The sequence below is a fragment of the Canis lupus genome, chromosome 22 (assembly GCF_003254725.2).
Source record: "Canis lupus dingo isolate Sandy chromosome 22, ASM325472v2, whole genome shotgun sequence".
NCBI lineage: Eukaryota > Metazoa > Chordata > Mammalia > Carnivora > Canidae > Canis > Canis lupus.
In genome coordinates, this window is record NC_064264.1 from 3,365,136 (window position 1) to 3,437,224 (window position 72,089).

Genomic DNA, 72,089 nt, shown 5'->3' on the forward strand with positions numbered 1-72,089 from the left:
CGCCCCCCGCACAGGTCACTCGCGCCCCCCGCGCCGGGAACCGGGCCCCTGCGCCCCCTCCCGCCCCCCCATGCATGCAGGGAACCCAGGCGCCCGCCCGCCCGCCGCGGGGGAGGAGGGAGGAGGGAGGAGGGAGCGAGGGAGGAGGGAGGAGGGAGGAGGGGGAGGGGAGGGGAGGGGCGGGAGGAGGGAGGGAGGGAGGGGCGGGGCCGGAGCGCGCGGCCCGAGCGTCTGGGCCGCCGGCCGCCGCGCCTACTGCGCCTGCGCACGCCGCGAGGGGACGGGGTCGGGCTCAGCAATGGCGGCCTCCGTGTTCTACAGCCGGCGATTGGCCGCCGCCGCCCTCCGCAGCCGCGGGTCCCGGCCGGCGCTGCGGGCCGCCGCCCAGGTATTGCGGCCCCGCCGGCTCTCGCTTCGAGAGGGTCGGCAGGAGAAAGGGCGAGGTGGGAGACCCGGCTCCTGCGGGCGGGCCCGGCTCGGGGTCATTTCGCAATAGGTGACATTGGGTGACACGGGGGCGCCAGCCGGGCCGACGGGCGGCGTGTCCCGGAGGGCTGCCCGCCCTGACCGCGCGTCTCCGCGCTCGTCCTCTGCCCGGGGGAGTCCCGGCGGCGGCGGCGGCGGCGGCGGCGGCTCCCTGGGCTTCTGGGGGGCGGCGGAGGGGGAGGAGGGAGGGGGGAGAGGAGGGGGAGGGAGAGGGGGAGGGGAGAGGGCGGGGAGGAGCGGGGGGCGCTTCTGCGCGCAGGTGCGGCGGGGAGGAGGGGCGTGCAGGTGCGGGGGGCGGGCGGCGCCTCTGGTGCAGGTGCGGGGAGCTGGGGGCGCCTCTGCGTGCAGGTGCGGGGGGGAGGGGGGAGAGGCAGGCAGGTCGCCCCGCGGCCCTGCTAGGGGCGGGGGGTTGGGGGGGGAGATGCCCTGCAGGGGGACTCGGGTCCCTTGGGAGCGGTCATAGGCGGGAACGCTTGCTGACGGGCCTTCTGGGGGGTCGAGGCCGGGCAAGTTTCCCACCTGCCCCGCCTGGCGGTTTCCTCCTGTGCTTGTGAACAGTGGGGACAAGATGCTGTTGATCATCAGCTTACCCAGCTGGGAGGTCGGACGGCGCTCCTCTGGGTCGCTTCATTTCTGGGTAGAGTGCAGCCCAGCGGTCCCAAGTTCTGGTTGGTTGGTTTGGGTTTTCTTGTTCCGGAGTGTGTGCCGCGCGCAGGTTGTGGGCGTGTGATCCCATCCCTCTTATTGCCCCTGAACCTGAGCTCTTGTCGGGCAGACAGTGACCATGTGGGCCAGCCCCCCCGCTGCTGGACCCCACACCTGCTGAGCTGGGCCAGGTGCTGAGCTAGGCATTTTACTTGTACTTTCTTTCCTTTCTTTTTTAAGATTTTATTTATTTATTCATGAGAGATCCAGAGAGAGAGGCAGAGACACAGGCAGAGGGAGAAGCAGCTCCCTGCGGGACCCATGCAGGACTGGATCCCGGGACCCCGGGGTCACGCCCTAGGCCAGAGGCAGATGCTCGACCCCTGAGGTGCCCCTTACTTGTAGTTTTACTCCCTTACTTGTAGGGAGGCTTTTCAGCTCCGCTTTAAGGGCTGTCAATATTCTCATCGTTGATGGAGAAACTGTGGCTTAGAGAACAAGTAATTGGGGCTCAGCCATAAAGCAGGTGAAGTCAGAGCTAAGGCGTAATTCCAGAAGTGTCTGGCCCCAAAGCCTGTGCACTTCAATCTGCTCTTGTTTTTTTTTTTTTTTTTTTTTTCCAGGAAGCCTTGGCTTGTTTTTTTCAACGTTGTCACCAAGAAACTTGTGAAAGGGCGTGATTGGCTTCCAAGTCGATTTCAGAGTTTTACGTTTTGTTCCGAAATGAACTCCTTAGACATGACAAAGATGAATTGATCTAGATTTTTTTTTTTAAAGCTGTTCATAGTCTAAACCTGGAGGCAGTGAATTACATGAGTAAGCTTCTTAACAGGAGAAGTGATTTTTTTTTTTTTTGGCCTTGAACTTCCTTCTCATGAGTTTTAGAAAATGAAGATTTGATGAACAACTATGTTTTCATCTATCCTTTTGGATATTCTATTAAAAACCTCTTGTCTTTCTGTAGGGAAGTGCCTCATATGTTGTCTTGTAACATCTCTTCTTTCCCACCCACACGTTAAATAATACAGCTTTAGAATTTTGAAGACTAACCCCTTCTGTACCTGAGGACACAGAGGTTCAGGATCCTAGGAAACTTATTCAAGGTCACACATTGAGTTTAGCAAATACTTTTTTTTTTTTTAAGCAAATATTCTTAAACTTTTTTTTTAAAAGATTTTATTTATTCATGATGGAGAAGCAGAGACACAGGCAGAGGGAGAAGCAGGCTCTCTGTGGGAAACCCGATGCAGGACTCGATCCAAGGACCCTGGGGTCACGCATGGCCTGCGCCAAAGGCAGACACTCCACTGCTGAGCCCCCCAGGGATCCCATTCTTAAACATTTTGTTTAATTCTTTGATCACCTTCTAGTTTCTCTGTATCTTTTGTCCAGTATATATCTGGTAACATAGTTCCGATTATGAGCAGATGAACTAATTTAAAATATTTTCTCAGTTGTCGTGAATCAGATCCCCCAGTAACGACCTTTCCCCACATTTTAATAAATATGATTTAAACTAGGTGAATGACTAAATAGGTGGTAGTATAGGGATTTGGCCAGGAATTGGTGGCCTTTTGGCAGGAGGAATATGCTAAGTGATAATGTGGAGAAAGACAAAGACTTAAATGTGGGAATCCTTGTGATTATGCAGGAATATTTATTACCAGCATAATTCAAAAGTCGTATTTCAAGTCATAACTTATAGTGGTACAAGGAAAGGATTATCAATACTTCAGATATTCAAAAACCTCTAAGGGGTATAAAAGTTACCAGCATTACCCTACGAGTACTACTGATTCTTTGTGAGTATAGATATTTGAAAGAAATTGTAAAAATAGAGCTTTGTGTCATTGGTTTACCTTGAGCTATTTTTTGAAAAGTTTGAAACTGGTAGAATGTTCCAGCAACATTTCAGTGAGCACATATATTGTTTTCATCTAAATTTAACATTTTGCCACATTTGCTTTATCTTTAAAAAAAATTACATGTGCATATGTGAATTTTTATATGTATGTATAAAATGATATTTATTTATATTTGCTCAACCATGGCACTTTGTCCCTAGATATTTTAGCACATGGCCTTTTAAACATAAGGATATTCTCCTAATAACCACAATTATATTTAGGAAATTTATAGTTATCCTACTTAGAAATTTAGATTTAGGTTTCCTCAGTTCTTAAGTGTCCTTTACAGATACTAGTTTTTTATTTTTATGGATTTATTGATTTTTTAAAGAGATTTCATTTATTTGAGAGAGAGCATGTGTGCATCAGTGCAGGGAGGTCGAGGGGAGAAGGAAAGGGGAGGTTGACTTGCTGTTGAGCATGGAGCCTGCTGAGGCTCCATGTCATGACCATGAAATCATGACTTGAGCTGTAACCAAGAGTTGGATGCTTAACTGACTGAGCCACCCAGGTGCCCCACTTTTTTTTATTTTCAAACTGGGATCAGGTCTCTAATATTTTTTTCTAGTCTGTCCAGCTAATTAATGGACAGTGCTACCTAATGACTGCAGATGCTCTTACATGTGTTGTAGGTGTTCATTTGCATGCTCATTTATATTAGATGAATTCTGTGATTGTGACCAAATTGGTTTTATTCTTTTAGCATCCCTAGTACAGCGTCTGGTATATATGCATTCAAAAACTGTTTGAATGTAGAACTCTTTTTACCAAGCTGTGCTGGGTACTCCCCTTTTCCTCTTATTTTTATTGTTATTTTAAAGTATAATTTATATAGAGTGTATAACTTGAGTGGGAAGCTAGATTAATTTTTCTGTAGGTATCCAGCTATGTCTTCACCATTTAGATCAAGATATGTAATATTTTCAGCCCTCAAAAGCACCCATGTCCTCTCTCATCAGTACTCCAGCAGAAGGTGACCACTCCTTCTGACACACTCCTGTCACTAATTTTGATTGGTTTTGAACTATATAAAAAAGTACAAGTATGTATTTTTGTGTGTGGTTTCATTTCCTCAAAATTATGTTGAGATTAATTCATTGTTTTGTGAGTGATGGGTATTTAAAAAAAAGTGCTCTGTGTTATCCTAGTATATGAATATGCCATATTTTATTCTGTTGATGGGTGATTAGGTCATTTTCATTTTTTATTTATTTTGAATAAGCTTGCTATGCACATTTTTTTTTAAAGATTTTATTTATTCATGAAAGACACAGAGAGAGAGAGAGAGAGAGAGAGGCAGAGACACAGGCAGAGGGAGAAGCAGCCTCCACGCAGGGAGCCTGATGTGGGACTCGATCCCAGGTCTCCAGGATCATGCCCTGGGCCGAAAGCAGGCGCTAAACCACTGAGCCACCCAGGGATCCCGCTATGCACATTCTTATCATAGGTGCCTTTTGGTAGACTAACCACTCTCTTCTGTTGGGTATATAACCAGAGTGGAATTTCAGAAAGTAGATGTGTGCTGAACGGTTTGGGATGTTGCCAGTTTTTAATATTGAAGTGACACTAAATCAGGGAATTGAGCTACTCTGGTGAAATATTATTCAGGATTTTAGCTTATCAGATGAATCAAATAAGTTGTCACTAGATGTGTTGTTATTAGACTGTGGTTCTCAAACTGTAGGGTACTTAAGAATCAGATGAACTACTTGTTAACGAATGCAGATTTCCTGAGGCCTATTCCAGAGATTCTGATTTTGTAGATGAGAGTGGGGCCCCAGAATCTGCATTTTTAGATACATCCCAGGTAATTTTGATGCAATTGTTTCATGAAATCCCTTCAGGAAATAGACTGTTTAAAAAAAAAAAAAGAAAATAGACTGTTTAATAAAGCAGTAGAAGATAACCCAGAACTATACATTTCTAATCCTCTAAACTATCTATAACATGGACTATCCATAGTTTCCAGTATTTTATATTAAAAAAAAAATAGCCTGTACATACGATCCTTTTAAATTCAGTTCTTACAATATTGTGTGTTTCATATGAACCTAATTTCAGTGTCCTGCATTCTTTGTATAGAGAATAGAAATGTATGGATAATACTTAAAATGTCTAATTTCAGGGCTTTCATAGCACTTAATTTATTCTACATATTGTCATATAAAGTTGATCGGATTGAGGAGTTTGGATGATATTTGCAGGCTGTGAAATCAGTTTCATAGAGGAAGTCAACTGGAAAGTGATATCTGGATCAACAGCTGTGAGGGAACGAAGGAGGAATGAGTAGAAGGAGAAGTAGAACCGTGGTACAGTTGCAGTAGGAACCTTTGCCTTTCCTGTGGGAAATCTGGAACCTTTCCTTCAGAATTATCCTAAATTGGGGTGGTGCTAGGACTTTATATCCTTATCTTAACCACCAGTCATTGGATGCATGCTGACCAGGGAAGATGTGACATTGGACAAGGATGCGCCAACGAGAGGACTCAGCTGAGGGCTGTCAGCAGCCAGCGCTTCCGGCAGTTGGGCTGTGAAAGAGGAATCTGAGTAGCACACCGCAGTGACCACTGCAGATGAGACCACAGTTTTTTTTGAGTCTTGTGTGTATGAAAGAGTAATCACTCAACTACCACATTTGTAGTGCCAAGCGATTTGTTAGGTGCTGGAAGAATGATGGAGAGAAGGAAGTTGGGAAGGATTTTTGGTTTGTTGGAAAGGATGAGGTTGGTTTTAGATCTGCTGAATTTGTCATTGAAATAGAAATGCTCTGTAAGTCATTAGAGATACAGTAGTAAAGCTCAAAACACAAAGACTAGACATTTGATGAGAAAATAGTTAAAACTACAAGAATTACATTTGATATTTGGCTGGAGGTTATCTCAGGTTATCATTTAGGTACTCTGAATATTATACTTTGATGATTTAATGTAATGGTTTTATTATGGTTATGAAGAACCAGGTACTGTATATTAAAAAAGTATTTTGAGAAGTTGTTTTTATTAAGTTCCAAATCACTGTCATAGTAATGTGTCCCTGATTTCTCTAGGTTCTGGGAAGTTCTGGATTTTTTAACAACCATGGACTCCAAATACAGCAGCAGCAACAAAGGAATCTCTCACTACATGAATACATGAGTATGGAATTGTTGCAAGAAGCTGGTGTCTCCATTCCCAAAGGACATGTGGCAAAATCACCAGATGAAGCTTATGCAGTTGCCAAAAAATTAGGTACTAACTTAAGGAAAACTTATGCCATTTGACATGGGCACTCAGTTAAGATGTGAACTTCACTTTTGGTTTATACCAACTTATAGGTTTTAATTTTTTAAAAAATTTATTTACTTAGAAGGTAGAACTTAGTGATTGTTGACATTCTAAAATTATTATGAGATTATTATGAGCTAGTAACTTAAGAACCAGTTATATTGGCTTTAGGAAGCCTTTAAAGTCCTCTTTTTAGTTGGAATATAATTATGGGGAAGGAAGTTCTGTTTAATATTCTGAAGCTTAAAAGACTGATGTCTGTGATGATTCTAAAAGGAATACTGAAGAAAATCCTAGCTGTTTCTGTGGCTGTTAAGAGGTCTAATATTCCTCCCCTCCACTTTTTTTTTTTTGATGGGAAAATTATGGAACCAAGGTGGGGGTGGGGAAGAAGCTAGACTGTAAGCTCCATGAGAGCAGGGTTTCTTTGTCTTATCTTGTCCAGTGATACATCCTAAACTCTTAGAAGAGTACCTGGCACTTAGATAATCAATAACTATTGGTATTTGTTAAATGAATTAAGTACTTGTCTATGTTTATTAGTAAATTCTTTTATTGATAACAAATCTAAAAAGCTTTTGTTACCTTGAATTTTGTTGATTTATATTAATCTCTTAATAATATTGACTCTAGAAGATATTTTTCACTTTACATTTTTAATGATTTAATATGAAGCCATAATAATGAGTAATGTGCTAACTATACACTGCATTTTATTTTTAACAATATTTAAAGTCCCACCAATTTTATGTAGATTAGCACAATCTCTGCTGGATTTATACTTGATTAACATGACTTTGAATGTGCTTTGGTGAAGACTTTGATTTTATTAGTATTTTAGGAAGGCTATGGGGCATTTAAAAATGTTGAAAAATTTTAAAGTTTTACTCTCATTCTGTACTTGTGTCTAGAATGAGTTTTTCTTCCAAAAGTGAGGGCATGTACAAGTTTAGAAATGTCGTATATTCTTAGCTGTTTTTGAATGAGATGTTGACTTGGAAGCATGAGTTTTCATTGATAATTTTTTATTAATCAAAAAATCCTTTTTATTCAGATTATAAGCAAACTTCTCTTTATTAATTGAAAACCTTATGTAGATTGATATTAATTTTGGTGAAATTTTTGTTAATTAATGGTGACCTATAGTTTGAGCTTGTGCATGATAAAAGACGTGCCTTATTTTTACCTTCAAAACACTGTACATTAGAGGTTCTTAAAGGTCAAGTTTAAAGAAAACTCGTGATTGTAATTCTTGCAAAGGCTACTTTTTAATGACTATTCCCTTGGGATTGATCTTATCTATATGACCTAAACTTTAATTTCTAAAGAAAAGTCAGCCAAGTAGGAGGAAAAACTTGGAAATGCAATGGAGAAAGTGTAAGATTTTCTTATTCGGCCGTTCTGTCCTTAAGAATGAAATGTAGACCCTTGACTTTGTTCTTTTATTTTTGTTAGTCTAATCTTTTGAGTGATTTTTTTTTTGTTTGTTTACCAATTGTTTCCTTTGTAATAATGCTGGAGCATAAAATATTTTTCATGCCAGTCTTAGTAAGTCCTGATTTATATATAATGAAACCAGTAAAAACTATTTTTTTCTATTTCCAAATTCTAATTGATTTTTCTGTATTTTCCATATATTTGCTCACTTAGTCAAAGTTCATTGTTTTGTCAAAAAAAATTGTATAGCAACTTTTTCATAAAACAAATAAGATTTATTTGGATGCCAATTTCTTGATTTCTTTACTCCTTATAAACTTTAATGATGCTTAAGTGATTAAAGGAAGAAAGAATAGTTAGCATGTACAGGATATACTTTAGTTATGAGTATTTCTGGGAAGTCTCTGGGACCAGGACTTATTTCAAGTAAGGGACGGGTGGTAGGCAGCTCTGATTTTGAACCCCTTTGGAACAGAAGGTGTCTTGTTCATCTAGAAAGTGTGTTTTTGTCAAATAACACTGCTGATGAGGTTTATAGTATGAAAGTGGGATTAGTGACTAAGGAGATCTTTTAAATTTAGAGAATCAGAAATGCTCTTTTTAAAGATATATTTAGTAACTACTATGAAGGTGTTGAGGACAGTTTTGTCTTTTGTTGGGATTCATTAATGTTAGAAGATACTGATTATGGGATCTAATTGCATAAGGTATGGTATAAAGCGCCTTAGAAATACACCTGGTTCTGTCAATCTAGCTAGCAATCCCCAACGCTGATTGTGGCTACCTTGCTTCTTGAGTTACTGAAAAACTTACAAAGCATTAATTCCCATTTATTAAAAAGTCTTACATCACCAACTGATACTATGAGATATAAATGCAAGCTTGGGCCAAACTTGCTTCCCCTAAGTTTTGTGGGTGGCAGGAGAAGCTGAGTCAGCATTGGGACTGGGGCCACTGAGCCTTACAGCTGGTGACTCCTGAAATAGCTCTGGCCTCTTTCCCCAGTATTCCCTACAAATTCTGTAATTTTCTATGTGTATCATGATGTGAAAAAGTTGGAAACGCTATTCTAGAGGCTAGTTTTGCTTGTTGTGAATAATTGAAGTTAGGGATGGAAGGATGGTTGGAAAGAAATCTAATTCTGGTTTCTTTTCCTTTTTTAAAAAATTTTATTTTATTTAATTTTATTTGAGAGAGAGACAGAGATAGTGACAGAGATAGCAGAGGGAGAAGCAGGCTCCCTGCTGAGCAAGGAGCCTGACGTAGGACTGGATCCCATAAACCCAGGGTCATGACCTAAGCCTGGAGGCAGACACATAACCGATTGAGCCACCCAGGTGGCCCCCTCCCTATTTTTAAATAGACTGGTTTTCTCATATCCATTTTTAAAATGATTTAATTTATTTTGAGAGAGGGAAAGAGAGAGAGTGCGTTGGGTAGAGGCAGAGGGTGAGAGAGAGGGAGAATCTCAAGCAGAGTCCCTACTGAGCTGGGAGCCTGACACAGCCTGATCCCAGGGCCCTGAGATCATGACCTGAGTTAAAATCAAGAGTCAGACATCCGACCGATGGAGCCACCCAGGCGCCCCTTCTCATATCTGTTTTTAATGGTAGATCTTTAGTAAGAATAATATCTTTAGGCTTGGGAAGGTTCTGCCATTTTTGTTCTGCTTTTCTGAGGAACTGTAAAAACTGTGCTTCATAGAATTTTTATAGGGAAACCCTAGTACGTGGCTCAGATACAAATACATCTTAGTTCCCCCATTACCCTAAATAGAATTGCATCTGTATTGGATTTCCATGTTTGAAATTACACACAATGTAATAATTTTGCTGCTTGAAAATTGTTTAGCCTAGTGAAATTTGTGTTGCCTGACTAGTTTGTTTAGTACATATTTTGTTCAGCCTTTTTTTTTTTTTTGAGGAGACTTTAATTGCCAAATTCTAAATTTCATTAACAGTAGTACTTATATCTGCTATATGTGTTTCAATTGCTTAAAACATAAATTTATTCTCACATTTTATAGGTTAGAAGTTTGAAATGGGTGTTAAGTCCCATCTTTTTCTTTTTTTAAATTTTCCTTTAATTTTGACCCGCTTCATCCATTTTTCTTATGCCCCACCCTCTGCCTCTGGCAGCCAGCAATCTGTTCTCTTTATCTATGAGCTTAGTTGTTTTGTTTTGTTTTCCAGTTCCATATATAAGATTCCATTCATGTGGAATATGTCTTTCTCTAGTATACTTCACTTAGCCCTCTAGGTCTATCCATGTTGTTGCAAGTGCCAAAATATCATTCTTTTTTGTGGCTGAATATATATATACACACACACACACACATCCCATAATTTCTTTACTCATTCATCCATTGATGGGTACTTAGGTTGTTTCCATATCTTGGCTATTGTGAATAGTGCTGTGATGAACTAGGGGTACATATATTTTTTCAAGTTAATATTTTCTTCAGATAAATAACCAGAAGTGGAATTGCTGGATCATATAGTAGTTCTCTTTTTAATTTTTTTGAGGAATGTTTGTACTGTTTTCAATAGTGGCTGCACCAATTCATATTTCCCATCATCAGTGCATGAGTGTTCCCTTTTCTTTACATCCTCACCAACACTTTTATTCCCTGTCATTTTGATAATAACCATTCTAACAGGTGTGAAATAATAACTCATTTTGTTTTGATTTGCATTTCCCTGGTGAATAGTGATTTTGAGTATTTTTTTGTGTGTCTGTTGGCCATCTGTATGTCTTTGGAAAAATGTCTGTTCACATCTTCTGCCTGTTTATTTTTTTTTTCACAATTATATGAGCTCTTTATATGTTTTGGATATTAACTCCTTGTTGGATAAATGATTTGCAAATATTTTCTCCCATTCAGTAGGTTGGCTTTTTATTCTGTTGTTGATTTCCTTTGCTATGCAGACGTGTTTTAATTTGACATAGTCCCATTTATTTATTTTTGCTTTTGTTACTTTTACTTTTAGTGTCAGATTAAAAAAATCACCACAAGACCTGTGTCAGAGGGCTTGCCATCTATGTTTTCTAGAGTTTTATGGTATTTTAGGTCTTATGTTCAAGTCTTTAAAGCACTTCAAGTCAATTTTTGTGTATGGTGTAAGATAATGGTTGAGTTTCATGCTTTTGCACATGGCTGTCTAGTTTTCCCAATGACATTTATTTTACTTATTCATTTAAAAACTTTTTAGATTTATTTATTTTTAGAGCAAGCAAGCAAGCATGGAGGGTGATGAGGCAGAAGGAGAGGGCGAGGGAGAATCCCGAGCAGACTCCCTGCTAAGTGCAGAGCCCAACACAGGGCTCTATCCCAGGATCCTGAGATCATGACCTGAGCCGAAATCAAGAGTCAGATGCTTAACTGCCTGAGCCACCCACGTGCCCCATCCCAACACCATTTACTGAAGAGATTGTTCTTTCTCCGTTGTATATTCTTGACTCTTTTTTGAAAAATTAATTGACCATGTATACATGGATATGTTTCTGGGCTCTCTATTTTGTTTTGTTATGTCAATACTGTACTGTTTTGATTATTGTAGCTTTGCAATATAATTTAAAATCCAGGAGTTTGATATCTCCAGCTTTTTTCTTCTTTTGTAAGATTGCTTTGGCTACTTGGGGTTGTTTTTGTGGTTCCATACTAATTTTAGAATTGCTTATACTATTTCTGTGAAAAATGCCTTTGGAATTTTGATGGGGAGTGCATTGAATCTGTAGATTGCTGTGGGTAGTATGGACATTTTAACTGTATTATTCCAACCCATGAGTACGGAATATCTTTCCATTATTTTTGTCTTCAATTTCTTTAATCAATGCCTTATAGTTCAGTATCAGATTTTTTTTTTTTTTTTTTTACCTCCATGGTTAAATTTAAATTTATTCTAGGGTATTTTATTCTTTTTGATGCAGTTGCAGGTGAGATTTTTTTTTTTTAATTTCTCTGATAGTTCATGATTAATGTATAGAAATGTCATCGACTTTTGTGTATTGATTTTGTGTTCTGCAGTATTGTGAATTCATTTATTCTAATAGTTTTTCAGTGGGGTCTTTAGGTTTTTCTACTTAAAATACCATGCATAATGAAATAGTGACAGTTTAACTTCTTCCTTTCCAATTTGGATGCCTTTTCTTTCTTTTTCTTGCCTAATTTCTGTAGATAGGACTTCCAATACTATGTTAAATTAAAGTGGTAAGAGGGCACCTTGTCTTGTTGCTGATTTAATTTAATTTAATTTTATTTTATTATTTTTTTAGATTATTTATTTATTCATGAGAGACACAGAATGAGAGAGAGAGAGAGAGAGGCAGAGACATAGGCAGAGGGAGAAGCAGGCTCCATGCAGGGAGCCTGATGTGGGACTCGATCCCAGGATTCCAGGATCTGGTCCTGGGCTGAAGGCGGCACTAAGCCGCTGAGCCACCCGGACTGCTCTTGTTGCTGATTTTAGAGGCCAAACTTTCAACTTTTCACTGTTGAGTTGGATATTAGCTGTGGGCTTGTCTTATATGGCTTTTATTGTCTTGAGCTATGTTCCCCCTATACCTGCTTTGTTGAGATTTTTACATAAATGGGTATTAAATCTTGCCAAATGACCTTTTTTTTTGCATCTGTTGAGATGATCATATGTTTTTTTATCCTTCATTTTATAAATATAGTGTATCACATTGACTGACTTGTGGGTGTTGAACCAACCTTTTATTCCTGGGATAAATCCCAGTTGATGATGGTATACAATTCTTTTAATGTATTGTTGTATTCAGTTTGCTAATATTTTGTTGAGGATTTTTGCATCTGTGTTCACGTGGGATATTGGCCTGTAATTTTCTCCCTTGTGGCATCCTTGTCTGGTTTTGGTATCTGGGTAATTCTGGCCTTGTAAAATGAATTGCAAGTTTCCCACCTCTTTTATTTTTTGGAACAGTTTGAGGAGGATTGATATTAATTCTTTTTTAAATGTTGATAGAATTCACCAATAAAGCCCCCTGGTCTTGGGCTTTCATTTGTTGGGAGGATTTTGATTACTGATTCAGTCTCCTTACGAGTAGTCTGTTCAGATTTTCTATTTCTTCATGATCCAGTCTTGGTAGATTGTATCTAGGAATTTATCTCTTCTTGGTTGTCCAGTTTGTTGTCATGTAATTGATCATAATAGTCTCTTATCCTTTGTATTGAGTTTTCAGTTGTACTAGCTCATCTTTTGTGTCTATTTTAGAGTCCACCCTTTTTTTTCTTCGTGAATCTAGCTGAAGGTTTGTCCATATTCATCTTTTTGAAGAAGCAGCTCTTAACTTTCATTGATTTTTTTCATTGTCTTTTTAGTTTCTATTTTATTTATGTTCTAACCTTTGTTGTTTCCTTCCTTCTACTAACTTTGGGGCTTCATTTGTTGTTTCTTAGTTCCTTGAGGTGCAAAAATTAATTTGTTTGAGACTTTTCTTGTTTCTTGAGATGGGCATTTATTACTGTGAATTCTTAGACTGCTTTTGCTGAGCCTGTAAATTTTGGTATTGTCTTATTTTGTTTGTCTGAATGTATTAATTTCTTTTTTGATTTTTCTTTGATCCATTAGTATCATGTTTAATCTTCAGATATTTGTGAATTTTCCAGTTTTCTTCCTTTAATTGATTTCTAGTTTCATACCATTATGGTTGGAAAAGATGCTTGATGTGATTTCAGTCCTCTTAAATTTATTAAGACTTGTTTTGTGGTTTAGCAGGTAATCTGTCCTGGAGTATGTTCCTTCCATACTTGAGAAGAATATGTATTGTTGCTTTTGGACAGAATATTGTATGTATGTGTGTGTGTGTGTGTGTCTAGACCATGGTCGAACATGTTAAGTTTAAGACCTGTGTTTGCTTATTGATTTTCTGCCTGGATGATCTGTTGATTGATGCAATTGGTATTAAAGTCCCCAACTATTAATTGTGTTGCTGTTTTCTTCTTTATGTCTATTACTATTTGCTTTATATATTTAGGTGCTCTTATGTTGGATGCATAGATATTTATAAATGATACATCTTCTTGTTAGATTGGCCCCTTTATTTTTATGTAACCCAGCTTTTTTCTTCTTTTGCAAGACTGTCCTTGTTATAAAGTTGTTTTTTTCTGATATAAGTATAGCTACCTCAGCTTTCTTTTGGTTTCTGTTTGCATGGAATATCTTTGTTCATCCTTTCACTTTCAGTCTGTTTATGTCCTTACATCTAAAGTGAGTCTCTTATAGGCAGCATAGATTAGTCTTTTTTTTTTTTTTTTTTTTTTTTTATCCAGCCATTCCTGATGTTTAGGATTCTAGTATAATTAAGGTGGAATTTTTGTCTGGTTGAATAAACATGTGCAAAGGTTGCCAATTAATGAATGCCACCCTGGAGGGAGATTTTTAATGCCATACAATAGGACTTTGCCTTCTTTTTTCTTCCCAGTGTTTTATTAGATGACTACGTATAAAGAATGCTTAAGGTGTTTGTGAATAATGAAGGCTAGAAGGGATAGTGACTATATTTTAAAGACAGTCTTTGAATCCATAAAAGATCTTGTCTGACTAAAGCAAAGGTCCAAATCTAATAAGACTGTAAGCTCTCTAAGGGCAGGGTAGGTCTCTTCAGCTCAATGGTGTATCTGTGGCTCTAGCAAGTAACTGGTATATAGATGTAATTGTTGAATGAATTAATGGAATTGAATAAAATCTTTGTTTCAATCAGTTGTCCTCAGATTTCTCTTGTAATTCTTCTTGTCTTGATAGTTGATGAGACTATATTCATTATATATTTTTTGGCTTTTCTTTTGTTGTGAAGGGCTTTTTTAGAAGGAACTTTTGTGAAATTGCTTCTGCCCTAAAGAAACTTGTATTCCTAAAGAAAGGAAATTGACACTTTGGGGGAAGAGACTTCCTTCTTGTAAAATGTTTTTGAAAAACTAGAACTTTATTACTCTAATAGGTCAGTTTTTTAAGTTCTCAATTTAATGTTAAGAATGTTTGAATTTAGCCCAGCAAAGCACCAGTTTAACTATTGACCATTTTTACATTATATTTATGCTGTTGGAATTATATTTATGCTCTTTGGATATAAATGAATGTTTCTCAAGTACTGGAAAACCATGACTTGGAAGGTAACCAGAAACAGGTAAAATGACTAGTGACTACTCCCTTTTATTTTGGGCATGAACTCTGTAATTTGCCATTGTCCCTGAAGCTACCTGTTTTCTTTCCAATAAGAAAATTATTTGTTTTAAGGAAATTTCTTATTAGTTATTTTTACCTGGGTATGATGGGGACTGTGGCAGATTGAAAAGACTTTATCTTGTGTAAACAAGGCACTTCTAATCAGCTTTAGTTGCAGGGCCCAGTATTTCCAGTTTTGAGTTTTTTTTTTTTAAAGATTTTATGTATGTATTCATAAGAGACACGGGGGCGTGGGCTGGGAGAGGAGAGGCAGAGACACAGGCAGAGGGAGAAGCAGGACTCGATCCTGGGTCTTCAGGATCATGCCCTGGGCCAGAAGGCAGGCGCTTAACTGCTGAGCCACCCAGGAGTCCTCAGTTTTGAGTTTTTAAAACAGCAGTGGGAAATCTAGGTTTGTAAGAATTCTTTCCATCTTTAAATGTTCTTTTATTCAACATTCAGAAAATATATGCTAGGAACCCTCCCAGGAGCTTGAGAACATCAGTGAACACAATGAAGCTTCTGCCCTTCTGGAGCCTGTATTTTAGTGGGGGAGCAAAACAATAAATGGTAGACATGAGAAAATTATATATTATGTTTGAAGGTGATGAATTCTATGGAAAAGAAATGGGCAGGGTAAGGAAGATTGGTCCCAACTGGACAGGTTGTAATATTAAGTAGGATGATCAGGGTAAGCCTTATGGATACTGAGATGTAAGAAGAAAAACTTGAAGAGAATGAGGACCTTTCTCAAATGGATACAGGTATCTTCTGGTATCTGAAAGTAGAACATTCTTGTGAAACCTTTTGTTACCCAGAATGGCATAAAGAAAAAGCAGTTAGCGGTAACTTATATGGAAGGATTTTCAAGTATTCCCAGACCCAGTGAGGCTTTTCTGATATCTTAGAGCACATCTTGGTAACAGCGATACACAAAATAAGTCAAGATAAAGTACAGGTGCTCACAGGCACAGTTCAAAGCTTTGGTGGCTTGATGCCGAGATGCTGCAAGAAGCATCTTGGATAAAAAGGTTAGCAGGGCCACTCGATGCTTGGAGTGCATGCTGCCTCTGTAATGGCTTTCTGCAAAATCAACACAATGCTATTTTTGCAAAAGTGAAAATCACTTTCCGATTTCTTTTGGTTAGTGAAAACAGGTAAATGATGTGGGTCTTTTGTAAAAGAGAAGTGATGTAATGCAAACTTTTGAAAAGCAGAGAATTCCTGTATTTGGATGAAGAGTATTTCAGGTGGAGGGAGCATTAGAGCTAAGTAAGTCCTGAAGGCAGAAGCATGCCTGGGAACAATGGAGACTAGTCTAGCTGGAGTGGAGTGAGCAATGAGGAGGTCATAGGAAATACAAGTAATAAAGGTGCTGGGGGATTATATAGGGCCTTGTAGGTCATTGTAAGGAGTGTGACTTTTGCTCCGAGTAAAATGGGCATTCACGGTAAGGTTTTAAGTAGAGGAGTGAAGTGCTCACTTTGCTGCTTTGAGAATACTGTTAGGGACAAGGGTAATCTAGGTGAGATAGAATGGTGGCTGGGACCAGGGTCCAAAGGAGGTGATGAGTGGTCAAGATTCTGGATAAATTTTAAAGATAGAATCTCATAACTTCCCAATTGAATGGATATGGGGTGTGAGAAAGAGTTTTTTTTTTTTTTTTAGCATTACCTTGACTGACTCACAGGTCAGCTTCTAACTTCTAAATGTAGATTAATTTACATCATTTTCTGAATGTTCTTTGGTAGTAATTTTTTAAGGGTAAACTTTAGGTCATTTCTTACTGGTTTTATCACAAGCTGCGTTTGTTACCTCTTTGATTTGGTTGGCTTATCTGATGAGGTGCGAGTCCCTGCATTCTGCATGGTGTGAACATGGATCCGTGGTTATATCCCAGAGTCTGCCTTGGGCTTGTAACCAATAAGAATGAGACCGTGTCCTTAATCCTAATCTCCAAGGTTATTCTTTTGCCATCATGTAATACTAGTATTGCACTGCTAGTGTAGGCAAAATGAGGGGATGCTAAAATTCTGCTGTCTGAGGAGATGGAGAACGCCCCTCTAAGAGGCCTAGCCCCGGATCATGAGTGATGAGTGGTACCTAGGCTAAACAGCTGGTTTGCTGATTTTCTTCAGCACATTTGAAAGAGGAAGACAGAAGAGCGAGATCAGTCTACCTATTAAAGAAGACAAACTCAGTATTTATTTAAACAATTTCATTAAAAAATGTTAAAAAGTTTAATAAAAAATCAAAAACTTAAGACTTACATACATAACATCCCTGAATCTTCTGATAAATATAGCTTACCTCCTGATAATACCCCTCATAACACTATAGCTCAAGAATTTATATCACAGTTCTTTCTGTTAGTGGAACAATGTCCGTTGGTATCACTACTAGTACTTTCCCCTTAAGTCGTGGTGTATTTCTACTCAGAGTGGCATTTTTGACTCCATTGTTCACAGGATGGCAATTTACATGTGAATAGAAAGGGAGGGAAATATTGGGAAGACATTTGAGTTTCAATTTTGTACTTTTCATACCTTCCAAAGCACTAGAGATTTAAAGTGTTAAAGTAAAATTATTTTCAGTATACTTTAAGAAATGATTTCATACGAATGAATGGCTGGCTCATTTTTTAAACTTGTGGATCTTTAGATGGTGAATGTGTTTTAATGTTCTAATCTAGAAAAACTATGGAATACTTCATTTTTTTGACATTGTGGGTAAATGAGACTTAGCTACATTTAATAACATCACTTAATATGTATGCTTAATAACAAAATAATGTCTTGCATGCTGTTCCATGCTGGGGATCTAACAAGTGTTTTTCTTCTAGGTTCAAAAGATGTTGTGATAAAGGCACAGGTTTTAGCTGGTGGTAGAGGAAAAGGAACATTTGAGAGTGGCCTCAAAGGAGGAGTGAAGATAGTTTTCTCGTAAGTCCTGCTTTGAAAAGAAAAATCATTATTATTAAAGAAAAAATATGTTGTAAAAATTACTCCTTATTATTGAATTGATGAAAATACTGAGATTTAAATATTAAATGCGAGGGGTGCCTGGGTGGTTCAGTTGGTTGAGTGTCCAACTCTTGATTTTGACTCCGGTCATGATCTCAAGGTACTGGGCTCGAGCCCCGTGTTGGGCTCTGCACTCAGCACAGAGTCTGAGTTTCTCTCCTTTTGCCTCTCCCCCCACTGGTGTGTTCTCTCTGTCTCAGAATAAATAAGTCTTTTTAAAAAAAATATTAAAAAAAAGATAAAATTTTGGCTGTCATGTGCTTTTGTTTTTCTGAGTTGGAGAAAGAATGAGTTCTTTTTGTTATTTCAGTCCAGAAGAAGCAAAAGCTGTTTCCTCACAAATGATTGGGAAAAAGTTGTTTACGAAGCAAACGGGAGAAAAGGGGAGAATATGCAATCAAGTGTTGGTTTGTGAGCGAAGATACCCCCGGAGAGAATACTACTTTGCAATAACAATGGAAAGGTCATTTCAAGTGAGTAATTGTAGGCATGATACCTTTAGGATGATTTTATTACATTCAATTTCAAAAGTTGGTTATTTCTATTTGGGAAGGATTTAAAAGGTATGACCCATAATCTTATTTGTGTATATCATGAGCACAGTATTTTTGTGTTATTTTTAAAAAAAAAACCAGCATAGTTAATGTTACAACATTTAATGTATAGTACTGTAAATAAAGCTGTAGACAAAACCTTGCTGAGATAGAATCCATAGGACTTCTAAAATTTTTAATTTACTAACAGCTGCTTAAATCCTTTGGATTCATCTCTAGATTCCATTGACTAGAGAAAATAATTTCTAGCAGAGTAAAATCTGACAGAGTTTCTGAACCCATTAAAAGAATGTGTTTCCATGGCTTCATTGTCTTCTTTTTCAACCTCTTGGTGTTTTGTTTGTTTGTTTGTTTATTTTTTTAGTTTGGGGTTTATTTTATTGTATGATTTGTTATTTGGCAAGTTGAAGGATGACATTCAGTAGCAGACAGTATGATTTTAAGAAGCATAATCCTACCTCTGCTTTCCTCTCTTTATGCAACCTAAAATGCTAGCATTTAATGTATCAGATGAAGAGGAAGTCCTTTCATAAACCTCTTGGCATGGAGACAGCATTGATAATCATTTTATACTATCATTATCTGGCTTTTTGTTTTGTTTTTTTAAAGATTTTATTTATTTGGCAGAGAGAGAGAACATAAGCAGGGGGAGAAGAAGAGGGAGAAGCAGGCTCCCTGTTGAGCAGAGAGCCAGATAGGTTCCATCCCAGGACTCTCAGATCTTGACCTGAGCTAAAGGCCGACGCTTAACACAATTATCTTGCTTTTTGAGTGCGTTGGTTAATTTAATGGGCTGAATCTTTGTGGTATCTACTTTGATTTTTGAGGCAACTTGACTGTGTATTTGGAAGTCCTAGTAAGGATTTGATGTAAATTAAACAATTACACAATTAGTAATACAACAAAAATTTTAAGATAATGAAAATAGATTTCTTATATAGAACAGCTTTTTCAAAAAATGTTAATATCTATATTGTGATTTTTCCCCCTACAGTTAATTACATTTCTAGTAATGTTTGAGGGATATTATAAAGTGTCTTTTGGAACTTAATTTTTATAAGAAAGTATTTCTTAAAGTTTAACACTAGATGGTAGTAAAAACCCACTTAGGATGTAGGGTAAAAGACATTGTTTTATTTATGAGCGATGCCTTTACCATTATAGGCTTCTCTTTGTGGTAGAATTTAGTTTTATAAGTTACTTTAGAGATCTTGTGACAGGGATGCCTGGGTGGCTCAGAGGTTGAGCGTCTGCCTTCGGCTCAGGGCCGGATCCCAGGGAGCGGATTAAGTCCCATATTGAGCTCCTTGCCGGGAGCCTGCTTCTCCCTCTGCCTGTGTCTCTGCCTCTCTCTCTCCCTCTGTCTCTCCTGAATAAATAAATAAAATCTTAAAAAAAAAAAAAATCTCATGACAAAAACCTTATATATTACATATATTTACAAAAACTATATTTTTACAAATTCACTTATTTTCCTTATACTTTGCATTGAGGTTGTATATCAGCATTTTTCATTTTGTTATTGTGTTTTTATTTTTTGTTATAGAGAGTCCTATAATACTACACAGAGTACCTCATTTTGATTGGAGTAAATACAGCAAACTGAACTATGTTATTAAAGATAGGGATATAACACAATGAATATCTTATTAAAAATAAAATGACCAATGAGAGAAGAGCCATGACCAAATGCATTAGGGAAAAGGGTCAGAATTGAGTTCATTTTAAGGACTTGAGTTTTTAGAGAACTCTTTGAGTCTCTTTTGAGAAAAAAATGTTTTTATTTCACATTGCATAGTTGTAATAATTCAGAGTAAAAATTTGATAGTACCACTGGGGAGCCTGGATGGCTCAGTCAGTTAAGCATCTGACTTTGCTTGGCTCAGGTCATGATCTCGGGGTCCTAGGATGGAGCCCCATGTTGGGCTCTGTGCTCAACCAGGAGTCTGCTTTTCCCTCTCCTTCTCCTTCTGTCCCTCACCCCAGCTTGTGCTCTCTCTTTCAAATAAGAAAATCTTTAAAAAAAAAAAAAAAAAACCAGTACCAGTAAAACCATTTGGCAGATGTTCTTTGATGCTGTTGTATCACGCCAGTGTAGAGTTGGTTGGTGTTACCTTTTGGGGTATGGCAACCATCTTTTGGGACTCTATTAATAAGAAAATAATCAGCTATTTAAACTAAAAATAGAAGAACATTTTTGGTTGAATTAAAGTGTATAGAAGTCAGCTGATCATTAAACATTGCTTTTGTTCCTTTTCTGTTTTTAGGAGTATAGATAGGCTTTGCTGGTCTTCTTTAGTATGTTATATTAGGAAGCTTGGGTAGATACTTACATAGGGTTGGCATACCAAAAAATCAATTTAAGTACCTTCTCTGTTTCAGCACTTTTTAAAAATTAGATTTTTTTTTTTAATTAGATTTCTTAACATTTGCCCAGTACCTATTGAGCACTTTTGGGCTCACGCAAATCTAATTTAACAAATTACATTTGCTATCTAGTAAAACATTGCAATCTGCTGTAAATGGTGCATTTAACTATATCAAGTTTTTTACTTTGTCTGGAATAGATGTATGTGCCACAAGAATTCCAATTTTTTTCCATACTTTAATTTTTTTTTTAAAGATTTATTTATTTGAGAGAGAGGGTGTGGGGGGCAGAGGCAAGGGAGAGGGAAAGTCTTAAGTAGGCTTGAGCCCAACTTATGACCCTGAGATCACGACCTGCACTGAAACCAAGAGTGAGATGCTTAACCACCTGTGACACTCAGGCACTCAACTCTTATTATTTTTGAAAGAGATCTTTATTAAGTGGCTTATTTGTTGTATTTAAAATTCAGATCTATTTTAAGGCAAAATTTTTTTGCAGGACCAAAGAGAAGAGGAATTTAGGTTAAGGAGGAGAAAATAGCATTATTAATTTATTTGAAATTGCAACTATTTGATGAACTTAAATTGTTCTGAATGCTTATTACTAAAATTTAAAGTTAAAACCAAATTGTTTAAACAGAAGCAGCATGCATTCAGCAGTCATGACCAAATGCAGAACTACAGTCATTTAAATGATTTATATTTACCCATGTAATCTTTCTTCTGACCAGCTGCCTACAATTTTGTTTTTTTTTTTTTTTTTCTAGTTGGTTAGGGAATTAGTACAGAGAAAGGCTATTCACTTTCTTTTATATATTATTATTTAATATGTATTTTTTTTTTTTTTTTTTTTTTCTAGCTAAGAGCTAACTCTTGGAGACCTAATCGTTACTTCAGTGAGAATTTAATATTATCTTCTCCCCTCCTGTAGTGCTGCCTTCTATGTGGTTCTTTATCTCATTATCAACAGATAGTTTTGAAAAAGTAAAACTAAAATAAAATGTTCAAATATTTTATTTTATTTTTATTTTATTTTATTTTTTATTTTATTTTATTATTTTTTTAAATTTATGATAGTCACACAGAGAGAGAGAGAGGCAGAGACACAGGCAGAGGGAGAAGCAGGCTCCATGCACCGGGAGTCCGACGTGGGATTCGATCCCGGGTCTCCAGGATCGCGCCCTGGGCCAAAGGCAGGCGCCAAACCACTGCGCCACCCAGGGATCCCAATGTTCAAATATTTTAAAAGTTTGATGGTTTCTACCTCTTTTGTTGGATAAAATTATATTTTGGGCTTATCTATAGATTAATTAACCTGTATTCTACTTCAGTATCGTGATGCTAGTTGAACAGGGTCTTCTTAAATTTGAGATCTCCCCCCTTTAGATCTTTATAAAAGCTTATAATTATGAACTGCTGTGCTAGAGAGGAAATTTAGGAATACCTTTTCATTTGAAATTTATAGAGGAACTAAAAATTAGACTATAATTTCAAACATTTCTCTTTACTCTTTTGCTGTTTTTTACTCTGGCTTTACTCTTGCTGTTTTCTTGTTTTTTAGTCTTAGAAGGCACGGTGAATTCTTTTGTCTATTTATGTTATAGTGAGTTTTTTTGTTTGTGTATGTTACAGTGATTTCTGATACCAAGTACCCAGAATTGGGCCAAATGTCACAGGTTAAGGGTACAGTCTTCCACATGCCCTTTGTTCACTTCAGACACCAGCCTCGAGTTTGGGGATTCTTTTTTTTTTTTTTTTTTTTAAAGTTTGGGGTTTCTTGGGTAACCCTTATACTTAACAGCTGGCTACAAATTTGGGGGTTCCTACTGACCTGTCAGGTTTCATAATTTGCTAGAATGAATCACAGAACTTAGGAGAGTGGTGTACTTAATGATTACTGTTTTACTATATCCAAAGGACATAAATCAGAACCAGCCAAATAAAGACATATAGGGCAAGGTCTGGGAGAGTTTCCATTTTCTTCAGGTACATGTCACTCTCCTGGGATATTGATATATGACAGTGTACAGAAAGAATACTGCCAACCACAGTACTCTCATCAAGTTTCTAGAGTTGCTTTTTCTTTTTAAAAAATTGTGGTCAAAAATATATAATAAAATTTACTATTTAAAATTTTTAAGTATGCAGTACAATAGTGTTAACTTTATGCCTGTTGTTGTATAGCAGATACCTAGAACTTTTTCATTTTGCAAAACTGAAACTATATCCATTGAGCAATTTCCCCTCTACCCCTGTTTTTTAGCTCCTGGCAGTCCCCATTCTACTTTCTGTTTTTAAGAGTTTGTTTTAGATACAGTCAAACCTCGTGGACTAGATACGTGGAATCATGCAGTATTTATCTTTTTTTGTGACTGGTTCATTTTAGTTAGTGTTATGTCTTCAAGATTCATGTTGTAGCATGTGTCAAGATTTCTTTTTTTTTAAAGGCTGAATATATTCAGTTATATGTATGTACAGCTTTTTAAATTTATTTTTTGTCTGTTGATGAACTTTCAGGTTTCTTCCTCTTGGCTATTTTCAATAATGTTGCAGTTAACATGGGTATGCAGGTATCTACTTGAGATACTGTTTTCAGTTATTTTGGATGTATACCTAGATAAATGGGATTGCTGGATCATACGATGATATGGTATTTAATTTTCTTTTTTTTTTTTTTTTAAAGATTTATTATTTATTTATGATAGTCACACACACAGAGAGAGAGAGAGAGAGAGAGGCAGAGACATATGCAGAGGGAGAAGCAGGCTCCATGCACCAGGAGCCTGACGTGGGATTCGATCCCGGGTCTCCAGGATTGCGCCCTGGGCCAAAGGCAGGCGCCAAACCGCTGCGCCACCCAGGGATCCCGGTATTTAATTTTCTGAACACTGTTTTCTACAGTAGCTCCACTATTTTACATTTCTACCAACAGAGTTTAGGAATTACGATTTCTCCATTTCTACCGGTGCTTTTTTTTTTTTTTTTTTGTCATAATCCTTTATGGTGTGAGGAAATGTCTTTCTGTGATTTTGATTTGTATTCCTCTAATGATTAATTAATAATAATGCACACCTATTCTTACACTTGTTGGCCATTTGTATATTGCAATAGACTGAGGTTTATCTCCCACCCCAATTCACATGTTGAAACCCTAACTCCTAAATACTACGTTGAATAAAGTAGCAAGAGTGCATCTTTGCCCTTTTCCTGATCTTAGAAGGTAGCTTTCAATTGTTTGCCATTGAGTATGTTGGTTGTGGTTTTTATTTATTTATTTATTTTTATTACTATTTTTTTTAATATATGGCCTTTATTATGTTGAGGTAGTTCTTTCAATTCTTAGTTTGTACAGTGTTTTTATAAAAGGATATTGAATTTTTTTCCGATGCTTACTCTGCATCAATTGAGATGATCATGTGGTTTTTGGTCTTGATTCTGTTAATGTGGTGAATTACTTTGTTTTTGGTATGTTGAACCATCCTTGCATTTCAGGAATAAATCCCATTTATTTATGATGTATAATCCTTTTAGTGTGTTACTGAAATTGATTGCTAGTGTTTTGTTGAGAGTTTTTGTATCAGTATTCATCAAGGATATTGGTTAGTAGTTTTCTTATAATATCTTTGTCTGATTTTGGTGTCAATAATGCTCTCACTGAATGAGTTTGGAAGTGTTCCCCCTCCTCAGTTTTTTGGAAAAGTTTGAGAAACACTGCTGTTCTTTAAATACTTGGTGGAATTCTTCAGTGATGTCCTTTGGTCTTGGCTTTTCTTTGTTGGGAGGTTTTTGACTACTGATTTGATCTCCTTGTAATATGTCTATTCAGATTTTTTTTTTTCTTTCACGACTCATTTTTGGTTGATTATATGTTTCTAGGAATTTATCCATTTCTTTTAGGCTATCCAGTTTCTGGGAGCTATGTTGGCTGCTTTCTGTAGTATTACAAGTTACAAGTAGTGCTGTCCCAAGTTGCTGAGCTCTTTTTTGTTCTGTTGTATCCCTCCCCCTCCCAAAGGTAGTTAGCGTATGCTTTTCCCAGCTGGTCCTCCAAGTCAGGTGAGACAGAAACCAGTTGCTTTGTAGCCCCCTGAAATGCAGGAATGTTGGCTGTGGGATCCACTTTCCCCTTTTCCTCCCAAGGAGGAAGCAGGGCATTGGGCTATTTCTTTTGATCTTTAGCTGTGTAAGCCTAGGGGAGGCGCTGACTTGGATGAAATGAAATTGCTTTTCTTACCTGTTTCATTGCAGTTGAACTTCAGTAACTACAATTTCCTAACTGGTTTCTGACATTCTCATAAAGAGATTTATTCTCATAGAAGGGAATAAAAATTCAGATCACATATTGTTAAGTTAGTGTTTCTATGGGAGAATTAGGTCTAGGACTTCCCATTCTACCATCTTGCTGATGCCAAAATCCAGTTTTTTTGGGGGTGCTTTATTAAGTAGACATGTTTGATTATATCATTGGCCACTTAGTTGAGCTTAATCTCCAGGCCCCCTTTCCTCCCAGAAGGGTGGGCTGATAACAATGTGGCTCAAAGCTGCAAACCTCTAATCAAAGTGTTTGTCTTTCTGTCCTGGCCTGTGGCCTACCTGAGTCATTTCCTTTGTATTAACTAGAGGCCCACCATGAGTCACTTCAGTAGCATAAACTGTCAGTGTTAGTGGAAGGGTTTTTTTTTTTTCTTAAGATTTTACTTATTTATTTGACAGAGCACAAGCAGAGGGAGAGGGAGAAGCAGGCTCCCTGCTAAATAAGCAAGAAGCCCAATGCGAGGCTCAATCCCAGGACCTTGGGATCTTGACCTGCACCGAAGGCAGACATTTTAACCAACTGAGCCACTCAGGTGCTCCTATATAGTAGGTTTAAAGGTTGCTTTCCAGATGCTGGGGACAAAGGCCTGCCAAGTTCTTTATACATACATATTGAAATCTAATCACTTAATATATAAAATTTAAAGTGTTTGAAGATGTACAAGGAAATGTAAATCTCCCAGCCACACCTGTTTTCTCAGCCACTCAGTTTTTCTTCATGGAAGTTAGTACTATTTTTTAAGTCATTTTTTTCATTTAAGTAACAGTTAATTCTCTTAAAAAAGTAATAGGTTGTGTTTTTCCTCTGGCTATTGTCTTATTTTGAGGAATTGAAGTATTATTTTGTTTTCTAAACAATAACGAATACAATACTATTCCTTTGCGTTATGTCTTGAAATGAGTTTGTTACTGAAACACACTAGTTGCTGGGATAGAAAAGTGGAAATAGTCGTTTTTTGTTCTTGCTTTTTTCCCATGAAAGTCACACTTTCACCGCCCGCCCGGATTAAGAATACTATGTTCACTGTAAAAAAAATTGTGTCTGTGGGTGGAATGGTAACATAAAATAATAAAAATCTTATCATTTAACGTCTTCCCATCTTTTTTTCAGTTGGTGTGATTAGTAGCTGCACATTTAAACATACTTTATGTTGAAAAAACCCACATGATTGAGAATAGAATCTAAAGTTTTATATCAGTTTTTTCCCACATAATACTATTGAGATCATTCTTCTGTATCATTAAATAATCTTCATTAATATGATTTTACCATTTCTTTGCTTTTGCATGTTAGGATTATTTCCAGTTTTGTGAAATAAATAAACAAATCCATTAGATTATTTTGCTTTAAGGTTTTTTTCTTAGTTTATTTTAGAGGACTTAAAAGTTAATTATTTAGTATTTTTATCTTAACTTCTTATATTGGTCATGATAATAGCTAGAACTATTTTTTTTTCTTTTTTTTTTTTAGCTAGGACTATTTTAAGGTCAGTAACTTTCTTTTTTACTAACTTGCAGTAGGGCTAGAGCTTATAAAATCTTCAACTTTAATTCATTAGGCTTTTTAAATATCAATATCTTTTTTATGATTTTTAAAAACATTATTTTCTATTTTTTAAATTTATTCATTAGGGGGAGAGAGAGCACGCACACACAAGTGCGTGAGCAGGGGAGGAGGAGGGGCAGAGAGGGAGGAAGAAGCAGACTCTGCTGAGGAGGGAGTCTAATGCAGGACTCAATTCCAGGACCCTGGAATCATGACCTGAGCTGAAGGCAGATGCTTAACCATCTGAACCACCCAGGTGCCCTAAAAGCATTCTTTAAATAATACTTTAATTGTCCTTCAGTTCTTAAGAAAAACACACAGGTTATATTTTATATATATGTATTTATATTAACTTATTTGATATAAGTTTTATATATATATATATTTTATTTTTTATTTTTTTTATTTTTTTTTTAGTTTTATATATATTTTTAATGTTTTTCCCCTCACAGGTAAGATACTGTCTTCCTCTACGCTTTATTTCTTTTCCATTCTTTTTTTTTTTTTTTTAAAGATTTTATATATTTATTCATGAGAGACACAGAGAGAGAGAGAGAGAGAGAGAGACAGAGACACAGGCAGAGGGAGAAGCAGGCTCCCTGTGGGGAGCCCCATATGGAACTCCATCCCGGGACTCCAGGATCCTGCCCCGGGCCACTCAACCGCTGAGCCACCCAGGTGTCCCTCTTTTCCATTATTTCAAATGAACACTTACGTAGAGGGAGTATGCAGGAGGTATAAGGAGAAAATCTTGAGGAAATTTAAAAATAGGAGTGGGGAATGATAGTCTGATACTGTGCGTAAGTAGGTTTTAACATTTTATCGATGGATCCTGTATTTATCTTGCTAGGGTCCTGTATTAATAGGAAGTTCTCAAGGTGGAGTCAACATTGAAGATGTTGCTGCTGAGACTCCTGAGGCCATAGTTAAAGAACCTATTGATATTGTAGAAGGCATCAAGAAAGAACAAGCTGTCCGGGTATGTTATATTCTGAAAAATTTTTATCTAGCTTTATTGCATAATTGTAATACTTTAAAAAAAAGAAAGAGAATTAACTTTGAATAAGTGAAGTGATTGATGAAACTTTTTAAAAAATTTTTGAAAAAAAAATTTTTTTTTGAGTGTCAAGGCATGTTAATATCTTGTTTGAAATTGAAAATTTTAGAAGTATCTACAATATTTCCTTTTTCTTTCCATAAATATTTCAGTATTTGTCTTTAAAAGGTAAGGATTCTTTTAAAATGGCCACTATACCATTGTTACACCTAGTAAAATTGATAATAACTCTTTAATATCTTTACTTACTTACCCAGTCATTCACATTCCCTTCTCAAGTTTTTCATTTTTTTCTTTTATAATTTGTTTGAGTTGGGATCCATATAGGGTCCTTCATTGTTTGTGGTTATTTTCTCATAGGTCTTTTTCTAATTTATAGGTTTTCTTTCCCTTACTCTCTTTGTCCTTTTTCTTTCATTTCTTGAAGACACTGGGATGATTATACTTTATAATTTATCATAGTCTGAATTTTACATCCCCATGGTAGCATTTAATATGTTCCAGCCTCTCCTTTATTTCCTGTAAATTGTATGGAATGGTAGGGACACTGTCTTATACATCCCTGTGATAGATCAGTGATTTTATTTTTGGGGGCGGTTTATGGACTTTAGTGTCTGCACATACACAATAAATTTTGCCGACAATTTAACTAGTTTTCTGTGTGCTTCTTCCTCCCTCCTCTATCCACCCACCCTACTCTCCTCCCCCAACTCCCCTCCAAAAAAAAACCAACCGTGAAGTTTAATACCATGGCCTGTGAGAGTTGTTTGGGAAGGTTGGTAAAACTGCAATTGAATTAAGTTGTTTAGTTTGGATATGAAAGATAAGTGACCCATTTTATTTTTTAATTTTTTTTTTTAATTTTTATTTATTTATGATAGTCACACAGAGAGAAAGAGAGGCAGAGACACAGGCAGAGGGAGAAGCAGGCTCCATGCACCAGGAGCCCGATGTGGGATTCGATCCCGGGTCTCCAGGATCGCGCCCTGGGCCAAAGGCAGGCGCCAAACCGCTGCGCCACCCAGGGATCCCAAGTGACCCATTTTAAAAGAAAAGTTTCAATATTAAAGTTTGAAAGAAATTAGCATCTATTAGTGGAAACTATGTCAAAATAAGCTTAGGATATTGAAGTACAGTAGAGCAGGAATTTTTGACCGGCACAGAGGTTTATTTTATTTTATTTTTTTTTGGCACAGAGGTTTAAAGGAGATAGAGAAGTTACTTTGGTAATGTCATTTAGGCAAGAGAATGGTATAAATCTTTAAAGGGGACAGAGATTTGATTCATTAGGTAGTTATGTAAGAATGATGACTGGACAGTTAAATTTAGATAAGAAAGAATACTTGATTTACAAGAATACTTGAAGACATAATCTACTAAGGTTATAGCTTTTTTTTAAAAAAATTTATTTATTCATGATAGACAGAGACACAGAGGGAGAAGCAGGCTCCCTGTGGGGAGCCTGATGTGGGACTTGGTCCTGGGACCCTGGGATCATGCCCTGAGCAAAGGCAGACACTCAACCACTGAGGCATCCATGTGCCCCTAAGATTTTTGAGTGATGAATAGAAATAGTTACCTAGCACAGCATTCAACAAATTAATGTCATTTTGGGTTGATCAGCATTCTATTGTAATTCTCACATGTTTAGATCTAAATGGTGGATTATGACCTAGTGAAAATCTTTCTTAATGAAATAATATATTATTTATTATTTATAATTTCTCATTTATTTCTTATTCTTTATTTGAAATAAGTCTTAGGGATCCCTGGGTGGCGCAGCGGTTTGGCACCTGCCTTTGGCCCAGGGCACGATCCTGGAGACCCGGGATCGAATCCCACGTCGGGTTCCCAGTGCATGGAGCCTGCTTCTCCCTCTGCCTGTGTCTCTGCGCCTCTCTCTCTCTGTGACTATCATAAATAAATAAAAATTAAAAAAAAAAAAATGAAATAAGTCTTAACTGAAAATGATATTTCTTAGCCTTTTATTGGCAGTATTTGACTTTTTATAAAAATCATATTCACCCTTAAAGAATTTATGATTTTCTGTAATTGAAATTCAAATGTATTGCAGCCTTAGATAGCAGTTGGAAAAGAGTAAAACCTCCTCCATAGGGTTTTTGAGCAGTGACAGCAGTTAGAATAAACATATAAACATGTAGCTTCTCGTACCCGTGGTTCAGAATTGCTTATGCAACTTCAAAAATTATGGATGGCTTGGCTTGTTCCACTGTAGAACTTGTGAACTAGAACTGCTGTGTTGGGACCTTGGGATATGTAATTAAAAAAAAAATCTCTTCAAGTATATCTAGCTAGGAATCTGCTCAAGACTAAATGCTTCTATTAGATTGGAAGCTTAAGTATATACATCATTTGGTCTTTGCTTGTATTAGGTATTCAGTAGGTGTTTGAATAAATGCAGTTATACTGGTCCTCACTGCTTGGTAGATACTCTTCATAAATTACATAAAACACAAAATTGGGTGATTTAGTATTTTTGCTATCATTTGGACAATGGTGATTATCAGTCCACCTTTTATACATTGTTTTAATAAAATATAAGCCTCTTATTTCAGTTTAGATTGCCATAAGGCTAGAGACAGTATGGAATAAGCTTTGGAACTAGAATCTAGGCAAATGGCGGGTCACTTGACCTCTCACTTGTAAAATGGGCATACTACTTGCCATGTGAGAATTTTGAATAAAAAGTTTTGCTTAGGGGCACTTGAATGGCCCAGTTGGTTCCCGAGATTGAGCCCCACGTCAGAGTCCCTGCTTACCAGCAAGTCTGCTTCTTCCTCTGCCTCTGCCCCTCCCCTCCACTTGTGCACATGTGTGCACGTGCTCTCTTAAATAAACATCTTTAGGAAAAGTTCTGTGTAACCATTTAGTAATAGTAGTTGCTATTTCAGTCATTCATGTTTGACTACAAATGATTCATGCTTATCAATTTAATGATAAACTGTAAGTTTTTATATTTACAAGTATTTAGTGTTGATTGGTTATATGTAACATACCTACAATAAAGAGACAAATTGATTTCAGCTTGCACAGAAGATGGGATTTCCATCTAATATTGTGGACTCTGCGGCAGAAAATATGGTCAAGCTTTACAACCTTTTCCTGAAATATGATGCAACTATGGTAGAAATAAATCCAATGGTAGAGGATTCAGATGGAACTGGTAAGGTATCTTTTTAAATCAAATATTGATGATGTATTTATCTGTCAATCATATGTTACACTAAGGAAGTTGAATTCATAAGGGAGTGAGCTCATTCCTATGTAGAAACTTATTTACTATAAGTAGAATGAATGTGAACAAGTATTAAAGATGCCTATTAAAACAGACACATTAAATATATATTTTTATACACATAGGGTAATAAAAGCTTCACTGTATAATATAGGGGCTATAGCCCCATGGAGCAATTAAAATTAGTTAAAATGATATGTGATTAAAATGTTCCGCAGTCGAACTAGTTGCATTTCAACTGCTCAGTAGCTGCATGCAGTTACCACATTAGACAGCACACATAGAGAATATCGCCATCATTGCAGAAAGCTCTTTTGGGCAGTGCTGATTAGAGAGTATCCAGTGTGGTAGTGAGTAAATGGCTGTAGTTTTGGGAATTAGCCATCTGAGTGTCTCACAAGTTTCAGACTTTAAAGTCATCATGAATCTTTATTATGTAAAAGGTAGACTCTGATAGTTGAGTCCTTTTATATTTTTATCCACTGGAGAGGTAAGATTAGCTTTTCTTTTCTTTTGCATGTGTTTAAAGATTCTTAATTATCACACCTTCCATGCATAGTTATTTTAAAAATCTAAGTTGCATTATTGCAGCCTAGATTTTTCTTGATAACTTGTATTAACTACTTTTATTACTGTAATTTATTGGATTTGGTTTCAAGTCCCTTTGGACATTTTACTCTTAAGCATTTGTAGATCACCTTTCATTTTTATACTTCTGATTAGTTATATTCTTTATTATAGAAATTGATTTTTGGTTGGTCATTTATATGGTTATATAACAAATGAGTACTCTTATGATCATATGGGTAGTTTATAAAACTGAAAAATTAAAATTTTTAGAAAGAGTAAAGACATATTTTAAGAATGCAGTATTCAATGAGAAAGAATTATTTGTATAAAACAGGTATTTCTTTTTTCCCCCTTATGTAATGCTAACATTGAAAGCAAGATTCCTGAATTATTTTCCTCTGTGAAATCCTGCAGCTATATTCTCTTGCTAAGAGAATGTCTTTGTTTTCTTAAAAACCATTTTTTTCCCTTTATATTTAGTTTCTCTTTTCTTTGTAGGCATTTCTATATGTATATATTTTTAAAATATTTTATTTATTTATTCATGAGAGACACAGAGTGCGAGGCAGAGACATAGGCAGAGGTAGAAGCAGCAGGCTCCACGCAAAGAGCCTGATGTGGGACTCAATCCTAAGATCCCAGGATCATGCCCTGAGCCGAGGGCAGAGGCTCATCCGATGAGCCACCCAGGCGTCCCGCATTTCTATATATTAGAAGGATTTTTTTGTTTCTAATTAATGGCATTGTATATTTATTTTAGAAAATTTGCACCAAGAACTATAGGTAGGTTGGAAAAAAACTCCTATAACCTCATCACCTAACACCATTGTAATATTTTAGTAGTTCATTTCAGTCAGTTCTGTAATTGAGATAATATTGTCTATTCAGTTTGTATTTTTCCCTTTTTAAATTTAAAACTACATAATAGAATCTTTTGATGTTAAATATTTTTCAATTTTTAGAAGCCTGCACATTATTTGTATATAAATCTCTGAAGTCTTGATTATCTTTCATGTAGATTCTTAGAGGTAGAATTTTTGGGTCAAAGAGGAATAATATTGTAACGTATGTTTGATTATTGGGTCAGATAATAACATTTTGAGATATATATATATATATATATATATATATATATTTTTTTTTTTTTTTTTAAATTTTTATTCATGATAGTCACACAGAGAGAGAGAGAGAGAGAGAGAGGCAGAGACACAGGCAGAGGGAGCTCCATGCACCGGGAGCCTGATGTGGGATTCGATCCTGGGTCTCCAGGATCACGCCCTGGGCCAAAGGCAGGCGCCAAACTGCTGTGCCACCCAGGGATCCCCATTTTGAGATATATTTTGCCAGATTGTTGTCTGGAAAATTTGTTCTAACATACAGAGTGTCCATTTTATTGCCTACTTGTGTTAGAAGTGAGTTTTATATTGGGTTTAAACTCTTTCAGTGATAACCGGGAAATGGTGTCTTATTTTTTCAATTCTTTGATTATTTGTTTTTTTTTTTTTAAAGATTTTATTTATTTATACATGAGAGACAGAGAAAGAGAGGCAGAGACACAGGCAGAGGGAGAAACAGGCTCCATGCAGGGAGCCCAACATGGGACTTGATCCCAGGTCCCCAGGATCATGGCCCAGGCTGAAGGCAGCGCTAAACCGCTGAGCCACCCAGGCTGCCCTCTTTGATTATTTGTGATGTGAAGTTTTCACATTTATTGGGCAGACATTTTCCTCCATAGACTGCACATTTTCTGTTGATGTCCTTTGGTAATCGTGTTAGTTTCCTGTGGTTTCTGTAACAAATTACTGCAAACTAGGTGGCTTAAAATAACAGGTACTTACTCTCAGAGCTTTAGAAGCCAGAAATCCAAAATGAGTGTCACACAGGTTCAAGGCGCTCCCTCTAGAGGTTCTAAGGAGCCTTCATTCCTTGCCTTTTGTAACTTCTTGCGGCATTTTGTCATCTGTGGCCATCTCGTTCTAGTCTCTGCCTCTCTGGTCACATTGCCTCTTTCTCTTCTGTGTATATCTAATCTCCCTCTGCTTGTCTTTTATAAAGATACTTGTGATGTAAAGATACTTGGGCCCTTTGAGATAACCCAGGATAATCTCCTTCCAAGATCCTTATTTTAATTACATCTCTGAACATTTTAACGTATAAGGTAACATTCACAGGTTCTTAAGTGTTAGGATCTGTGTATCTTTGGGTGGCTGTTATTCAGCCTATTATAGTACTCAAAGGAAACATGGATAGTTTTTCTTAGTAATTTGATAAGGTCTTTATTTTTTGAAAATTTGTTTACATGATTTGAAGAATATTTTTATTGGACACAGAAGTCTAGCTTGACATATCTTTTCTCATCACTTAAAATACTTTCTCCTGGCCCATTCTCCTTCCACTGTCACATGTTAGATAACTTCATGCTGTCTAACAGGTCACTGTTTTTTTCAGATTGGGTAGCTTCCAGATTCATTGATCCATCTCCAGCAAATATGTTGTTAAGCATAAGCATATCTATTGAATTTTTCACTTTACGTATTATACCTTTTAGTTCTAGATTTTCCATTTGGCTCCTTTTCATAGTTTTATTTCCTCAAAGTTACCTATCTTGTCTTTTATTATGGCCATATTTTCCTTTAAATCCTTAAATATATTTAAAACAACTTTCATTTTTTTTAAAAGATTTATTTATTTATTCATTTCAGTTCAATGCTTTGTGTAAAATAAATATGGCAAATGGTTCTAGGGTCTAGAGATAATTCTCTATTCAGAGAGTGGTAAAATAGATTTTTTTAAAAGATTTTGTTTATTTATTCATGAGAGACAGAGAGAGAGAGGCAGAGACACAGACAGGGAGAAGCAGCCTCCATGCAGGAAGCCTGACGTGGAACTTGATCCCAGGTCTCCAGGATCACACCCTGGGCTGCAGGCCGCGCTAAACCGCTGTGCCACTGGGGCTGCCCTAAAACAACTTTCAGAGTCCTTTGGTTCCAAATCTGGGTTGTGTTGGGTTTGGTTTTTCTTGATGCTTTTTCTCTACATGGGTGGTCATATTTTCCTGTTTTTCTTTTACCCATCTAGTGATTTTTAGTTGTGCACGGGATATTTTGGGAGAGATGGAATTCTTTTGTGTTTCTCAGAAAGAGTGTTGATTTTTGTTATTAGTAGTTAACTGGACTTCAAATTCTATCTCTTGTGTTGAGCAGCTTGTGTTGAGGCGGAAATTGCTCAGTTCTTTCAGCCTTTTATCATGGACAGCAAGGAGATTGTTGCAGTTATATTGGAATGAGGAAGAGATAATGCTATGAAAGATGAAGTTGGGAGAGATGACCTTCATATTAGCCATTTAGGTAGAATGCTGGGGTTAAAACCTGATGAGAGTTAGGGGGGATGGTGGGAGAAAAAATTTGTACAATGAGTTTAGGCAAAGAAGTTGGCATATATAAATATTTTAGGTTTTGTGGGCTACGTATGGTCTTAGTTCCTGCTTCTTTTCTTCATATCCCTGTTCTTCTCTTTCTACTTTTTCCCTTCTTTCTTCTTCACGACCCATTCAAAATACATAAAACTGTGAAACCCGTTCTTAGCTCACAGGCAATACAAAATAGGCATAGGCTGAATCTGGCCCCTGGTTTAAATGGACCATTCATTCAGGAATTTTTGCTGTATATGAAGAGAAGAGTAAGGGGGAAGAAGTGGCAAAATATTTTTTTCTTTCTTTTTTAAGATGAGAGAAATAACAGCATTTTGGCAAATTGTTGGGATTTAGCCAATAGAAAAGGGGCCAGTTGATAATGCAGAAAAGATAGAATTGTTAGAACAATGTCCTTAAGTAGGTAAGAAGAGGCACTGGGGTCCAGGGTGCAAGTGAAGGGGTTAGCTAGGTGCATGGCTGGTTATATTTTGGTAATTTTAAAACAAATTTGAAGTGTTTTTGAAGCTTTTTTTTCCCCCTCTTTTATCAGTTATCATCTGCCTAGGATGGACATAGAACTAGTAGCTTTGATGGAACAGTTTTAATTCCCAAATATTCTTTTTTAATAACAATTTGGATACATAAAAATTTGTGAGCATAAACTGAAATACTTTCAATAAGTAACAAAACCGTTTTCCCCTAAATTAAGAACATTTGATTATTGGATTGTTTATTGTGTCTGTTTTGAAATTAAGATCACTTTCTTTTTTTTCCTTCAAAGTGCTGTGCATGGATGCAAAGATCAATTTTGATTCTAATTCAGCTTATCGCCAGAAGAAAATCTTTGACTTACAGGACTGGACCCAAGAAGATGAAAGGGAGAAAGGTGCAGCTAAGGCAAATCTCAACTACATTGGCCTTGATGGAAATATAGGCTGTCTAGGTACCCTGTGTTGCTATGTTAAATTTGGATTGGCTGAGCTTAATTTATTTTCTTCGTGTTTGTTGTTTATGTAAATCATTTTCCCTCTTCACAGTAAATGGTGCTGGTTTGGCTATGGCCACAATGGATATAATAAAGCTTCATGGAGGGACTCCAGCAAACTTTCTTGATGTTGGTGGTGGTGCCACAGTCCATCAAGTAACAGAAGCATTTAAACTTATCACTTCAGATAAAAAGGTAAGGGCAGAGCTTATGTTTTAGAATTTGAATGATGAGAAGCAACTTACTTGATTAGTAGATGTGGTCATTATAGTAGTAGAGCATTAAAATTCAGAAGGCCTAATTAGTTTGGAAAAAGTTGCTGAAATCAATGCAATAAAATTAACTAGAAAAAAGGATAAAATTTCTCACAGTAATTTGGAAAACAAGATGAAAATATATTAGATGGTATTAGGTAATACTGTAAATGGTAGTGATCAGGAATGGGAGCCATTCCTGTGGAAAACTGCTGGAGATGTTACTTGATCACAAGAGCCCAGAAATCTGGAAAATCTATAAAGCTACAAGGAAGAGAATTAAAATTACCTTTAAGTCTATCCAGAGAGAATTTTTGTTACTATTTTTTTTTTTTAATTTTTATTTTTTTATGATAGTCACAGAGAGAGAGAGAGAGAGGCAGAGACACAGGCAGAGGGAGAAGCAGGCTCCATGCACCGGGAGCCTGATGTGGGATTCGATCCTGGGTCTCCAGGATCGCGCCCTGGGCCAAAGGCAGGCGCTAAACCGCTGCGCCACCCAGGGATCCCAATTTTTGTTACTATTGATCATTTTTTTTAACTTGTTAATGCTTGTATATTTCACACACACACACACACACACACACACACACATTCCCTGTCTTTCTCTCTCTCCTTCTGTTTGCATATATATCTTTATAGAAACAAACTTATTAAGATATAATTACATGCCATAAAGATATGGCATAAGATATAATTCCCATCCATAAATACTTAATCTTTCAAAATCACATACTTTGAGTTTTTTGGCTAGCATATCTTGAAACACTTTTTGCATTCACTGAGGTGTTCTTCTAAAACACTCATTTTAATGTTTGCATAAATCTTTCACATATTGATAGGCCATAAATTAGAACTATGATTTTATATGTAATTATCAGAATACAAGGGATGTGAAACATCATGATCCAAAAGATACACAGATTATCAATCATTTTTTAAAGAAGTGTATCTATATGTGGCCATTGTCGATTTTGTAAGACTTAAGGAAAAAAAGGATAGTGGCTTCTGTGGAACTAGTTTTACTGAATTTAGAACTGAGAATTGCTCATTGGTAAAGATCGTTTCTTTCTGTTCTTTCTTTTCTTCCCTTTCTTTCCTTTCGTAACCTCTTCTCTTTTCTCTTCTCTTCTCTTCTTCTCTTCTCTTCTCTTCTCTTCTCTTCTCTTCTCTTCTCTTCTCTTCTCTTCTCTTCTCTTCTCTCTCTTCTCCTCTCTTCTCCTCTCTTCTCTCTTCTCTCTTCTCTCTTCTCTCTCTCTCTTCTCTCTTCTCTCTTCTCTTCTCTTCTCTTCTCTTCTCTTCTCTTCTCTTCTCTTCTCTTCTCTTCTCTCTTTTTTTTTCCCTCTTCCCATGGCTGGCATAGTATTCAGTGCATACAGAGGTCATTAATAAGTATTTACCATTGATGATGCTGACAATGTACATTTTTACTTATGGTGTTAGACTCTAGAATTGTTTTTAAAAAATCTATTTTAGGGATGCCTGGGTAGCTCAGTGGTTGAGGCTCTCTGCCTTTGGCTCAGGTTGTGATCCTGGGGTTCTAGGATCGAGTCCTGCATGGGGCTTCCCAAAGGGAGCCTGCTTCTCCCTGCCTGTGTCTCTGCCTCTCTCTCTGTGTCTCTCATGAATAAATAAATAAAATCTTAAAAAAAAATCTATTTTACTACTCTCTGAACCTAGAGAATTATCTCTAGACCCTAGAATCATTTGCCATATTTATTTTACACAAAGCATTGAACTGAAATGAGAAATAAAAGTGCTTTATTTTCCTTGTTTAATAACTATTCAAAAAATAAGTCTTATTGGAATTATATTTTTATAGCTTCCTTTGGCATAAACTCTAAAAGAGTATAAAAGAGTTTTTTCATACTTATATATATATTTATATAAATAATTACTAATTATTTAACTGTTGAGTACTTACTAAGGAACTAGAATTCTAATTATTTTTTTAAGTATGACTTTTAAGTCTAGGTACAAGAGTGGAGAAAAGCAATGAAGAGTTCCAGTATTGTGGACTGTCAGGAAGGGCATTAGAATTGGAAACAGGCCCGGAATCCAGGGAGACAATGTGGATAGCATTGAAGTAGCTGTATACTTATTATGTCTCCGTGTGTTGGACACTGTACTTGGATTTGAGAATACATGGTTACTTTGCTCAAGGCATTTATAGTCTGACTGGGGTGATAAACTGAGTATAGTGCTTGGAAGAACAGAAGTCAGAGCTGGTAACTAGTAGGAGAATCAGGGAGTCCTTCACTGCATGAATGATCCCTTGAGTTGTCTTGAGAAATTGAATAAATTAGGCAAGAGGAAGAAAATATACAAAGGCATATAGAGTTCAAAAAAGACGATTATGTTTATGGGATAGTAAGATGCTTATGTGTGAGAATACAGCATTATTGGAATGAATGATTAATGTTGTCAAATGGAGACCACATTGTAAAGATCTCTGTATCTGTAGTTAGGACATTTGGATTTTAACTCCCTTACCCTAGTCCATACATGGCATATATGTAAATATGTCCCCTACTTTTTTGTTTATTTTTTTACATTTTTTAAAAGAAGGTAACTCTGCTAGTAGAGGATGCAATGGAGAGTAGGGAGGCACTGCCAGGAGAGATAATTTGGTTGTTACACCTGCTTATTAAAAAATATGAAGAGGTCTGACAAAGGTAGTGTCAGTAAGAATAAAGCAAAGAACCCTAATTTAGAGGCATTTCTGAGATAGAATCATTAAATTCATTTTTTCCCTTTTTTGTTGGAGGGCCGTGGGGAAGGGTTTGTTAGATTAACATTAGGACTTTTGGTTGGGGACAATCATTGGGTGGAGGTGCTTTTTGTACAGTCAGAGGGAAAGTAGAGAAATGGATATTTCTGAATGAATATGTTAAGTTTGGAGTGTGGTGACTGTATCTAGCAGGCGATTATAAGGTTACTGTACTTCCTATAATAGTTGTATATATATGAGAGTCCTTGGTGCTTTGAGAAAAGTTGAAGTGTTAGGAGTTGGTAAGATGACCCATGTGAGTGAGATGAGAAAACCAAGAATGGGTTTCTGAAGGATTGAATAGAGGAGGAAGACACCATAAAAGAACAAATGGACAGGTGCAGATCCAGAGAGAACGATGACATCCAAGGCCAAGGTGGAGAATTTTGAGAAGTAAGGGATGGGCTGCAGTGTCCATCTATAGGAGTGATCATGTAGAGTAAGGACTGAATAATGATTGGGAACCCTACCAAGAGTAGGGAAGAAGGGGGCAGAGACCAGCTTGTAATGGCTTGAACTGTCATCAGGAATTGAGGCAGTGGATCTAGGAGGGATTACCCTTTGAGGGTTTTTTTTCCTCTCCTCTCCTCTCCTCTCCTCTCCTCTCCTCTCCTCTCCTCTCCTCTCCTCTCCTCTCCCCTCCCCTCCCCTCCCCTCCCCTCCCCTCCCCTCCCCTCCCCTCCCCTCCCCTCCCCTCCCCTCCCCTCCCCTCTCCTCCTTTCCTTTCCTTTCCTTTCCTTTCCTTTCCTTTCCTTTCCTTTCCTTTCCTTTCCTTTCCTTTCCTTTCCTTTCCTTTCCTTTCCTTCTTCCCTTTCCTTTCCTTTTCTTTCTTTTCTTTCTTTTCTTTCTTCTTCTTTTCAGTTTTATTTATTAATTTGAGAGAGAGAAAAGAGAGCATGAGCAGGGAGGAGGGGCAGAGGGAGAGGGAGAGGGAGAAGCAGATTCTCTGGAGTGTGGAGCCTGATGCTAGGCTGAATCCCAGGACCCAGGGATCATGCAGGTAACTGAGCCACCCAGGTGCCCCTAGGGTACTTTTTCTGAAGGCACAGGAGGACCTAGAATTAGCAGTTGAATGGAGGTAGGGTTGAGGAGAGCTGTTTAGTGTGTATTTCCTTGCTTGTTTGTTTAGAAGACCAAGAATATGAGCTGTTTGTAGTTGGAGAGAGAAGGGATTTTAGGAGTGAAGACTTGGAGGAAATACAATACAGTGATGAGGTGGTGAGATTAGTTTTAGAGAGGAGGTTAACTCCTTCCTTGAGATATCATTGGGGAAAGGAAGATCGATCTCATGCTAAAAATTAGAGCTTGAAGTCAGATAGGAGTCTTATGAAGAAAGTGAGAGCTATGAGGCAGATTATTAAAGGAAGGATTGTTTTCCTTGAATGAGTAAACTGATCGGCTGGAATCATCCAAGTGTGTATTATTTGAAGGAATGGCAGAGGCAGACTGGTCTTGAGAGGAACGGATATGGGGAAATTAAGCATGTAGGTAGCAGTATCCTTGTGCTCAGCCACAGGTTCCAGGCTCTGTAGTGAAGAAAGCCAGATCTGCTGAGAGCTGAGAGTCTTGGAGATTAGAACAAGGTTGAGAGACTAGAGGCTTTTAAGAGGAAAAGACTGGGTTTGATGGAGTTAAAAGTGAGAGGTGTTACAGACAAAAGGAGAGGAGGTTAAGCAGAGAGTGGGATTTATACACTCAATATTCTAGAAATCTTCATTTGGTCATCAAGGATTTAGCCTTGGTGTCATTATTTGAAATGAACTGGAGGTAAAAGTAACATGGTAGTGATCCAGTGATTTTAAGGCTGGAGTGTTAGATGATGTCTGTGGTACATATTGAAGCTATCCGGAATGCGGTGGGAGGGAAGAAGAGAGGAAGGTGTCAAGGTCACTATGAGATCTAGTCTATTTCTTAATTTTTTTTAAAGATCTAGAAATAATATTTGTAAGGATAAGGAATGCATAGTATAGTTTGGTGTGTTTCAACCTTTTTAATGTCAAATCATTCACAGAAAAGGTAGAAGAGTAGATGGAGAAGGTTGCCTGTAGTCGGAGGCCAGTGGCCCAGAGGTTCTAGCTGTCCCAGAACCTTCCTAGCTGCCCTAAGAGTAGAGGGGAACAGTATCTTGGTATGTCTGTAACCCATTTGTATTTCACTAGTTGGAAGCTCTGTTGTAGGTGAGTAAACTAAGACACTTTTTGGGGGGTGTAAGTGATAGAAGGACGGTGATTCAGACTATCAGTGATGTAAGAATGCTGATCCAAACAGGTCTTGAAGTTTAGATGTCAAGTGAAGCTAGGAGTGGGTATTCAAGAGAAGCTGAGTGATTCTGAGGTTCTGCTTTGTGTGAGGATTTGGTTGAGCTGATGGGGATAAATGAAGAAGAACTTTAAATTGGAGATCTTGCATGTGATGTTATCTTTTATCATGATCTGGGGCAGTCATGTTGGTGAACGGCGATGTTTAATAGGAAACAAATAAATGGAATCCCCAGGGAATCCTGTTCATATGGGACAGGAGAGAAGAGACTATGAGCCAGGTGTTGAAATCACCCAAGTTGGGGAGAATAAGTTCTGATTTTAGAGAATAAGTCTCTCTAAAAGAGCTGCAGAGGATGTGATGGTCAGGCCTGAAAATAGTACCATGGAATTAATTTGTACCATAAAGTACAGACACTAGTATTTTCTTGAGAAGGAAGGACACATACTCCTTGCTTTTAAATTTTAATCTACAAAAAACATTTTATTCACAGGTACTGGCTATTCTGGTCAACATTTTTGGAGGAATCATGCGGTGTGATGTTATTGCACAGGGTATAGTTATGGCAGTAAAAGATTTGGAAATTAAAATACCTATTGTGGTACGGTTACAAGGTGAGTGTAAAAGATATCTTGGACTTGTCTGTGAACTCTGTTTATAAGTTCATAATTCCAAGGAGTTCAGTTCATTTAAAATACAGTTTTCAAATAGCTGTGTCTTTTAAATGAAAATGTTATATAATAGAAATTTTTAAAGTGTGAGTTCACAAAAAATTTCTCACGTTGGGGCAAAATTGTTTATCATTTTGCGTGGTATAATTTAGTATGTTATTTATTTGTTGTGCTTTGTCTTGAATTCTGACCTGTCTGAGTTACCAGTGACATGGTAAGGCAAGATATTTCATGAGGTAATTCCAGACTTCTACAGTACTTTCTTTGGTTTTAGAAACATTTATATTAAATAATGGGAAGTACTCCTATGTTGAAATTTCACATTGTGACCAACATTTTAAATGATTTTGTGTATATATTTAAAACATCTTTATATTTGCATAAATCATTTCTAGGTACAAGAGTTGATGATGCCAAGGCACTGATAACAGACAGTGGACTTAAAATTCTTGCTTGTGATGACTTGGATGAAGCTGCTAAAATGGTAAAAAGGCTATGTTAATCTAAGGACACAAATTTGCAAAGTGTGTAAGATGGAGATACAAGTATAAGGTGCTCAGTGCTCCTAATATTCAGCAGAAATACTCAGTATTAGCAATATTAGCTGACTCATTTTAGAATCTAAGTTAGTTTCATTTATTTATTTTTATTTTTTAAGAAGATTTTATTTATTTGAGAGAGAGTGAGCATGAGTGGGGAGTAACAGAAGGACATGCAGATTCCCTGCTGAGCATGGAGCCTGACGTGGGGCTCATCCCCAGAACCCTGAGATCAGGACCTTGCCGAATGCAGACGCTTAACCAAGGCACCTCTTATTTATTTATTTTTAAAGGAAGTTTTGTTTTATATAAATATTACATGGTTCCAAAGTCAAAACTAAAGCAAGGTATATGCAGAGAAACTAACTTTTCTACTTATTCCTATTTCTTCCACGCATAACCAGCTTTTTTTTTTTTAATTTATTTTTTATTGGTGTTTAATTTACTAACATACAGAATAACACCCAGTGCCCGTCACCCATTCACTCCCACCCCCCGCCCTCCTCCCCTTCTACCACCCCTAGTTCGTTTCCCAGAGTTAGCAGTCTTTACGTTCTGTCTCCCTTTCTGATATTTCCCACACATTTCTTCTCCCTTCCCTTATATTCCCTTTCACTATTATTTATATTCCCCAAATGAATGAGAACATATAATGCATAACCAGCTTTTTAAAGAAGTTTTTAGTCTATCCTTCTACTTTTTAAAAATGATTAGGAAATATTTAATGTATGTGTATACATCTATATTATAGCTCTGCTTTCTCACATTGTATGATGGTAACATATATTTTATCTCATTGCTTTTACTTAATAATCTGTCTTGGAGCACACACCATAGTAGACATAGAGATATTTTTAAATGAGAACTTTTGATTCTTTCCTACCTTTGTTTATAGACATTTCATGGAATACTCTGGGGCTATATGGTTTAATCAGCAATAAGGTTTTGAGACTTGCTGAGTTAGTGTGAAGTCATTTCATTAAAATAATGGAGGTCCTAACGTCCTTCTTTGGGACATACTTTGGGAAAGTATTTACTAGTAAATAAAAATCAACTATACTTTAGTATCAGAGAGATTTATACTCAATCCTGAGTTTAAAATTTTGAGCAAGGGAATGCTAAAGCAAAAGTGTTTCAGAGAGCTTTGTGGACATGGGGAAAAAAGTAGAAGAATCAATCAAATCTTGATCAAACAGACCATGAAAGATAAAAGTGAACAGTTGGTTTAAGTTGTGACTGCAGTGTTTTTCTACTGATTATGAGATTATGGAAGTTATGACAGTATTAATAATAATGTGATAATGATAGTAGCAACTGCTGCCACTTATTATTTATTGTGCATGCAATGCTAAGCTTTTTCTTCTGGTTTTATCTTGTTATGAATTTGGTTATATAATTTCTGTTTTTATAGATGTGGAAACAGAGGCTGAATAAATGAACTTATTCATCAAGGTCATATGTCATAAACATCAGAGTGGGATTTGAACCCAGGGGGCCTAACTGAAACCCTCTGCTGCTCTCTTCAGCAGGAGGGAGGCTGAATCTGTGTTTGGTTTTAGACATGTTTAATTTTGATATTTTGTATGGTACCAGCTGGCTATTCTCAGACAGATTGTAGAGACAACATTGGAATTCAGCTTGACAGAAAGCGAAATACTAACTCCTGGACCTAAGCTCCTATCCCGATATTGCAAGTTAAGATTGTATACGTATTATTTGAACACTTTTACACTTTTAATTAGATGTGCTTTGTGTTATGTGATATCCAACTAAGACACTGTTTCTGCCTTAAAATAGATAAAATTTAGGCAATAAAAAAAGAGGTATATATATACAAAATCAGAAGGTATTGAACTGGGGCATGAGTTATGAAGTATGTCAGATTTGACTATCCTTCAAGAGTGGCACATGCTTATAAGAGTGTGAAGTGGAATATAACCATGTAAGAATAGCCCAGATGTTTTAAGTGAAAAAGATTGAACATGCATTAATTTCACATTTACTAGTAGTTCTGATTTTATGGTTTTGTGGAAATAAGAGAGAAAGCTGCTTTGTTTTTTCCTTTCAGGTTGTAAAGCTCTCTGAAATAGTGAACTTAGCCAAGCAAGCCCAGGTGGATGTGAAATTTCAGTTGCCAATCTGATCTGAGAACCCAATGGATGGCTGAAGGTGTTAAATGTGCTATAATCGTTAAAAATACTGTGTTCTTTATTATTATTGTTCCTTTTCTCTTTAGTGTGTGGAGATTGTAATTGCCAGCTAGGCACAAAAACTTAAAAGCATTTGGTCTGCATTTAATTCTACTGTTCAGAGTGGGCTGTTTGTATAAAGAATGTGTAATGCAGTGATCTAGTTTGTTTTGTTGCAGCTTTCTTTTTCACTTCTATAGAATGTCATTTGCAATATGCCAGTTTACTGTTAGTTTCAACATTCTTCATTGATGAGTCCTATGAATAAAATAAATATGAAGATAAAGCTTTATTCTTTAGTGTTAGAAATATATTATATCTAACTAGGCTCATTAGTAGAGCAATGTATTAAAACAATGTTTTATATAAGAAGTGTTTATCTTCAACACCAAATACCTAAGTATATCAATTACTATTTATAAACAGAGCTTTCAAACACTCCCCAGAATATTCTTTTAAGTATGTCAGTGAAGTAACTTGTTATTTGAACATTGTTTTAATCATTATAAAACACTGATTACTGTAAGTATTCATGATCCTGTGGTATTGATAAGAACCAGTAGGTTTGTATCAAATAAAGGTATATTCACTAAGGACTTGGCAGACAAAATTAGCGATGTCAATTTAAGTTAATAAAAATCTCCCAATGTGACTTGGATTAATGTTTTTTCTTTTTTTCTTTTCTAAGTAAGCACAGTAGATGGTGATGTGTCCATCTTTGCGCTAAATATCTTCAAGGACCTGAGTTGTAGATCATGTACTGGGGCATGACATTACATACTGTGGAACTACCTACAGATATTTCCTTTGAATTCTGATATTTATCTGTGTACCATCTGGTACCTTCTTTAAAAAGATGTTTTCCTTTGTGTCCCTTTGTGTGTGTGTGTGTGTGTGTGTGTGTGTGTGTGTGTATGTGTATTAATCTTTTGTTCACTGCTTAGAACAGTTGATATTTAACTGTTAACAGTGTTAATACCATGGAAAGGAATACCAGCCACATGGTAGAGACTATGTAACCGTAATGGCGAATATGAGAACTTTTACCTGTTTTGATGTTCTTAACATGTGTTCAGATATATATTCTAGGAGACATCGGATAGCATAGTGGTGATGAGCACAGAATTTGAAAGTTGTCTGGTTTGAATCTTGGCTCCACTACTTATATGAGTTTAGACCAGTTTTTAAATTTCATTGTATCTCAGTTTCCTTAGCTCCTTTCTCATCCTGACTAGAATTATTTGGTGGGGGGAAAGGGAGATAGAGACATTGGACAGCAGGTGGTGGAGGGGGAGGGAGAAAGAGGAAGAGACATCATATAAAGAGAATATATACAATATATATTTAAACCAACTATATATATATCATTATCTGCCAGTCTGCCCTTCCTGTTCGCATATTAAAAGACTAAATTAGAGCCATTAAATCATTGAAAATTGTTCAAGCCTTTGGCTTTTAATTAATAATCAAGATTCTAAAGAATGTCAGCCAATGATGAACTCAGAAAAGACTGGCATTTTGTATTAGTTGGGGTCTACTCAGGAATTTAAAATAATGCTTGGTATTTGGGAGAGGATATAATAAAGGCTGTTGGTAATACTAGTGTTTCAGTTACCTGTTCTTGTGTAATAGAATACCCTAAAACTAGGTGCTTTTCAAACAACATTTGTTATCTCATAGTTTCTGTGGGTCAGAAATTTGGAAGCAGTTTAGGTAGATGGTAGTTTTGGTACTGCAGTTATTTGATGGCTTGACTAGGGCTAGAGGACCTACTTCCAAGATGCCTTTCTCACATGGCTGTTGGCCAAATGCCTCAGTTTCTCTTGATGTGGGCCTGTCAGCAGGGCTGCTTGAATATCCTCGTGACATGGTAGCTGGCTTCCCCCAGAGCCAGTGATCCAAGGGGACAAGAGCGAAGCGACATTGCCTTTTGTGTTCTCATTTCTTTGTTCTTTGTCCTTTCTGCCACACTCTGTGTTAGACATGAGTCACCAAGTCCAGGCCACAAGAGGAAGGGAATTCAGCTCCATTCTCAAAGGGAGAAGTATCAAAGAATTTGTTGACATATTTTCAAACTATCACAACACGTGTTGGGAAGCTGATAGAGCAAACTGGATGCTGAATTAACTCAGAGATTAGTTAACTGCTAAGACTGAGGTAGTAGGGAGAGTCTGGGAGCTGGGAAGACTTCTGATGCCTGCAGCCCTGAGAAGGAGAGTGCTATGGCTTCAGCGGTGGGCCCAGGAAAACTACAGGAACATTTATCAGTGAAGGCAAGGAAAGGATGTTTCAAGGATAGAGTCATCAGTGGTGCCAAACACAGCTAAGAAGTCAAGAAACATATGGACCAAGAAATATTTAGTGGAATTGAAATGATGTAACAACTTGGTAAGTGTGATGATGGTGGTGTAGCCATGGGGAGGAAGTGGGAATTCTGTAGAGAATATAGAGTGGAAACAACTGCCTAGTAGCTGCTTAGACACCCTCCCACTGCAGCCCCTAAGCATCCATTCACCCTTGAGTATTCTTTTTTTAAACTTTTGATTTAAATTCAATTAGCCAACATATAGTACATCATTTAGTTTCAGATGTAGTGTTCAGTAATTTATCAGTGGTGTTTAACACCCAGTGCTCATCACATCACATGCCCTCCTTGATGCTGATCACCGAGTTGTCCTACCCACCTCCCCTCTCAGAGCCCTCAGTTTGTTTCCTAGAGTTAAGAGTCTCTCATGGTTTGTCTCCCTTTCTGATTGCTTCCCCTGCAGTTTTCCCTCCCTCTCCTACGATTTTCTGCACTGTTTCTTATAGTCCACATATGAATGAGATCGTATAATTGTCTTTCTCTGTTTAACTTATTTCGCTCAGCATAATACCTTCCAGTTCTGTCCACATCAATGTAAATGGTAAGTATTCGTCCTTCCTGATAGCTAATATTCCATTGTATATATAGACCACATCTGCTTTATCCATTCATCTGTCAATAGACATCTCCGCTTTTCCCCCAGGTTGTCTATTGTCGTTGCCGCTATGAACATTGTGGGACAGGCGCCCCTTCGGATCACTACATCTGTATCTTTGGGGTAAATCCCCAGTAGTGCAATGGCTGAGTTATAGGGTAGCTCTATTTTTAACTTCTTGAGGAACTTCCATACTGTTTTCCACAGTGGCTGCACCAGCTTGCATTCCCACCAACAGTACAAGAGGGTTCCCCTTTATCTGCATAATCACCAACATTTGTGTCCTGTCTTAAGTTTTGCCATTCTCACTGGTGTGAGGTGGTATCTCATTGTGGTTTTTCCCTGATGTATTTCCCTGATGGGAAATTTCCCTGTGTATTTCCCTGATGGCCAGTGATGCGGAACATTTTTTCATGTGCTTGTTGGCCATGTGTATGTCTTCTTTGGAGAAATGTCTGTTCAGGTCTTCTGGCTATTTCTTGCCTGGATTCTTTGTTTTTTTGGATGTTGAGCTTGTAGGTTCTTTATGTATCTTGGACACTAGCCCTTTTTCTGCTGTATCATTTGCAAATATCGTCTCCCATTCCATAGGTTGCCTTTTAGTTTTGTTAACTGTTTCCTTTGCTGTGCAGAAGCTTTTTGTCTTGATGAAGTCCCAATAGTTTATTATTGCTTTGGTTTCCCTTGCCTTTGGAGACACGTCTAATAAGAAGTTCCTGTGGCCGAGGTTGAAGAGGTTGTTGCATGTGCTCTCCTCTAGGATTTTGATGGATTCCTTACATTTAGGTCTTTCATCCACTTTGAGTTCAACTTTGTGTATGGTATAAGAAAAAGGTCCAGTTTTATTCTGCATGTGGCTGCTCCATTTCCCCAGCACCATTTATTGAACACAGCTGGTTTAGGGAAGGGGGTGGCTAAGGAAGATGGTGTCAGTGACCTCTTCCCTCACACCCTTTCCACCCTCTAGACAACTCTTTTCCTTACCTGTTTTTGCTATGGCTGTAAAGGTATTTTCCTTTTGCCCCACTCCTTCCCATGCCTTTACTCTGGGATCCTATTTTGGGCCTGGGGTGCAGGCACCTGGGGCTGGTCTTAGGAGGGTGCTAGGCTGCAGACTGCCTTGTACCCCCTGGACACCCTCACATGGTTTTTCTGTGTTATTTCATAAGACTCTTTGAAGTCCAATAAAGTATGTAGGAGATTTAAAAAAAATATATATATGTATATCAAATATCCATTTGATATTCTTTGATATTGATTCTTTGATATTCTTTCCTGCTTTGTTGAAGATGAGTTGAGGACCCATTTCTGGGTTCTCTGTTCTGTTCCATTGATCTGTTTGTCTATTTTTGTCCCAATACTGTCTTGATCACAGCTTTATAATACAGCTTGAAGTCTGGCATTGTGATGCCACCAGCTTTGGTTTTCTTTTTCGACATTCCTTTGACTATTCAGGGTCTTTTCTGGTTCCATACAAATTTTAGGATTATTTGTTCCAGCTCTGTGAAAAATGTTGGTATTTTGATAGGAGTTGCATTGAATGTGTAAATTGCCCTGGGTGGCTGCATGGACATTTGAATAATATTTATTCTTCCAGTCCATGAGCATAGAATGTTTTTCCATCTCTTTGCATCTTCCTTAATTTCTTTCCTAAGTGTTCTGTAGTTTTTATATTATGGATCTTTACCTCTTTGGTTAGGTTTATTTCTAGGTATCTTCTGGTATTTGGTGTAGTTGTAAATGGGATCGATTCCTTAATTTCTCTTTCTTCTGCCTCATTGTTAGTGTATAGAAATGTAATAGACTTCTGTGCACTGATTTTATATCTTGCCATGTTACCAATTGCTGATGATTCTTGCAACTTGGGGTTGAAATCATTCATAATTTTACTAATTTGGGTCCTTTCTTCTTTTTGATAAGTCTGACTAGGGGTTTATTGATCTTACTAATTCATTCAAAGACCCAGCTTCTAGTTTTGTTAATGTGTTCCGATCTGGTCTCTATTTCATTGATTTCTGCTCTAATTTAAAAAAATTTTTCTTCTCCTACTGGGTTTAGGCTTTATTTGCTGTTCTTTCTCTGGATCGTTTAGGTATAAGGTTAGCTTTTGTATTTGAGCTTTTCCTAAGTTTTCAAGGGAGACTTGTATTGCAGTGTACCTCCCTTTTAGGACTGCCTTTGCTGTATACCCAATGTTATGAACAGCTGTGTTGCCATTTTCATTTGTTTCCATGGATTTTTTTAATTCTTTAATTTCCCAGTTGACCTATTCATTCTTTAGTAGGATACTCTTTATCCTCCAAATGTTTGAGGTCCTTCCAAATTTCCTCTTGTGATTGAGATCAAGTTTCAAAGCATGTGGTCTGAAAATATGCAGGAAATAATCCCAACCTTTTAGTATGGATTGAGACCTGATTTGTGTCCCAGTATGTGATCTATTCTGGAGAAAATTCCATGTGCACTCGAGAAGAATGTGTATTCTATTGCTTTAGGATAGAATGTGAATATATGAAGTCCATCTGGTCCATTGTGTTATTCAAAGCCCTTCTTTCCTTGTTCATCTTCTACTTTGATGATCTGTCCATTGCTGTAAGTGGGTTATTGATGTCCCCTACTATTATTGTATTATTATCAATGTGTTCCTTTAAATTTGTTATTAATTGTTTGATATAATTGGCTGCTCCCAAATTAGGAGCATAAATATTTATAATTGTTAGATATTCTTGTTGGATAGACCCTTTAGGTAGGATATAGTGTCCCTTTTCATCTCTTACTTTGATTTAAAATCCAATTTGTCTTGATTTAAAATCAAGATTGATTTTAAATCTTTGATTTAAAATCCAATTTGTCTGATACGGGGATTGCTACCCCAGCTTTCTTTTGAGGTCCATTAGCATGATAAATCATTCTCCATCCCCTCACTTTCAGTTTGGAGGTGTCTTTAGGTAGAAAATGAGTCTCTTATAGACAGCATATGGATGGGTCTTGCTTTTTTATCCAACCTGATACTCTCTGTGTCTTTTGATTGGAGAATTTAGCCCATTTACATTCAGAGTAACTATTGAAAGATATGAATTTAGTGCCATTGAATTACCTGTAAAGTCCCTGTTTTTGTAGATGGTCTCTGTTTCTTCTGGGCCTCTCTTTGCTTATAAGATCCACCTTAATATTTCTTGCAGAGGTGGTTTAGTGGTCATGTATTCTTTCAGTTTTTGTTTCCTGGAACCTCTTTATCTCTCCTTTCATTCTGAATGACAGCCTTGCTGGATAAAATGTTCTTGGCTGCATGTGTTTATCGTTTTGTACCCTGAATATATCATGCCGGCTATTTCTGGCCTGCCAGGTCTCTCTGGAGCAGTCTGATACCAGTCTAACATTCCTACTCTTACAGGTTAAGAACCTCTTGTTGGAGCTGCTTTCAGGATTTTCTCTTTATCTCTGAAATTTTCAACCTTCACTATTTTATGTTGATCTATTTTATTGATTTTGAGGGGGGTCCTCTCTATCTCTTGGACATGAATGCCTGTTTTTTTCCCAGATTAGGGAAGTTCTCAATTATGATTTGCTCAAATATGCCTTCTGCACCCCCCCCCCCTCGGGGACCCCAATAATTCTGATATTTCATTTAATGGCATCACTGATTTCTTGAAGCTCCCTTCACGGTCCATTAGTTGTTTTTCTCTCCTTTCCTTAGCTTCCTTCCATTCCATCAACTTGTCTTCTATGTCATTTACTCTCTCTTCTACCTAATTTACCCTAGTTCTTACAGCATCCAGGTTAGACAGCATCTCAGAGCATTTTTAATTTCGGCCTGATTAGATCTCATTTCTCCCCTAAGAGATTCGTGTCTTCTATGGTTTTTTCAAGCCCAGCTAGTAACTTGATAATTTGTTATCCTGATTTCCATCTTCAATATTTTCCTTATATCCATAGCAATTAGATCTGTGGCAGAGAGTATTACCTCTGGTTCTTTGTTTTGTTCTGAATTCCTCCTTCTACAGTCATTTTGCCCAGAGAAGAATGGATGAATGAGTGCACATTAACAAAAATATCAACCACAACCCAAGCAAAATACACATTAGATATATCTGAAGAGGTCAGAAACCAAGGAAGGAAAAGAAAAGAAAGAGAAAAGAAAAAGCAAAAAATAAAGAGAAAAAGGAGGACAGAAATAAAATAAAAGGAGAGAATATGATTTCACAGGGTATATAAAACAGGGCGATCCACTTGGTCCTGAGTGTATTTTGGTATGTGTGTTAGAAGATACTAAATCCCAAAACTGTAAAGAAAGCAAAACTTATATATATATACAAAAAATAAAATTGAATAGAGTGAAAGGAAGCCAAAAATGAAGAATATATCTATAAAATGTAAATGTAAAAAATGAAAGTCAAAAGACTTAAAGAGTTGATAAAATAACAAATTAGTTGAAAAGGGAAAGAAGAAAAAAAAAGGAAGTGGAAATTTTAAACCGAAAGATAAATGAATCATGAGAAAAAACTTAGAATTTTATATACTATTTTCCCCTAGCCTTGGAGTTTTACAGTCTTACCTGGTCCTAACCTTGCCGTGCACCTGTTCTTGTTGGTCTTCTGGGGCAGGGGACTGCTGTGCAGATTCTTAGGCGTCTGTGCCTGGGTGGGGTTGCACCGCCGCTCACCAGGGACGCTCACCAGGGACGGGCTTACTTTGGTTGCTCTGTGTGGCTTTTGTTCCCTGAACATTTTGTGTACCTCTTAATAAAGGTGGCCTTGCCAGGATCTCCAGCCTCAGAGCCGAAAGATCACAGTCCCCTTTCTTCAGCAAACCTTGGGGATAAATGGTCTTCACTCTGAGTGTGGCAAATGTAGACTCCTGTGGTGTGCGCCCACACCTAACCTCCTGGGGGACAGTGGAGGGGCCCATGCTCCTGCACTTTGTAGGGTCCTGGCTCCAAGGTTGGTGGCCTCACCATGGACACCCCCACTCTGCCCTTCCAGGGGAAGGTGAGGATCACTGCTTTCCTTTCTTTTGCAGGGCTCTGACACTGAGGGCTCTTATCTGGCTATGGGCACACCTGCTCTGCCCTCCCAGGGGAAGGTGAAGGGACCCTGCGTTCCTGTCCACTGCAGGGTCCCCACATGGAGAGCAGTCACTTGACGGGCACTTGGCTCACTCTTTATGGCCAAATGACCTGAGCGCCCCCTCTTGGGCTGGTGACCATAACCATTTTCCCTGCTCCAGTTCTTGGAGACTCTACTGGCTCAGGCACCCCCGTTCTGTCTGTAACTGCAGGGTTGCTGAGACCACACTGTCCCACCTAGAATTCTGCTCCATGTCACCACCTGAGCACCTTACAGGCAGGGGTATCTGTCACTGGAGCAGATTTCTAAGGGTTCTGATTTTGCCCTCCAGGGCTCTATCACATTCCAGTAGCCGGCTTACGGAAGGTTTTCCCCCACCCCCTGCCATTTGTCTGTAGATATATCCCCCCAGAATCACTTTTTCCACACGTCCTGCTTTGCAAAAAGTGGTTGCTTTTCCACTTGTAGAGTTCCAGATATTCTTTTCTTACATCTCAGGTTGAACTCATGGGTGTTCAGAATGATTTGATAGTTGTCTAGCTAAATTCAAGGGACAAGATGAAACGCGGTCCCCTACTCTCCTGTCATCTTGCAACCCCTCAAGTATTCTTTTTTTGCAGGCTTGATATTTCTGTCCTGACAGCCTTACCTGCTTCCTGTGAAAAAACCTACTTTAACATTTGAATTCTACAGTTGGGTAAATCCATCTGAACGACTCCACGTTCAGCATAGAATATAACCAATTTCGGCTATGATATCAGCTCGTAGAGCCCAGGACACCAACCCTGATATTCATACTTTGTAGTAGGTGGGATTTTAGAAACCCACATGATAGGGGGAAGATGTAAAAACAAAGAGAGGGAAGAGAGAAAGAAAAAAGGAAGAAAGGAAGGCAGGGGGACAGGTTGTGTAGCCACAGCAACCCAGCAAGACATTGAATCTTTTAATATTTTAAAAATATCTTGGTGAGCTGTTTCTGTCTGGCATAGAATTCTATTTAAAGAAATTTTAAGGGGCGCCTGGGTGGCTCAGTTGGTTAAGTGTCTGCCTTTGGCTCAGGTCATGATCCTGGGTCCTGGGAGGGAGCTGCCCTGCATCAGGCACAGTGGGGAATCTGCTTCTCCCTCTGCCTCTGCCTTTTCCCTGGCTTGTGTGTGCTCTCTCTCTCTCGTTCACTCTCTCAAATAAATACAATTTTTTAGAAAAGAAACTTTAAGATTATGGGCATAAATGTTAGGCTGTGGTGCAGGTGCTCTAATTACAGTCATGCTCTTTGGTCCTCTTGAAACGTAAGGGGGTGAGATAAGACCGGCGGAAAAATCAATTTTCAGATTCGTGTGATTTATTGCGTGGTAGTAAAAAAGTCGAAATAAGATTTAGAGGTTTGCACTATAAAGTGAGGAAAGGCAAAAGGTTGGCAAATCAGTTATCGTCTAAAGCGTGATTTAAAATGAAGAGGTGAAAGTGAAGGGATAAAATAATTATTTAAAAGCTGGCATCCAAAGTGGCAGCTGGAGGGAGGCCCGAGGAGGGAGGGCTGTGCCAACGCAGAGGGACTCGAGATTGTAAAGGCACAGTGTCCTCGGGGGCCAGGATTTTGTCCCCTGTCTGGTCTCAGGATTGACGCTATGGTGGTCTTCATTCTCTTTTTCAAAAATGTAGCTCCGTCAGCTTCTCTGTCCACGTTGGGGAAACGTGAGCTTCTTTGTAATTCGTGGCCTCGTCTCACAAGGTGGTAAGACTATGAACAACGTTTGCTTCTCTACAAGTAAGCAGCTTCTTTCTTTTTTTTTTTTTTTTTTTTTTTTTTTTTTTTTTTTTTAAAAGCTTCTTTCTATCTTTGATTTCCTCCAATCTTGTGTGTACGCTGTTGTTTTCCCATGTATTGCCTTCCCTTCATGGTTAGTGAGGAGGGAGCCCGGCCACGCGTGCCACCCCCACTTTGCCTTCCTTCGCTTGACATTCTCATTGGCTGTGCGGTCACAGCAGCAAATTTGTCAGTCAGCAGCCATCCTGGAACATGACACTGGAAAGGACGACCCTACCAGGATCCAGTTAGTTACTTCCTAAAGGAGTTTGATTTACCCTCCGCATCACCTCCTCTGTGGTTCCATCATTATGTGTTTTCATTCCTTTGGTGTTCGCCTTTAGGTTTCCTACGTGAACCAGCAAATGTGTGAGGACTCACCTGACCCTGTCCGTTAGGCAGGATGGTAGCTCCTTCCAGATATCCACACCTACTCCTTGGACACTGTGCACATGTCACATTATGTGGCTAAGGGGCTTTGCAGATGTGGTTAAGGCTCTGTGAACTGTAAAACAGGGAGATTATCCTGGGTTATGCCCATAGGCCTGTTTTGGTCTGTTTGGGCTTCTGCAACAAAATACCATAGACTGGGTGGCTTATGAGCAACAGAAATTTGTTTCTCACGGTTCTGGAGGCTGGGAAAGCCTAACATCTTAAGGCACCGGCAGGTTCAGTGTATGGTGAGAGCCTGCAATGTGTTCTGTGTCCTCACATGGTTGGAGGAGCTACGGTGCTTTACGGGATCTCCTAGAAGAGCACTAATTCCCTTTGTGAGGGCTCCCCCCTCTTGATCTAAGTGTCTCCCAAAGGCCCCACCTCCTGACATTGTCTATATGGGCATTAGGTTTCAATGTAGGAGTTTTGAAGGAACAAATATTCAGCCTATAGCAAGGCCCAATCTAATCACATGAATTGTTAAAAGAAGAGAACATTCTCTGGCTGGAGGTGAGAGAGAGGTGGCCAAAGGGGAGGCTGAGAGATTTCAACATGAGAATTCGATATCCCATTGCTGCTTCTGAGATGTAGAGAAGTCTGTGTGCAAGGACCACAGAGAAGCCTGTAACTGGGGGCAGCCCTCAGCTGACCAGCAACAAGGAAACGGAGATCTCAGTCCTACAGCCAAAAGGAACTGGATTTTGCTACAATTGGATGCATTTATTAGTGGCTCCTTTCTGGAGCCTCCTTATGACAGCATAGCTGGCTGACACCTTGATTTTGGTTTTGTGAGACCCTGAGGCTAGAAACCAGGCAAGCCTATCTGGACTTCTGATCTACAGAACTGTGAGATAATACTTGTGCTGTTCTCGGCTGCTAAGTTGGTGGTAATTTGCTCTAGCAGCAACAGGAAACTTATCATACTAATGTATCCTTGCTTCTGTATATTAGTCATAAAAGTCAGTTTCTCTCAAACTGAGGCGAAGGGCTGTTTCTTAGAAATTTAAAATTTTCTAATCTGTCATGGATGATTCTTTTAGAAAATGCAATCAAAACAATGACAAGAAATGAAATAAAAAAAAAGAGGATAAAAGAGGAGCCCCCCGATGCTTTTATTTATTTTTATTCAACAGCATAGAACTTCAGATTGCTATCCAAGTTTCGAAATGCTTACTGTTAAATACCTGCTTATCTCTTGCAGTTTTGTGAGCTGCTTGTGGATCAGATCAGCGTCAGTCCACAGATTATACTTTGAGTGGGACTGAGGAAAGCTCCGTCACGTCCAGTGGGAGGATGCAAACACTACAAATTGGAAGTAGGATGTAAACAAACATCTAGTGCAGGGAGGCTCGGCATTGAATAGTTTGTGGGTCAATACGATGGTCCTCACAGCTTGGTAAATTTGTGAAGCAATCGCCATCACGCAGAAAAGACGCAGACTGCTGTGTGCCCCGGAGTCCAGTGGGTGCTAACACAGAAAATCAGTTGAGCAAATTGGGGTATGAAGGGAGAGGGCCGGGGGTGGCCTGAGCCTCACGTCTGGTTTGTATACTGCTAATCTGCACACTGACGTCGTCAGTGTCTTTGGTAGGAGTTGACCGAGACTGGCCGAGACCTTGCAGTCCTGCAGTTCCAGGTGACAGGACAGATATTTCATAATAAGGAAACGAACGGCAAACCTTGAGTGGTTCAGGATTAGTCCTATAGTCAGTCCTAAAAGCAGAAAAGCATCTTTTTATTCTGTTTCTGATATATGTGTCTGATGAAACTAGCCTCGTTTTTAGAAAAAGAGACCTTTGTTTCAAGGAAAATGATACATACCCGTTGTAAAAACATAAAAACCTCCTTGGTACAGGAAGTACAGAGACAAGGAGGACTCAGTGGCAGCCCCAGAACCCAGAGATAACAGCTGTTAACAGTTTGGTAAATATTCTTCTGGTCTTCTCTACATATGAGCAGATGGGCACAGATATATGAACAGGCTTTTACATAAATAAGGTCAAATTCCAGGTAACGTGCTTTTCTTCTAAGCCCTTAGGCATCTCTCCATTGTGTCCAATAGAGGTCTGCCTCATTTTTAACACCTGTGCACACAAGCAAATGTAAGTACGCTGTTTTACGTACCCGGTCTTACATTATTGACATTTGTTTCCTACATTTAAACACTCTAAACAAAAGGGGTGAACGCCCTGGTGCCTAAATTCTCCTCCGGATAAAAACCTGCACGTGGATTAGCTGTTGTGGAAGCATAGCTAAGCATTTTCATGGCAGTCGCCGACCCTCTTGGCAGCAAGTCTATCCTGGTTAGTCTCCCACTCACAGCGGATAACAGTTTTTCCACGCCCTTGACAACAGTGTGTTGCTAATTCCAACGGGCAGAGAAGGCCTCTATCTCCCCTGGTTAGTGCTGATGGGGCTTTCACCTGTTAGCTAGTCATTTGCCGAGGAGTGCGTGTGTGTCACTTCTGTTTCAACGTTCTTTTTGACTGTTTTTCTATTGACGTCAATCCTATTGATATTGAAGACCTTTTCGCATATTTGAGATCAGCCATTTATCTATTACATATTGCATATTTTATCATATGTTTTCTTAAAAAAATTGTGGTAAGGTCTCACTTAACATGAGGTCTAGCCTCTTCACAAATTTTGAAGTGCACGTACTGTATCATTTACGATAGGCACGGCGTGGTACGGCCGATGACTAGAACCTACCCACCTTGCCTAACTGAAACTTTATACCCATTGAATAGCAACTCCTCATTTTCCCCTCCCCCGGGCCCCGGCAACCACCATCCTAACCTCTGTCTCTATGGCTTTGGTTCTGTGAGATGCCTCCTATAAGTGGAATCATCAAGTACTTATCCTTCACACACATAATTTTTAATATGATCAAGTACACCAGTGTCTCTGGTTTCCATGATACACTTTGAAGGGCTTCAATTTGGCATTAGTTCTGAGCTTGAGTTACGAATGCAGAGTTTTGTTCTCTGTGAATGGCTGCCCCGTTTCCCAAACATTACTTGCTATTTCACCTATTCCCCACCAGTTTGGGAGTGCCATCTCTATCACACACCAACGTCTTGTCCGTTGTTGGGTGTATATGGAACCAGCACTTAACAGGGACACTCATCATTTAACTTTACCTGGAGTAGGAGGCGGGAAACCTCCGACACCCTAACAGAGGGTGTAACACGTGAAGCGCTGCTTTCCCCTTCAGTCATTCAGCTATCCGACTTATCCCTGTGTTTTAGTGGGGGGAAAAAACAAAACAAAACAAAACAAAAAAAAAACAACAAAAAAAACCCAACAACCAAATTTTCCTGTTTCTGCTGATTCCGACTCTACTAGAGGAAAAATAAATTATAATATTTGGTGTCAGGTGTATAAGACAGTGTGGGCTGATAGGGAAGAAACGGGAATGTTGGTTAGGGTAATGATTTACTTCGTGTCCGGCACAGCATAACTCTTGTGAACTCAGAAGGCAAAGATCTGAGTCTCTTTATCTGATCTTTCCTCTTACTGCTGGTGGGGCTGATGGGAGCACGTGACCACTGGCTGACCTCTGACCTAAAGTGAGGCCATCAGAGACTCCTCACCTGATCCCCTCCTTGGAAGGTACCCTCTGTCCGCCCACCATTCCCACAGCCAGAGCCATTTTCAAGGAGGCCACCCTGAGAGAGCCGCGTGTGGTTCAGACCACCTGAACAGCAGGCTGGGACTGAGCCCAGTGCGGGCCTCTGTGCAAACTCTCAAGGTCCTTGCGGGTGGGCATGAACATCTACTTGTCTCTTGGCTGCTGAAGACGAGCCTCGTAAGTTCCCTGGCTTCTGGGGACGGCCACCTACCAGTCTGGAGGGGCCTTTCTTCAAGCTCTCCTTATCCCTCTGTGTTTGGGAGTCAGTTTGTGAAAACCAGCATTGAGCAGTTTCAACAAATTGGGTCACGGCTTTCTTATGAAGTGTGTGATTCAGCTGCCATGGTCCATTTTTTTTAAAAAAGGTTTTATTTATTTATTCGTGAGAGACACACACAGAGAGAGGCAGAGACACAGGCAGAGGGAGAAGCAGGCTCCCTGCGAGGAGCCCGATGTGGGACTCGATCCCGGGACCCCAGGACCATGACCAGAGCTGAAGGCAGGCGCCCAACCACTGAGCCACCAGGTGTCCCTGACGTGGTCCATTTTTTCCAGCTGGTGAGAGCCTTTTCATTATGAGCCAACTTGTTAACAAGCGTAGACTTCACGCCCAGGCTGTTGGTTCTCACGGGTTCCATATCCTAAGTCAGTACGAAGCATTCAGCCTCGAGACCGTTGAACACAGAGGGAGCGGACTCTGACTCCTCTCCCAGCCAACCCAGCATCCCCGACCTTTGGTGCCTCTTATGCCTCTTTTCTTGGTGTTCACCCCTATGGTTTAATTTTTTTTTAATTTTTTAAAAAATTTATTTATGGTAGTCACAGAGAGAGAGAGAGGCAGAGACACAGGCAGAGGGAGAAGCAGGCTCCATGCACGGGAGCCCGATGTGGGATTCGATCCCGGGTCTCCAGGATCGCGCCCTGGGCCAAAGGCAGGCGCCAAACCGCTGCACCATCCAGGGATCCCACCCCTATGGTTTAGAGTCTCCCCTCGATGCTTGTTCCGGTGTAACTGTACTGTGTACTGAGCTCAGTAGCTTGACTGGGCATTGATGGCACAGCAGACAAATGTCATTTTTATGATACAGCACTTGGCCTGGTCCCCTGTCTTTTTTTTTTTTTTTTTTTAAGATTTTATTTATTTATTCATGATAGAGAGGCAGAGACACAGGCAGAGGGAGAAGCAGGCTCCATACCGGGAGCCCAACGTGGGACTCGATCCCGGGTCTCCAGGATCAGGCCCTGGGCCAAAGGCAGGCGCCAAACCGCTGTGCCACCCAGGGATCCCCATGGTCCCTCGTCTTATAGAGGGGTCATGGCTGGTGGCTCAGGGTAGTGAGAAGATCTAAAGATTGATATCCTGTTTTACATTGTCGCTGCAGTGCTAGATGATTTAACTTCCAGCAGTGCCACTCCACCTGCTTCCTTGAGCGGGGTTTGGCAAGCCAGTCACTGAGGGGACTTGCGAGACAAATCCCGTTTGAAGGAAGTCCATTATTTTGAAATTTCCGTACTGAGAAAAAGGTTGATTGAAATCCAGCCTACTTCTGAGATGAGGAAGTTCTATTAGAAAAAAAAAATCAAGAAAAAAAAATCAAAAGGATCCATTGTTCCTCAAGTCAACACAATTAAAAATTCAGTATCATACTGAGAAATGGGATCCTCGATATCAAGAATCCTATGAGGTTAATGGCAGTTACCATTGTAGGGGCCAAGGGCAGGCTGCCCCAAAATGTGCCCCCTTTGCACATTGTTTTAAATAAAAGTTACTAAAGAAACAGCCAGCGTGAAAACTCAGATCTTCCTTTGTCTCTCTGAAAGCAAAAATCAGTTTCCCATATGAAAGGGACCCTCTGTGAACTTATCTTTTTTTTTTTTTTCTTAAACTAATCTACAACCTCAGCCCAAATTCGGCTTAGAATTCCTTACTAATTAAAGCTCCCAAACATCCTTTTTCCTTATACTGTCTGTTTCTCACAAATTTATTGTCTCTTCGTCTAAAACATATAAAAACTGCCTGCCTCGGTCATTTCTTTTGGTCTCAGTTTCATTATTTGGGGCTCCATGCACACAGTGATGAAACTTAGGTTTTTCTTCCTGTTAACCTGTTTCATATAAATTGAATTCTCAGTCCAGCTGAGATGTTGAAGGATAGAGAAAGAATTTTTCCTTCCCGACACCATGCACTTGGGCTGCTTAAACGGTAAATGGTAGACAGGCTGCAGGGCAAAGCCTGTTTATGGTGCGAGTGGTTTTGGTTGGTCAGCTACCCGTAGTCACATGCTTTCTGAAGTGAGCATGTCAAGGGCAAAAAGTTCCTATTTGATGCCCACGTTTGGCTTTTTTTTGGGGGGGGGGGCGGGCAGCTGTAAAACTGTGTAAGCAGTAAGATCTTTTTTTTTTTTTTTTTTTTTTTCCAGTCTCAGCTGACCTAGTCCAGTGGTTCCCAGATTTTGGTGTACATTAAAAAAAAAAAAAAGTTCGAATACCTGTTAAGCATGTGGCTTCCTAGGTCTCCTACCCAGAGATTCTAATGCAGGAGGGCCTGGCAACATCGTGTTTAATGAAGTCCTCGGGTGACTTGAATGCAGGTGCTCCTTTGAAAGGCAATGGATTGGGGCAGAGGGTAGGAGAAAATGAGTTGATGCTGTTTCCTGCACCTGCTGTGTTACTGACTTGGTCATCCAAGGATATCTCTTTTCGATGGTTCCCTCCCAAACCTCCCCCTCAAACCTCAAAAAATTGTGTCCAGCTGCTCCAGGAATAATATATTATGTATGTGTGTGTTAGAACCTATACCTAGGGATTCGTTCCTTTGATTTGAAGCTTCCTGTTGTCCTTTAGAGACCGTCTTATGCCCGGCACAATGCTGCTGAAAGTGCCAGGCTTCTGAAGCGATTTGTTACTGATTTGCAGCCAGGTCAGGACCCCGTGCCAGGATGTAAGTCCGTTTTGTCCCTAAGCAGACGGTGTAGTTCACCTGATACATATACATTTTGTCTTGGTGGCTAGATGTTTCCAATGGAAAAGCTTCGGAGTTGTGATTTACGTGCTGGCGTGAGTTTTTGATTGGTCACATGCCGGTGACAAGTGGATTCAGGGGCCGCACTCAGAGTAGTGCTGCCTTAATAGACATTCGACCCTTCAGGGAGTAAAACACAGAACAGTGTCGAGCAAAGAGAAAAAGACTGAGTGGAAAAGCTCCCGAGAGACAACACTGGAGGTGCCAAGTACCAACTCTGCTTCCCCGGGCCTGGCTTTTGTAAAAGTTGCCAAAACTCATGCCCTGGGATTGGCTCGGCTTGCTTTCTTCGTGGGTGGCCTGTCCTGCAGGGGAAGTGGCAGTGAGGAGAGAAACCCAAATATGTTGCCCAGAGAAGGGGACTAATTTAGTTAACCTGCAACTCCTGGATTGACTGTGAAATCCGTTTGAGGATGGACGTGTAGACTAGTAAGGCGTCTCCCTCAAAGAGCCCGAAGCTGAGTTTTTGTCGGGATTCTCATGAATACTTTCAACCAACACTTTAGAAGAAACATCCTTGCTATCACGATGGCATTTACTGATACTTGACGTAGATCAAACCGCTTCACTTCTTAGATCGTTCGCTCTAAATGGGAATACTTGACAGCAAGTCACTGAAAGGATTGCTAGGGTCTCTTCAAACTGGGAGGTTCTGTGATTCTAGAATTCTTTCATCTACACCATTATTTCAGGGATCTACTTCCATTATTCAGATCATTCAACAAATATTAATCAAGCACCTCCCATGTGCCGCGCAGTGTATCAGGGGAACACTGGTAACCGAGAGGCATGATCCCTCGTGGTGTTCACCATGTAGCTGGGGAGAGAGACATGCAATGAAATCAAAATAAGCCTATGAACAAACCTGGAGCTGAATGTGAACCTAATGAGAAAAGAGATGACGGGTAGTTTAATAGTTGCCGGATATAAATTTCAGTTCACCGGAACGCAGCAGATGGTGTCTGACTACGTCCTTTGTACCAGACACTGTGCTGAGTGTTAGAGACACAGAGATGGGCAGAGAACATTCCTGACTGCAGCGCCCCTTGGAACTGTACCCGAGGAGCACCCCCCTCCACCTCTCCTCAATCCCATTGGATTTTGTCGGTTGATCGGCGTAGGCTTGACTATTTTACCTGCCCTTCATCCCATACTCTTTGTGTCATGATGAGACAGGACTTCCTGGTACTCATTTGTCTGAGGCTGTGGATCTGCCCTTCTGGGTTTGCAAATTTGACCTGAGGAAAACCTTTACGTGATTATGGCTTTTGAAACTCCCAGCTGAGCTGCTGAACTGGCACAGACTCAGCGGAGTTGAGAATTATTATGGAACATCTGTCACGAAATTGTAGTCTTTGTGTGGACGTGATCACAGGGTATGCTCATTCCTTTATTCAACACACCTGGGTTCCTTCCATGTGCTTGGCGTTGTTTTGGGCATGAGGGGAGAGAGGGACAAAGTGACATGAGTCCCTGCCCACTTACGTTCCTTCCAGCCTCGACATTTTCTTTTTTTTTTTTTTTAATTTATTTTTTTATTGGTGTTCAATTTACTAACATACAGAATAACACCCAGTGCCCGTCACCCATTCACTCCCACCCCCCGCCCTCCTCCCCTTCTACCACCCCTAGTTCGTTTCCCAGAGTTAGCAGTCTTTACGTTCTGTCTCCCTTTCTGATATTTCCCACACATTTCTTCCCCCTTCCCTTAATTTCCCTTTCACTATTATTTATATTCCCCAAATGAATGAGAACATATAATGTTTGTCCTTCTCCGACTGACTTACTTCACTCAGCATAATACCCTCCAGTTCCATCCACGTTGAAGCAAATGGTGGGTATTTGTCATTTCTAATAGCTGAGTAATATTCCATTGTATACAGAGACCACATCTTCTTTATCCATTCATCTTTCGTTGGACACCGAGGCTCCTTCCACAGTTTGGCTATCGTGGCCATTGCTGCTAGAAACATCGGGGTGCAGGTGTCCCGGCGTTTCATTGCATTTGTATCTTTGGGGTAAATCCCCAACAGTGCAATTGCTGGGTCGTAGGGCAGGTATATTTTTAACTGTTTGAGGAACCTCCACACAGTTTTCCAGAGTGGCTGCACCAGTTCACATTCCCACCAACAGTGTAAGAGGGTTCCCTTTTCTCCGCATCCTCTCCAACATTTGTTGTTTCCTGCCTTGTTAATTTTCCCCATTCTCACTGGTGTGAGGTGGTATCTCATTGTGGTTTTGATTTGTATTTCCCTGATGGCAAGTGATGCAGAGCATTTTCTCATGTGCATGTTGGCCATGTCTATGTCTTCCTCTGTGAGATTTCTGTTCATGTCTTTTGCCCATTTCATGATTGGATTGTTTGTTTCTTTGGTGTTGAGTTTAATAAGTTCTTTATAGATCTTGGAAACTAGCCCTTTATCTGATATGTCATTTGCAAATATCTTCTCCCATTCTGTAGGTTGTCTTTGAGTTTTGTTGACTGTATCCTTTGCTGTGCAAAAGCTTCTTATCTTGATGAAGTCCCAATAGTTCATTTTTGCTTTTGTTTCTTTTGCCTTCGTGGATGTATCTTGCAAGAAGTTACTATGGCCGAGTTCAAAAAGGGTGTTGCCTGTGTTCTTCTCTAGGATTTTGATGGAATCTTGTCTCACATTTAGATCTTTCATCCATTTTGAGTTTATCTTTGTGTATGGTGAAAGAGAGTGGTCTAGTTTCATTCTTCTTCATGTGGATGTCGAATTTTCCCAGCACCATTTATTGAAGAGACTGTCTTTCTTCCAATGGATAGTCTTTCCTCCTTTATCGAATATTAGTTGCCCATAAAGTTCAGGGTCCACTTCTGGATTCTCTATTCTGTTCCACTGATCTATGTGTCTGTTTTTGTGCCAGTACCACACTGTCTTGATGACCACAGCTTTGTAGTACAACCTGAAATCTGGCATTGTGATGCCCCCAGATATGGTTTTCTTTTTTAAAATTCCCCTGGCTATTCGGGGTCTTTTCTGATTCCACACAAATCTTAAAATAATTTGTTCTAACTCTCTGAAGAAAGTCCATGGTATTTTGATAGGGATTGCATTAAACGTGTATATTGCCCTGGGTAACATTGACATTTTCACAATATTAATTCTGCCAATCCATGAGCATGGAATATTTTTCCATCTCTTTGTGTCTTCCTCAATTTCTTTCAGAAGTGTTCTATAGTTTTGAGGGTATAGATCCTTTACATCTTTGGTGAGGTTTATTCCTAGGTATCTTATGCTTTTGGGTGCAATTGTAAATGGGATTGACTCCTTAATTTCTCTTTCTTCAGTCTCATTGTTAGTGTATAGAAATGCCACTGACTTCTGGGCATTGATTTTGTATCCTGCCACGCTACCGAATTGCTGTATGAGTTCTAGCAATCTTGGGGTGGAGACTTTTGGGTTTTCTATGTACAGTATCATGTCATCGGCGAAGAGGGAGAGTTTGACTTCTTCTTTGCCAATTTGAATGCCTTTAATGTCTTTTTGTTGTCTGATTGCTGAGGCTAGGACTTCCAGTACTATGTTGAATAGCAGTGGTGAGAGTGGACATCCCTGTCTTGTTCCTGATCTTAGGGGAAAGGCTCCCAGTGCTTCCCCATTGAGAATGATATTTGCTGTGGGCTTTTCGTAGATGGCTTTTAAGATGTCGAGGAATGTTCCCTCTATCCCTACACTCTGAAGAGTTTTGATCAGGAATGGATGCTGTATTTTGTCAAATGCTTTCTCTGCATCCAATGAGAGGATCATATGGTTCTTGGTTTTTCTCTTGCTGATATGATGAATCACATTGATTGTTTTACGGGTGTTGAACCAGCCTTGTGTCCCAGGGATAAATCCTACTTGGTCATGGTGAATAATTTTCTTAATGTACTGTTGGATCCTATTGGCCAGTATCTTGTTGAGAATTTTTGCATCCATGTTCATCAGGGATATTGGTCTGTAATTCTCCTTTTTGGTGGGGTCTTTGTCTGGCTTTGGAATTAAGGTGATGCTGGCTTCATAGAACGAATTTGGAAGTACTCCATCTCTTTCTATCTTTCCAAACAGCTTTAGGAGAATAGGTATGATTTCTTCTTTAAACGTTTGATAAAATTCTCCTGGGAAGCCATCTGGCCCTGGACTCTTGTGTCTTGGGAGGTTTTTGATGACTGCTTCAATTTCCTCCCTGGTTATTGGCCTGTTCAGGTTTTCTATTTCTTCCTGTTCCAGTTTTGGTAGTTTGTGGCTTTCCAGGAATGCGTCCATTTCTTCTAGATTGCTTAATTTATTGGCGTATAGCTGTTCATAATATGTTTTTAAAATCGTTTGTATTTCCTTGGTGTTGGTAGTGATCTCTCCTTTCTCATTCATGATTTTATTAATTTGAGTCTTCTCTCTCTTCTTTTTAATAAGGCTGGCTAATGGTTTATCTATCTTATTAATTCTTTCAAAGAACCAACTCCTGGTTCTGTTGATCTGTTCCACAGTTCTTCTGGTCTCGATTTCGTTGAGTTCTGCTCGAATCTTTATTAACTCCCTTCTTCTCTTGGGTGTAGGATCTATTTGCTGTTTTTTCTCTAGCTCCTTTATGTGTAAGGTTAGCTTTTGTATTTGAGTTCTTTCCAGTTTTTGAATGGATGCTTGTATTGCGATGTATTTCCCCCTTAGGACTGCTTTTGCTGCATCCCAAAGATTTTGAACGGTTGTATCTTCATTCTCATTAGTTTCCATGAATCTTTTTAATTCTTCCTTAATTTCCTGGTTGACCCTTTTATCTTTTAGCAGGATGGTCCTTAACCTCCATGTGTTTGAGGTCCTTCCAAACTTCTTGTTGTGATTTAGTTCTAATTTCAAGGCATTATGGTCCGAGAATATGCAGGGGACAATCCCAATCTTTTGGTATCGGTTCAGACCCGATTTGTGTCCCAATATGTGGTCTATTCTGGAGAAAGTTCCATGTGCGCTTGAGAAGAATGTGTATTCAGTTGAGTTTGGATGTAAAGTTCTGTAGATATCTGTGAAATCCATCTGGTCCAGTGTATCATTTAAAGCTCTCGTTTCTTTGGAGATGTTTTGCTTAGAAGACCTATCGAGTATAGAAAGAGCTAGATTGAAGTCACCAAGTATAAGTGTATTATTATCTAAGTATTTCTTCACTTTGGTTAATAATTGATTTATATATTTGGCAGCTCCCACATTCGGAGCATATATATTGAGGATTGTTAAGTCCTCTTGTTGAATAGATCCTTTAAGTATGATATAGTGTCCCTCTTCATCTCTCACTACAGTCTTTGGGGTAAATTTTAGTTTATCTGATATAAGGATGGCTACCCCTGCTTTCTTTTGAGGACCATTCGAATGGTAAATGGTTCTCCAACCTTTTATTTTCAGGCTGTAGGTGTCCTTCTGTCTAAAATGAGTCTCTTGTAGACAGCAAATAGATGGGTCCTGCTTTTTTATCCAGTCTGAAACCCTGCGCCTTTTGATGGGGTCATTAAGCCCGTTCACATTCAGAGTTACTATTGAGAGATATGAGTTTAGTGTCATCATGATATCTATTCAGTCTTTGTTTTTGTGGACTGTTCCACTGAACTTCTTCTTAAAGGGGAATTTTAAGAGTCCCCCTTAAAATTTCTTGCAGAGCTGGTTTGGAGGTCACATATTCTTTTAGTTGCTGCCTGTCTTGGAAGCTCTTTATCTCTCCTTCCATTTTGAATGAGAGCCTTGCTGGATAAAGTATTCTTGGTTGCATGTTCTTCTCCTTTAGGACCCTGAATATATCCTGCCAGCCCTTTCTGGCCTGCCAGGTCTCTGTGGAGAGGTCTGCTGTTACCCTAATACTCCTCCCCATAAAAGTCAGGGATTTCTTGTCTCTTGCTGCTTTAAGGATCTTCTCCTTATCTTTGGAATTTGCAAGCTTCACAATTAAATGTCGAGGTGTTGAACGGTTTTTATTGATTTTAGGGGGGGATCTCTCTATTTCCTGGATCTGGATGCCTGTTTCCCTTCCCAGATTAGGAAAGTTTTCAGCTAGAATTTGTTCAAATACATATTCTGGCCCTCTGTCCCTTTCGGCGCCCTCGGGAACCCCAATTAAACGTAGGTTTTTCTTCCTTAGGCTGTCGTTTATTTCCCTTAATCTATCTTCATGGTCTTTTAATTGTTTGTCTCTTTTTTCCTCAGTTTCCCTCTTTGCTATCAACTTGTCTTCTAGGTCACTCACTCGTTCTTCCACCTCGTTAACCCTCGTCGTTAGGACTTCTAGTTTGGATTGCATCTCATTCAATTGATTTTTAATTTCTGCCTGATTAGCTCTAAATTCTGCAGTCATGAAGTCTCTTGAGTCCTTTGTACTTTTTTCTAGAGCCACCAGTAGCTGTATAATAGTGCTTCTGAATTGGCTTTCTGACATTGAATTGTAATCCAGATTTTGTAACTCTGTGGGAGAGAGGACTGTTTCTGATTCTTTCTTTTGAGGTGAGGTTTTCCTTCTAGTCATTTTGCTCAGTGCAGAGTGGCCAAAAGCAAATTGTATTGGGAAAAAGAGAAAAAGAGAGGAGAGAAAGAAGGAAAGAAAAGAGAAAGAGAAAAAAAAAAGGGAAGAAAAGAAAAAAAAACGAGAAAAAAAAAAGAAGAAAAAGAGAAAGAAAAAGAAAGGAGAAAAAAAGGGGGTGGGGGAAGGAAACAAATCAAAAAGCAAAACAAAACAAAAACAAAAAAAAAAAAAAAAAAAAAAAAAAAGAACCAAAGGGGAGTATCTTCTGATTCTGTGTTCTTTAAGTCCCTTGGCTTCTCCTGGAAGTTGTCAGTCTAGCTGATCTTCTGGGGGAGGGGCCTGTTGTGCTGGTTTTCAGGTGTTAGCAGTTGGGGGAGCTGCTGTGCCCCTGCCTGGTGCAGGGCTCAGTGGGGGTTGTTTACCCCGTGAGGCCGCAGGAGGAACAGCCCCAGTGGCGGGGCAGCTCTGGAAACCTGGATTCAGCTCCGGCAGGAACTCCGTCTGCAGGGCCTGGAGGCTCCGGGCGGGGCCGCTGATCTGCTCAGCTGGGGCAGGAGCGTCCTCGCTGTCCTGGGCCCTCCCGGCTTCTGCCTGTCCCGGGGGAGGCCGGATCCTGGGCTGTGTCCCGGCGCCCTGTGCTCCGGAGCCTGCGCTGGTGGATTCGCGCTCCCGGGCCGCGCAACCCCCTCCGCGGAGCCGCCGCCCGAGCCCCTCCGAGCTGCTCCTGGAACCGCGCAGCCCCCTCCGCACGGAGCCTCTTCCTCTGCCCGAGCCCCTCCGAGCTGATCCCGGGGCCCCGCAGCCCCCTCCGCGGAGCCGCCGCCCGAGCCCCCCGAGCTGCTCCTGGTCCCGCCGGGTCCCGCCGTGCGCGCTGCAGCCCTTAGGGAGCTCGGCGCACTCTCCTGGGCGCGCAGTTGCTCTGTTAGTGTCCCCGGGAGCCCGAGGGCATCCCCGCCCTCCTGGGTCCTGCTCCAACTCCCTGCGAGCCCCTTTCCCCCGGGAAGGTCGGTGCAGCTCCTGCGTCTCCGGGACGGGGCTCTCCTGTCCTCCAGCCTCGACATTTTCAACAGCTGGGAGATCCTTCCCTTACGGGGAGCCATCCCATTTTCAAAAAGTCCTAAATATTTGAAAGGTCTCTATTACTCTGATCCTCAATCTGTCCCTCTAGCTTTTATCTGCTAGTCTGAAGGTCTATCTCTAAGCCCCTCTAGATATATCCAAACCCTCTTTCACATGGCCGCCCTTCAAATATTTAAAAAATGCCCATGTTCCTCTTAAGGCTCCCCATTTTGTTATTTTGATGTGTAGACATATGCACGGATACATGAGAATATGGATATAACTCAACATAAGTCCACGGCGTCTTGATTTAGCTTGTTGTGTGTGTACATTTGTTCTCCTTTGAATCCCTGAAATAGAGGCATGTTAACCATCGCTCTACCCATGGTTGAGGCGAAAACTCCCCCTTGCTCACTGTGTCAATTTCCAGAACACTCTCATGTGAGTAGTTATTTGGTGCTCACTACAATGTCACTGGCAGGTGTCAGATGAGGACAACAGAGATGCCAAGAAGGCTGAGTGGCGTAACTAGCGTGTCACCGAACTGGGTCCTCAGGCTTCAAAATCTGTGTCTTTCATACGACTACATTCCTCCCCTATGCCTTGCTGGCTTTGAAGGGGAAGTGATGTTAGGGCTTTAGAATATTATGTCCCTCGATAATAGTTTTGGGAAGAACCCTAAACCCAGTTCAGAAATGTTCCCCATTTGATCGTTAGGAGGACTTGAGCGGGGGCAGTTTCCCCTTCCAGTCTTCCCTTCTGGTGGCCTGACCTTTCCAACCCTCACCTCTTTAACTTTCTTTTTGCTCTTCTCGTATGCTGATGCACAGGCTTTCATCTCCCAGGCTGGAAAGGTCTATGACTTGGGAGCCAGAGCGTACTGAGACACTGGCCAGAGCTTGAGGGCAGACTCTAAGTACGTCTGAATCCGCAGCGGGGCGGGGGGTGCAATGATGGGCAAGTTCCTTAAGCCTCCAGATTGAAACGAATCTGTTCCAGCAATAGACGTTTGTGCCCAAAGTTCAGGGGGCGGTGAGAAAAACTCACGCAAAGGAAAACATGCTACTTGGTAAACTACGGCAAAGCTGGGGTATTGGTTAAGGACACCGTATAATTGGATAGTGCTTTCATAATCACATTCCAAAAAAAAGCTGCTAACACAGCCTAAGAGTAGAAAGAACACCAGACCTTGTGAGAAGGAATGAGGCATGAACCCCTTAGAGGTGGCAAAATTAAATGAGCCTCTCACCCATTAATTTGCAAGAATACGAGATCTCTTCTGTGTTTTTGCTAAAAGTGACTCTAGCAGCTCACTCCTGCTGTCCCTTAATCAGCAGAGAACACAAACTTGGGTAGTAAATAACTTACGGAGAATATGATTTGTGTCTGACTTTTGCTTTAGGATTCCTATTAACTATCACCTTAGGTCATCATAGCTCAATATACTGCCTTTTTTCCCCATTTCTCGGCAAGAGGCTATAATTAAGCAGCCAATAATCAGCTGCTTTTTCTCACATGAAAATCTCCGTCCACCCGAAAGACAGCACCAGAGGCTTATTTTCCAGAAGTCAAAGCAGCTAGTTCATTATCGGGTAGAGGTCCCTCTCTTATTTTCTGCTGCGCCACCTCGGATTCACAACAGGGCATTGGCAAGGATTGTCAGAGCTACTGCCTGCTACCCACTGAATTTCACATTTCAGATTTATTTATACTCTTCTTTCTACAGAGGGATTTTGGTGGCCCGCAGCAAAAGATGTGCAATCCAGTTTAGTCGAACCAACATTTGTCAACTGCTAGATTTTTTTTTTTTTTTTAAGCGGGAACTGGGGATACAAATATGACTAAGGTCTCTGCCATTTGAAGAGCTTAGAGGGGAAAACAGCGGCTACTTTTACCAGAACGTGGTTCCCACAATGACCAGGCTCTGCTCGGGGCACCGTGGGAGCAGTGATGCGTGGTGAGGGGCGCTGCACTGCCCTGGGGACGTCAAGGAAGGTGTCGATTGAGATTTAAGCTTTAGATTTTATGGGTCCAGGGGTGACATAGATGTAAAGTGACCTCTGGAAAGCACAAGGAGCCCAGCAAAACGCACATCTCCAAGGCGACACCAGGAAGGACTGATTGGGGAGCACCTCAGGGACAGAACCCTCTTACGAATCCACATCAACATTTGTATGTCTCTCCTTCCACGATGAGGACCCTGTATTTCGACAACACAAACATATTTACTTTTCCGCCGAATCTAATAACAGATCCAAGACCATTCCAGTATTGTTTTGCTCTTCTTCTACTATGAAGAGTTTAGGATTGGTTTGCACTCCTTTTTTCCTCACCTGGTGTCCTAACCCGCCCCAGACTGAGGGCTTCCAGACAAATACTTTGCTAGACCCTGTTCATAAATCACCTGGATTTGTTGTTTATTTTTTTCCCCCTTAGGTGTGACTCTATTTTTCATCTGAGATAGAATTAGATTCATCTGTTTCAGTTTGCTTTCAGTTTTGGTTTTTTTTTTCTTCCAGTCTTTATTGATTCGATGTTTCTTTTTGAGCAAGCGATCAATATGCTTTCAAAAGTCAGAACCATACAAAAAAGTCATGCTCAGTAGCACGAGTCTTGTATTTCCTTCCCACCTTTGCCTTGCAGGTAACCAATTTCATTGTTTACTGGTTTACCAGCTCTGGCTTTTTGTTGATGATAAGGAAATACATGCATTTTTTTTCTTATTTAAAAAAATACAAACAAGGCAGCATATTACATATGCTTTTTTTTTTTTTAACTTAACAGTGCCTCCTGGAAATCACTTAATATTAGTTCATAGACATCTCCCCCCCACTTTTTTTAAGTTCTAGTTAGTTAACACACAGTGTGATATTAGTTTCAGGTTACCATTTAGGGCTTCAGCACTTCTACACAACAG

At 39.3% G+C, this 72,089-nt stretch overlaps 1 protein-coding gene across 2 annotated transcripts; it reads left to right on the forward strand.

Annotated features, from left to right (window-relative positions):
• The first annotated feature begins 232 nt into the window (after positions 1–232).
• On the forward strand, positions 233–45,340 carry SUCLA2 (succinate-CoA ligase ADP-forming subunit beta). Of its 2 annotated transcripts, XM_025478304.3 has the most exons (11): positions 234–388; positions 6,085–6,265; positions 17,765–17,864; positions 18,256–18,418; positions 27,577–27,705; positions 30,829–30,967; positions 35,803–35,964; positions 36,059–36,201; positions 41,783–41,903; positions 42,356–42,444; positions 44,568–45,340. In XM_025478304.3, exons 1-11 carry the CDS (start codon positions 299–301, stop codon positions 44,640–44,642), a joined length of 1,392 nt encoding a protein of 463 aa, XP_025334089.1. In that variant the 5' UTR covers positions 234–298; the 3' UTR covers positions 44,643–45,340. The 2 variants fall into 2 exon arrangements, with proteins under 2 accessions (XP_048955190.1, XP_025334089.1); XM_049099233.1 differs by lacking the exon at positions 27,577–27,705 and having other exon boundaries at positions 233–388.
• Positions 45,341–72,089: the final 26,749 nt, after the last annotated feature.

Coding starts and splice junctions, on each gene's coding strand:
- SUCLA2 (XM_025478304.3), top strand. CDS start 299: ATGGCGGCCTCCGTGTTCTACAGCCGGCGATTGGCCGCCGCCGCCCTC. Junction 6,266..17,764: donor TGCAGTTGCCAAAAAATTAG/GTACTAACTTAA, acceptor TTTTTCTTCTAG/GTTCAAAAGATGTTGTGATA. Junction 42,445..44,567: donor TGGATGAAGCTGCTAAAATG/GTAAAAAGGCTA, acceptor TTTTCCTTTCAG/GTTGTAAAGCTCTCTGAAAT.